Source organism: Poecilia mexicana, unplaced genomic scaffold, assembly GCF_051168715.1.
Source record: "Poecilia mexicana isolate PSO_F unplaced genomic scaffold, ASM5116871v1 scaffold_7, whole genome shotgun sequence".
Lineage (NCBI taxonomy): Eukaryota > Metazoa > Chordata > Actinopteri > Cyprinodontiformes > Poeciliidae > Poecilia > Poecilia mexicana.
The window spans coordinates 30,454,237-30,519,613 of NW_028263376.1; the positions used below are offsets into that span (position 1 = coordinate 30,454,237).

Sequence of the window (65,377 nt, forward strand, 5' to 3'; positions counted from 1 at the left end):
GCATGACAAATGCAAAATTGAAAGCGATATAAGCAAAACAGCAATGTACCGTAAGAAAAATTCTGATTTATAAATGCATTATTGACCTACAGTTAACACCGATAATACAACGGAAATTGAAATCTTCTAAAGTTAATATCAATTTACAGCAAGGCATTTGTCCCAATCGTAACTTTCATAATCTGACTCAAAAGGAAAACGCCTCTCAAATTTATGGCACTCAGTAACAGAAACACACAAAAGCAAAACATTTTTTGTGTAAATAGTTTAATATTAAATAAAAAATGACTCCCATATAAAAAAAGAACGCTACAGTCCACAATTTAATCGTCTTTTTTTTTTTCCTCTCTTTCTTTCTTTTTTTTTTAAACGTAGGTATTGAAAGCAAAAGGGGGTAGAATGAGAAAAATAATTACAATTCCAAGAAAATTCACAATTGTTTTCTCTGGTGTTTCTCTGACAATATAAAATCAAACACATTAACTGTACATATATACAAAATGTCCAAGTATAGAAATTGCATAATCTGCTTTTCTTTTCACTTTTCTTTTTATATATATTTTTTTAAATACAGACAGAGAGATGCCAAAAACTCCTGGGGCGGGGCAGTGAGTGGAGGAGAGCTCAGAGAGTGAAATGAAGAAACACCGGGAGGATAAACGCATCACTCCAAGTCCACAGTAACACACACACGCACACCATCACGCTCCGTCTCGTTATCCTTGCAAGCCGCTTCTCCAATTTTAAAAAGACATACAGTACTTTCCACAACCTCAAAGTTTGTGCAAATGTTTAGATCCGTAATGCGTGGATGGGAGCGGGCCTTTGAAATACTCTCCATCGCACCGTAGCTACATGTCATTTCAATAATACGTGAAATGTAACTAGAGTCGCCAAAAAAAGTCACTAAATGCACCTCAAGTATCATGAACTGTTCAAGATTTGTTGTGGATTTGCAAAAAAACCTCACAAATTCAGTCATTTCAGAAGGAAGTTACAGAAACCCGGGATTACTAACAACAAAAAAAACAAAAAAACAGAAGATTTAGAATAGTGTACAAAAGAATGTTAAATTGTGTCTCAATTAATTATGAGCAATTCTTAGAAGTAATAAACAGTTCTAGCTAGTGAAAGCTATGTTTTTTTGTTTTTTTTTGGTGGTTGATGTAAACAGCCAAAGAAACCCAAACCAAACCGTTTCCTTAGCAACGTCAAATCTGAGTTCAAGAGGAAAGGGATTCATTTCATTCTCGCCGCTTCTCAGCACTTCCTTCAAACATTTTCTCTCGAATACAACCACCCCCTTTAAAAACACAACAGCTATGAGAGACTGCTTCCTCTACACTGATACCAAAACAAATTTTTGACAAACACGATTGGGGCTCAGCAACAGCACGCGCTCAAGCACACAAAAAGACAAAACTCCACACACACACGCACACGCACACACACACACACACACGCACGCACACACACACACACACACACATTGTGGAGACACACTTTCAACACAGAACATCATTCAAGTAGACGGGCTTTATCCTGACTCATAGTAACACACTGATGAGAAGAAAACAGTACTCGTTTGTTTTTCATTGATATAACACCAACCTAGTTGAAACGGTCTCTGATCACAAAGTCCAGATGTTGTTTCATGACTTAAGAGAAAATCTAGTGAAAAAAACTATCCACAAAAATCTCCACCTCCCTCCCACACAGTTTTAAAAAATAAATTCATCTGACTATATCTTTCTCCTATGTGTTATTTTAAATAGTGGTTGCCACACTCAAGTTGACCCGACGACAGCATCCTATTAGTGCAGTTGTGTTTTTTTGTTTTGTCTCCCTCCCCCACTAAAATGCTCGAAGCAGTAGTAACGACAGCAGAGAGATGGATGGGGTGCGTCGGGAGGCGCCTGGCCGCCGTTTTACTGCTGAACGTCTTCTTCCACTAATCACTGCCTCTGAGATCTGGTACCTCGTCTCCGCCTGCCGCGTACAGACCTGTCGGGCTTCAGGAGCGCCGCCTGGAACGGGAGAGAGCCTCAAGTAAGCGCAACGTTCAGCTCTTCCCGTAATAAATTAATTCAGAGTTACAGCACATCTTTGTAGAATAAAAAAAAAAAGTACAAATATTACAGGAAACTCTGATGTTCTCATTCCAGACCTGGAAAATAATCCATGCCTGGATTATTTTCAGACCTGGTTAAGTAGATTGGACTTAGTCTGGCTAAATCCAATCTAGTTAGCCAGACTGGACCTGCATTCATCTAAACAGCAAACATTTTCCTCAACAACCAAAGTCAATGAGTCTTTTTTTCCCCCCCACAGCATTTACACTTTTTAAATCAAAGCTCAACCTAATTGTTGTGTTCATGAAACATGATTTCTGGACTGTAACTGGGGGAATATTTAAATTATTTACAGGAGTGTTTACAGAAATTAAATGCACTCCTTGTGGGAAGGAATGTCATTTCCTTTAAGGTTTTAAGGATGAGCAGATCAAACAACTTGAAGGATATTTAAAAAGAAGAATTTACATTTACTGCAGATTTCCTCAAGTTGCTGCAAAGTCAAGCAATTCAATAAAGTCGAAAACTTTATATTATGCAAACGTTCGTGGGTTCAATAGACGAGACATTTCAATGAGGGGAAGGTGGAAAAGCAACGTGGAAGATATTCTACTAAATTATATAAACACCTAATTGGTTAATTCTGCTAGAATAAAAGATATTTAAATAAGACATGTTGGAACAGTCTTAAAGGGGCAGGTGTGTCTTACTGTAGCCTTGGTTTCCTCTAGTGCTGTAGCTTCCATGTCTCTGAAATCTTCTAACACGTTCTGAAGCCTAACAAAGTAAGAAACACAACAAAATTAAAGCTGACTGAGGGGAAGACTTTTACTCCAAATGTTTAAATTAAAGCAGCAAAGAGTCCAGAGAATCTCCAAGATGAACTTACGTTTGTTTTCTTTTCCTTCCTCGTCTGGCTCCACCTGCAGCCCCTGCTTGATCCTTGAAGCAGAACTGCAGATTAAGATTACAACATTATTGTGACTTCATATCTTGGTGGCAATTCTAATTAATCACGATACCTTGTCCACATTTTTTTTAAAGTCCATATAAAAAATATTTTTAGAGGCACAGAAGTAAATAATTCAGAACCGGAACATAAATTCTGTCTTAAGGCAGAAGACGTAAACTCTTACCATTCCCTGTCCAGTGAGCAGCAACGTCTCCGTTGTCTCTTCGCTGGGCCTCTCGCTGCGTCCGTCTCTGGGACTGAGGTATCCTGCATGGGGACGTTGTCCCTGCCTGTCCACGCCCATTTCCACGAATGGACAAACTGCTGCTGCCGGACCAGTACAGTCCGTCTTGGCCTCCTCCAAGTATACGGGGTGCAAAGGTGGCTCTAGGTGGGTGTGTCCCTCTATGACTGGCTTCCTCTGTAGGGGGGACGTAGGCCCGTCCTCTGTGGGCTTGGGCGTCCCCTGGGCCGGAGAATGAGCGGCAGCTTCCAGGCTGAGTCGTGATAAGTCCGGGTTGCGGAGTGAGCAAGCTCGCCGTGGGCTCAGGGAGACGGGGGCGCTCGCCTGGGGCAGAGTGGGGATGTTGGAGGACGAGCTCTGGGGCTCCAGGGGGAAAGAAACCGGCGGTAAGGCACAGAAGGGTGAAGTAGGGTCTGACGGCCCCAGCTGAGCCCCGTCTTCCTGCTCTTTAGCACTCACTTGAAGAAAAGAGGTATAAATGGTGTCCATGAAAGAGGTGTAAGGGTCAATGACGGACCTGCCCTCCGACCCCCTCTGAGCGGGCGGGGGCGATTCTTGAGCAGGAGGAGGAGCCAGAGCCGAAACAGGACATGGAGATACTTCAGGAGCGATTTCGCTGGCCTGTAAACCTTCGTGTGCGGCTGGTCTTTGGGTTTCCTGCAAAGAGCCGGGTTTCTCCCCGTCTGAGGGAGGCGCAAGGTTCAGCTGGAAAGGAAACAAACGCATGGTTAACAGCCGAAGAAGAAGAGAGAAAGTCGATATGTAGCTTGAGAAGCGCTAAAGAGTGTCCACTCGGGAACTCAAAAATCTTTTTTTTTTTTTTTTAAATCAGTAAAGTCAACATACTGAAGGCTACCAAGCCTTCCAGAGAACAACACTCTTCAGTGTGGATGCTGCTAGTTAATTTTTGTGTTATTCAATATTAATAATAAGAAGAGCAAGACTTTCAGCAGATAACAGGAAGGCAGAACAAAGCGCTGGAAGATTGCCCTGTTTGATCTTTGTGCTTTCAAGCTGAATTTTGGCACTGATGTCAGCCTGTAGGCCAGCTACTTCACTCTCCTCAAACAGTGTACACTCAATTTTGTCCTTTTATGCATGCGTAGCAAGACGTCTGGTTTCAGTGTCGCAAACAAGAGCGATGCTGCAACACAAGCAGCGATACGCTGACGGAACAAAAACACCCAATGTCAGAAGTCTAAATAACAGCAATAACCTACCTGGATGTTGTTGAGTAAGTTGATTCCTCCATCAGGGCTCTGCAGCAAACCCAAAGCAGAAGCTTGAACTGGGGAGAGAAGAATAGAACCCGCTCCGAGGCCGACCATGTTCTGGAGCCCTGCGATGCCAGGAACATCTCCTAAAGAGACACAAAGGAACTGGGTTGCTCATATGTTGCTGAAAAAACAAAACTAGCTAAATGCTTAATGTTCTAAACTTAAACATCAAATTATTTTAGAGACAGACTCACCTAACATAGATGGGTTAAGCAAAGTGGGAAGCAATTGTTGAAGGAGAGGATTATCTTTGCCTTGGAGAGAGACTGGGATGAGGGTGTCAACAGCTGCATCAGTGGGTACCTGCAGAACAGAGCATCGTACAGAACAAGATACACTTTCAACATCTTTAGCAAAAAAAGACTACCATCGAAAGATTGAAAATCCAAAAACAAACAATTTGATTTTTATTAACACGATTCTATAATAAATTCCAACAACTTCCATCCTAATTGATTATAATTTCCATTTTGATCACTGATGATGGCTAACATTTTGGAACAGATTATAAAACGGTCCCAGGAGTTAAACCAGATCTGAAAATGCAATGTTTAAATACTTTTATTTTTTTTACTATTTAGACAAAAAGGTGGTGCCTGAAGATACCATATTTCATACAATACTTGATTTCTGTTATAACGGCATTGTTAGTATAAACATCCCACACACGCTTTATGTTGAAAATTAATCTAAAATGTTTTCATTTACATCTTTTGGAATCAGGAAATCATAACAAAACTCATCTTTTTTTTTAAAAACTAAAATCTTAAGAAAAAAAAAAAACAACGAACACTAAGATCTACGATTTTGAACAAACAGTGACAACAGAGCAGTAAAGTAAATAAAATCCCAGGATTTTGAAGGTTAAATAGAGTAGGGCTGAAACAATTAGTCGAATTAATCATGATAATTATCAACAAATTTTGTAATCAATTAATTGCTAGCTGGAGTATACAGACTCTAAAACAGGCCAAACGCTAAAAAAATAACATATTCAGAGCGGTAATTAAGCCAAAATATTCATGTGTATATAGTTAGGCTTACTTTTAGTTTCACCCGGTTCAGATTCAGTTATGGCATTTTAGACGATATTTGTTTTTGTATTTAAAAAAGTTTTCTAATATAAAAAAAGGCTTAAGTGGTTAAATGAGAGATCTTCAGAACGAGACATTTTTTGATCTGATTAATCAGAATAATCAATAGATTAATCAGTAACTGAATGTGTGTGTATATATATAAATATATCACCATATTTGCACATATTTCCTACATTGTTTGTAGTGTTGGAGCAGACTTTAATCTCACTGTACGATGTCAGACAATAAATTCAACTTCTAAAATAAAGGTTAGTTGCAGCCCTAATTGAGAATGAGCTGAGTAGAAACAGGTAGCAGGAGGTCGGAGCCTACCTGAGGCTGGGCATGTTGGGTTTGCTGTGCAGGAGCTAACTGGGTGTTGGGAGGAGAGTGGAGCTCAGCAGAGCTCAGGGCAGCTGTGAGCAGAGCGGGGCTGAGGGGCAGGAAGGCTGCAGGGGGAGGAGGAAGAGCGGCAGGAAGGAGCAGAGACTGCAGAGCTTGGATAGGGTTCTCCGCTCCAGCGGTAAGAGGAAGAAGGCCGTGGGTTATGTCTAAGAGGCCAGAGGTCGGATCGAGGAGGCCAGAGGTCTTATCGAGGCTGAGCCCCTCCAGAGTGGCGGGGATATGTTGGGAGTGCTGAATCGGAACCTCCAAGCTGATCTGGTTCAGGTGACCCAGCACCGACAGAGGCAACAAGGAGGCGGGCTGCTGCCCGACCAGAACAGAGGCCATGAGCAGGGCTTGAAGACTTGATCTCTCCGTTAGGTCCGGTTCCTGACCTGCAGACGGCGCCGAGGCAGCGAGCGGGTTCAGCAGGCCCAGAAGGTTCAGCGGCAGCTCCCCTTGCCCGCTACTCAACAGGGGCAGCAAAGGAAACAGAGGGTTGTTGTTAACATGCTGCTGCTTCTGCTGCTGCTCTTGGTTTTGTTGCTGCGTTTCCTGCACCAGTAAATGCGGCTGCTCTGGTTGGTGCGGCTCTGCGAGGTTCGGCGGTGGCTGCGGCGTAACGGAGGCGGGAGGTAACTGCGCATGTTGCCCTCCCAACCAGAGCCCCCCTAAGGGCAACGATGCCAGGACTGTGGAATCCAAGAGCGACGGTAAACCTCCTGTGGATGACAGCAGCTGAAGCAGCTGCTCCTGGTTCATGAAGGGAAACGCTTCCGCCAGCGCTAACGGAGCCGCGGTCTCTCCCACGCTGGACGAGCTGGCGGGACTGTGACTCCCCTCGTGGGGCGCAGAGACACTGAAGGTGGGGCTGGTGGAGGCTGGGGGCGTCTTTGGATCTAAATGTTCAGGTTCCACTTGTACTATGGAGAACAAAAAAAAACATAAGTATTAATTTTTATTCAGATTGAGTTAAAAAAACAAAAACAAAACAAGGAGAAGAATTTAAAGACATCTTACACTGCAAAAACAACATTTTCACCAAGTAAGAAACTAGACCAAGTAGTTTTTGGTTTAGTTTCCAGTGCAAATATCTTAGTAAGACAAAATTAACTTACAAATAACTTTTTAGCAAAAAATTATGAGCTTGTTTTAAGTTAGTTTTTTCTTAATATTGATGAAAAAAAGCTCTTGTTCCACTGGCAGATTATTTCACTTATCACAAGATATTTTCCCATGTTTTCAGAGAAATAGTTTGCCAGTGGAATTAGAACTTTTTCACTAAAATTAAGGAACTATTGGCTTAAAACAAGCTCCCATATGTTGCTGAGAAGTTACTTGTAAGTTAGTTTTATCTTATTTCAAGCGTACCAAGACATTTGCATTAGAAACTGGAGCAAATATACTTGGTAAGATTTTGTGTTTTTGCAGTGTACAGAGAATGAAGCATTTTAAACATCATGACAGCAATAGTATTGACAAAAATGCCACTGAAAATAGTATTCAACTTTAAGCGAACCGATACCGTTGCTAAATAATATAAGGACTGGCTGATATTACGACAAAGGTTCAATATATTGTGCAGGTCTAGAGAGCAATGATCCAAGGCTCAGATGAGGCAAATCTATTGACAATATAACTATTAGTTGTGCATTTTAATCTTGGCTTTCTGGATAAAAGGAATGTACAGTGTCAGATGAGGCAAAGATGAAACTTTCTGATCTGCCGCACATGTAAAATGCTACGTGTGTTGGGAGAACACCACTATCTGTACAGTAAAACATGACTGTGGTAGCATAATGCTGAGGGGAAACTTTTCTTCATCAGAAACATTTAAGCTGGTTTAAGTTGATGTAGGAATAGATGGACACGTCGCAAAACCTGTTAGAGGTTGCAAAATATTTGCGATTAGGGAGGAGATTCTTCTCCCAGCAGGACACTCCTAGACAAACAACTACAGGTATAATCAAAGGTTTAGATCAAAGCACAATAAAGTTTTAGAGTGGCCCAGTCAAAGTCCAGACAATATATTACAACATTTATCATTTTGTGTCCACTTTACACTTGTGTGCAACGTCGATGCTCCGTCCCACAAAATCCTCCAAAATACACAAAATGGAAGATTTCAAGGAACATTAACACTTTAACAATGCGTACTATAAGAAAAACACACAGATTGAATATGTAACGGTACCTGCTGCATGGTTTTCTGTGGAAGACGCGTCGGCATCGGCGGCGTGGTTGGAGGAATCCCCCTCTGCCTGAGTCGCAGTGGAGGGCGCGGAGAAAAGAGCCAAGACGTGATTACTGAGGTCCAGAGGCTTCGGAGAAGAGGGTACTCCTGCAGAAGCATTGCCTTCTGCCTGACTCAGGTTCATCGATGTTGGTGGGCTGCCGCTCCCGGTCTCCACGGCGACGGCTCTCCGAGGAGAGGCCGCGTACGGAGACGCCTGGGAAAGCGAGTCTGACGTGGGAATGTGGTTGTCAGATGGCTGATCCGTGTCAGAGTTGCTCTGGAAAACTTCATTTGACTTGCAGGGAGAGCCTCTTTGGAGAGGAGTTGATACAGCCGACTGTGGAGGAGAGTGGGACTGTAATGTGACGGAAGAGGAGGGGGAAGGGGAAGAAAGTGGCTGCTGCACTAGGGGTAGGGGATTAGTGTTATCTGTTTGGCATACCGGTCGCCTATGTTGGGTTCTGGCATTAGCAGAAGGAGAAGGCGGGGACTGCCTCAAGGTCGGTTCGTTAGTGTGCCCACCACCTTCGGCGGCTCTAGACGGAGCTGAGGCTGAGTGTGATGCAGAGGCCTGCGCGTTCTGAACGCTGAGCAGGTGTAACAAAGCGGACAGCGGTTGGGTTGGGGGGTCTATGCTAAGAGGCATGGGTGTGGGGGCTGTAGTGAAACTCCGAGTCTCGTTCGGCCGAGGAGACCTGGACAGATGTCCCGGAGGAGCGGAGAGTCTGGGGAGGCTGGGATGATGGTTTTCCAACGTGACTGTACTCTGATTTTGCACAACTGAGGTAGAGTAGGAGTGTGAGGAAGAGACGGAGGATGAGGAGGAGGAGGGGAAGGATGTGGAAGAAGAGGAAAGGTTGATAATCGTAGCAGATGCGGCCTCGTCGGGTGTCGCCTTTCGGACTCCGTTGGCGAGTGGCGGCGTGTCTCTCAGCGTGCCGACGACTGTAGGGGATCGCCGCCGCCTCTTCCTGTGCGACGCGCCGCGTTCCGCTGTCGGGGGCGGGTGGGGCGAGGAGGACACGAGGGACTGGGCCAGAGTTTGGGACGGGGGAAAGAGAACAGCAGAAGCCGCTGGGAGGGAAGGATGAGGAAGCCTAGCAGAAGCGATGGAAGAGGAAGCGATGCTGTTATGTAAAGTGCTGTTTGTTACCTTTTGTTGCTGCTGGGCCTCTTTCAACACATCCAGAGAGGAGTGCAAGTTCCCTGCGCTGCTGGACACGTTTGAGCCCTGGGTGATCTGGTTGGCCAGCTGAGCCTTAGCCGCTGCGGAGAGCAGGGTACTGGCGGGGAACGAAACTGGGTGTGGCAGCTTGCCCTGATGGCTATAGTGGTGATTCAGCAGCGGCCCCAGAGACAAGTTAGAGGGCGCCGGCTGACTCAAACCGAAACCTTTTGGTCCCGCGCTGTCGGCCGCAGTCGCGGTGCCCTTGGTGGGCTTTGAGGAGACGGCATGAGGGTGACTGCTGCTTTGGTTGGTGGGTAAAGAAGGGTTAGCGGGGTTCAGGACGTGGTGGTTGTTAGTGCTGCTGTTGCCTGAGTTCTTAAACTGCTCCAAGATGTCTTCCAGCTTGTACTTGGGGAAGTGGGGGCTGGGAAGAGGGGACCCGCCGGGGACTGGGGAGTGCGGAGAGGAAGAGGCAGACTTCCTCCTGTGGGGTAAGTTATTTCCCATCAGTCCTCCTCCTCCTTCTGCCTGCGTGGAGCCTCCTCCATGCTCGGACGCAGAGGAAGGAGAGGCCGACGGGTGGCGGGATCGCTGATGAGAAGGCAAACCCATGGGGTGCACTGAGGGAGAGAAGGAGTTAGATGGAGAAAGGGGAGTTAAAGGGTAATGAGTCTGTCCTCCTCTCACTCCTCCAAGAGTCATAGGGGAAGAGGGAGGAGGCGATGACAGGGGACCTAACCAAGGAGAGCTGGGGGTCTCAGGGGTTTTGGGTGTTATTTGACCTTGATTGGTGTTTTGAGGCGTGGGCGTGTGGGGTGACCTCTGGGCAGGGCTGTGAGGTGGAAATGAAGAGCTAGTGGAAGCAGTGGAGGCTGCTGGGAGAGGAGGATGATGATGATGTCTTCTAAAACCATCTAGGGGGTGATGACAGTTTGTGCCTGTATTCAGTACAGGGGAGGAACCATTGTAAGGGTAGATGAAGTGATGGGAGGATTTTGGGCTGGGGGAAAGGTTCGGGTGAAGGTTGTTGTGCCCCCGAGTTGGTACTGGATTGTGTTTTGAATAAAAAAGTCCACGCTCGTCCTCTTTGCGCTCTGAATGTTCCTTTTTTGGATCCCCGCTGTCCCCTCGAGTTACATCTGACACAAAAACAAAACAAAACACGCAGTTTAAGTTTTAAAGTCAAACGTGAACAAGACTTCAGTGTTCTCAGTGTGAAAGAGTCTGATCACTAGGAAAGCTGCCTAGCTTGACCCTTGATACGGTCTCATTTCTAAAAGGAAAAGATCATTCAGACAGCGAAGGACCATCGGTCTCTCGTTTCTAAACAGATCAATTCCAAGACAAGAATCTGTTAATTGGTGTCCATAAGCGGTATGTATAATCAAAAGCGCCACATCACTGGAAGAGTCATTCCCTGAATTCATGTTTCAGATATAATGAAATATGGGGGAAGTTTTTATATTTGTACTCCTATAACTTTCCTACAATCCTTCAAAGTTTTTGTTAGCTTTTTAGTTCTATATTGGAAGGAAAACAATTTGTAGTTTGTTTTTTAAAACAGAAAAAAAAATCTGTCCCTGTGTGTTAAACCTTAGTAGGTTTATCTGTTTCCTTAAAACAGCAGCTTGTCTCAGGTGTGACGCTGTAGGGCTTTAAAGTTTACCTGGATGATGAAAGTTGGTGAATGGAAGCTGTGAGGCCTGCATACTCCGACAAAGAGCAGCCATCGCCACCACTTTCCTGCGGTGATTGCACAATTTGGTCATGTCCTGCTCTGCTTTACATGACGGCTGACTGTTCTGTTCCACTTTCACACCCACACTGAAGTTGAAAACCTGCATGACACAAGTTAAAAGGAGGATGAAATGATTAATAAGTTAAAGACAAACATTATGCATGGAATCTAACCATAGCCGAGGGCAGTGTAGCAGGTATTTTTCATTCCTGCTCTGGAAAATTATCTTTTTTTGCACTGGTCAGACGAATTAGAAGATTACTTGTGGTTCTTTTGCTTTATATGTAGATATAAATGTGTTGGCATTTTAAATACACCCTCAGAATTGAACGCAGAGAATCAAAAATCATTTTGCAACATTCAAAAGGCCAAAAGAACCAGAAAGATGGCCAAATTTTCTTGCATCGGATGCATTAAACAGACTCTAAAATAATAGTTCTACCTTATGAATGATGAGTGGGCACTCCAGGCCACATTTGCAGGTACCATCAGTCAGCAGGTAAGCTTTGACCTCATCCAGTGTGGACAGGGTGGTGCCACTGGGACTACAGCGAGGAAGGCAAAGAATGTTAGTAATCAAAGAGATTTCTTTTAGCCCCATTTCAAGTTTGGACTCAACACGATTCCAAAATCAGTGTAAATGAGGTTAAGTTTACTTTCTTGTAAATGCTGCAAAGCGGAAAACGAGGAGGAAATCAGCTTCAAAACAGGCAACATCAAGGAATTTGTTGACTCTTACTGCGTATCCACCACATTTTCCAAAAAAAACTCTGGTCATATTTATTTTAGTGTTAAAATGTATGAAGGAAAAGAAATGTCTTTTGGTAAGTTTAACTAACGATAATTACCTGAAAACAGGAATACGTTTTGCAAGTCAAATTACAAGAGTCACTACAAAAGTGAGGTAAGCTAGCATTAGCCTGCTACGCTAATTTCCTCCTATAAAAATGTCCTCAGAAGAGGACAGAAGAGTTTGTAGATTTTTATTTGAAGTGTTTTAGAGCATTACAGCAGCTTTGTGAAACCTGGAGCAGACCAACCACTGTCATAAAACACACAGCAGTGACGTCTGAGCGTCATCTGTGAGTCAGTATGGGACACGGTGATGATAATGTGGAACCTATAATGCCAATAAAATTGAGTGGGAATATTCGGTTTGATCATTAACTTAATGAATGAGAAACAGAAACAGACTTAGGCCTGTTCAAGGATTCAGAAGCACAATCAAAACCGTTATTAATTTAGGAATGTGGGTTAAAAGAAACTGGAGAAAGTAACAGGAACATTGATACATGATTTCTTTTGTAAAGCTTCAACCATTCAAATTCCACCCAGCTTACAAGAACAAACAAAAGATCATTTTTCAGAATAAATTACATGCAGGCTAACTGCTAAAAGTTCATACAGTACAGATTTCCAGAGTCTATTAGCAGCATCGCAAAAATGTTGCAGTCCATCAATAAATAAGCATACTCTCCTGTTCTACATGTATTCAAATGACCCAACGCACCTGACATAGGTCACCTGCCCTCTCTCCACTCTCCGGAGCCAGCCAATGGGGACATGTATCGCAGCAGCATGGACCGCATCCTTGTCTCTGCTGACGGTCTCACTGCCTCCCATCATTTTGTCGCTGCGTCCTGCCAGCACCTTGTAAAAGCAGCAAAGAGTCACCGCACGCCGTTAGACGAACGGCTGTTTAAACGCATGGAATTTTAAATGTCTACAAATCAAATTAAACTAAAAACGTCGTTAGGAATTTGTAAATTTAAAGTCACCTGAGTTTAAAACATTTTTGACAGATTTGTTCTCTTATTCTTGTATTTCACTTTTACTTCAGAACATTTTAGGCCAGCTCTGAAGTAACTGGCCTTCAGAACCAGTTAAGCAAGAGTGAATTGTTTAATTTAACAATTCGGTTTAAAGAGTCAGTTCAAACTCTTTTTGATGTTTTACAGCCATTAGAAAGAATGCCACGGCTTAACCATGTTAAATATTGTATAAGTATGGTGTTATGTCATACGTACCGGTAAATACATGTCAGCAACATTCTCAAAATAAACACAGTATGTACAAACTAGAGGTACAGGTTTTTTCACTATTCTCATCTCACACACAACTTTTAAGAGCACAAAATCAAGCTGTCTACTGCGGGATTTCTTGTGTCGACCAAACGTCTATTCATAGCAGCCAGCTCTAAGTGTTGTGCTTCCTGAAATAACAAAAGTCATTTTCTGCTTTCTACAACTCTGAAATTTTGTTTTGTGGCTACAATTAGTAATACCTACAAACAGGAAGTCACACAGAACCATCTTGGTGCATCTCTGGAACTAATTTTTCATGGCTCATAAGAGTCAAATGAAAATCAGAACTAAATTAAATGGAAAGGTTGTAATACAAAGTTTCAAGAATCTACAATGAAGTTATAATGTGAAAATATTAAACTAGCTCCTTGACACAAAAACCCTGGATAAACTGAATTGTAAGCAGGCATAGGTTAAGGTAAACTAAGGTTATAAACTGTTATGATTTCAACACCACTGAAATGTAAAAATGAAGAGATTTTGTCCATCTGTGAGGAGCATGGATCAAACCCAGCGAAGCCCCTCCCCAGCTGTTGCTGTGCACTGCTGGCTGAAAGACGACTTGGCAGACTTCAGGTACGGAAAAGAGAAGGATAACACTTTTAAAAATACAGCTAGTATTCTACAAGCTGCAAGTTTGTTATGCATTCAACTGCAGGCTGGCTCAGCCAAGTGGCCTAATTAACCAGCAAATTAGTGTAATGTTCAATCCAATAAGCACATTTACAAGAAAACTTTTACATACTGCATATTTCTTCTGTAGAAATAGTGACATTTTAGTGACATTTTAGAATCAGTGTGTTGTTTTTTTAAGGAAAGCAGTTAGAATATGTTCTACATTATTTTGATTAAGTGTAACCGTGTTATTTTTGCACAAGGCTAAAGTATCTCGAGAATCTCGTCCCTGACCATGCCCAGTCAGGAGGACTGTAAATACAAACAGCACAAAAGTATGCACACTTCTGTAGTTTTATATCAGTTTCCACACACACACACACAAAAAAAAGCTTCCAACATTTAATTATTTGCTTATTGTTTTCCAAGAAGTAAAGTGTTTCTTAAAAACAGTCTAGACCGAGTAGAATCCAGTGTGTTTCCTATTTAGTGGGTGTGGCCACACCAAAAGAAAAATATTGATTTCACACAAATGACAGTAAACTATCTATTAAAAACTGCGAGACAAATAAATAACTGAATAATAATAATAAGATGCTCAATACCTTGTCATCTTCGGGAAGCCAGGATCTATTTTGGCTAAGGTATCCGTTGTCCAATGTACATGCTGGTGGGTGAGAAGCACTCACTCTGCCCGTAAAACCTGACTTGTCCAAAACAACTGTAATTTCCACCACTGTGAGGCAGATCCTTAACTTTTGGGACGTTTCCAACAAATCAATCTGTTCAACTCACATGAGAGTTTTTGGGTCTTAGAGGAAGAAGAAGAGCCTGCAAAGAAAGGTGGAGGTGGATTATGTAATCTGGCAGGGGGAGGGGGCAAAGTAAATGGTGCAGTAAATATTTCCTCGTCCAGCCATGGCTGAAAAATTATTACATCTAATTTACTGAACTTGTACAAGTTTAGGGCGAGCTGTGGCTATTTTGAAGTATGAGGGCGTGTTTTGCTAGGCCCTTAGTTTATTGAACGGTTGCCTACAGTGTGAACATTTGCCTTACCAACAACAAACTTAAACGATAAGACAAAACCTGGCACAAAGACTAAACTTTACCTAAATTCGCAGTATTTCTATATATAAATTTGTAATATTGCAGTAAATGCACAGCAGCTAGCGTGTAAGCTAACGGCTAAGCTAACAGGCTAAATCCACTTCTGTTGTCGTGACAGCTGTCAGGAGCACAAAACACTCCCGATGCGTAACTCCAGCGTCTTAGCTACGGATACGTGAACTGACCCGCTTACAAAACTGCCTCACAATAAAAATAAGAATAATTTGGACATTATATTACACTTACTTACAGGCATATGTCCGCTAACGTCAATATTTGCTGAACAACATTTCTTTGCTTCAAGCTGTGTGTTGGCCAAGTTTTGAAGTCTTCGCTCTTTTTGGGCTCAAATTAAGACTTAGCCAGTTAGCCACAGAACTGGAGAGAGTATGTTTCGAAAACGATTAATACTTTATTAAATAATTGTAAATTTAGATGATTACATAACCCAAACCACGTATTGGCGCGGTGAATCAGCTCTCAGGGTTTAGTCAGCCAGTCCGGCTTAAAAAAAACAAAGGGCAATAACGGTTCATTTTACTGCGCCTAACGCTCCCTGCTAAGGCTAGCTGGAGGAGCTAACAGAGTGAAATTTACTTGTTTCTGGAGTGTCCCAGCAAGACAGAGGGATGTCCCGCTCCCGCTCCACAGCTATAAGATCCTTACTTTGGTCTCTCCTTCTGCTAATTCTCGGTGCATTCAAACCTATTTCGACAAAACATAACGACCAATGTAATCCCCAATTCACAGTTACCCACTGTGTTTTTTTTTTCTTACAAATTCCGAGCAAAAATAATGGAGTTTTCTTTTGAGCATGCGCATTTAGTGCTTCAGGAATATTGTACCCAACATGCAACGGGACCTTTGTAGTGTTGCGAACAGTGATGTGAATTGTGGCTCTATTCTGAGATCCGAATCATTTGGCTCAGTTCATCAAAGTGAACAGGCTCTTTTGGCTCCTAAATAGCCCTTCGCTCAATGTATCGCTTTTGATTTTCCACAGAACTTTCATTAATAATAATAATAATAATAATAATAATAATAATAATAATAATAATAATAATAATAAGAAGAAGAAGAAGAATAAGAAGAAGAAGAAGAAGAAGAAGAAGAAGAAGAAGAAGAAGAAGAAGAAGAAGAAGAAGAAGAAGAAGAAGAAGAAGCTATCCTTATTTTAAAAAAGTACAGTCGGCATCAAAGAAGAAAAAATAGAAATTAAGTGGACGCATTATAGAAGTATCAAGAATTCACAAAATATACATAGACATTTAGATATTGACACATATCAGACCAGAACCTTTTAACATAAGCATTAAGCTATGCCAAAATCAATTATACGTACCCTCTTAAAAGTGTTTAAACAGTGGGTTAAAACTAGTAAACTGGCCGAGTTAAAATGTTATCTCATCAGGAATTGAATATCTAACAAGGTCAGTTTTTCTGCATTACACAGAAGTGTAAAGATGGATGAAAAACACTATTTATTTTGTTAGTTCAAATTTATTTGATCAGGTCCAAGACATGTGTAACCCGGGGTAGGAAAAAAACTGCCCTTAGTCCCGCCTTGCTGCCCCATTGGTTAGAGTGACAGTCAGTCACACAGTGCATTCAACCAATTGACACACCTGAGGTAATTATTTAGGCTTGCTCCAGCTTTCCCCAGTCAGGTGTGAGGGGGAGAGCTGGAGACAAAGGAGCTGCAGGTTGGTGTTTCCAATCAGTTCATCCCGTTGTTTGTTATGCACTTTTTAACCTTTTAATATAAAAATCATGTAGATCTGAGAATCCAGTGAGTTTGGAGACATGAAGCTGTCATGCACTCAACTATTAATGGAATTGGTGAGTAGTGAACACAATGTTGTTTTGTTTGTTTTAGCATGTTGGTGGTAGCCAATGCAAATTGTGATCATTAACTGTTGTATGATCTAACTTAAGTTCTACATGTTTAAGATAATGAGATGAATGTTTATCTTTATTTGGTCTGAAAGATTAGATTTATTGCATTTATTTCTGTATGCAACTGAAAAAAGTCTAGTTAACTAGCAGGCTGGAAATTTACTGGTCCTGTTTATTTTAATACAGGCCAGGTGACTCCTTTTTAGGGTTCAAGGATGGCGAGCTTCTGAAAACTGGCTGGGGCCAGGAGAACCTAAGAATCACTCCATACTGGTCTGGTAGGCGGTTGACGGTCTGTATCATTTCCCCCTCCATCTCACCATTCAGGCACACAATCCATCCATTACTCATCTCTTCACCCGAAACAACTTGCGCTGGGACATTATCATCTTAAATATCTGGATAATCCAACCATGGACTTTTGAATGTGTGTCAGTCAGACGTTGTGCTGACCAGCGGGGAAGTTTAAGACCAGTTGTGCACAAATGTATGAAGAATCTGCCGCAGTACTGTGTATATTTATTTTGGGTTTTATGTTTGTCTTGTATTGTTCACTTTAATTTTCTCTTCAAAATACATGGTATTGAAAGCAGTTCTTTTGCATTGTTTTATTGATTACTGACAACGGCTCCAGTAGACGAATTTAGTCTTCTGATTTATTCCATCTAGTCCTTCTGTGCTTCAATAGTGCTACACATGGAATATTGCTACATATAAAAGAAACCGAAACCGTTCTGTCTTTGAGGCCAAGTCTCAGGCAGGCTTTTAGAAATAGGTTTTGGATTTCATTGCTGTCAATTGGCACAATAAAATTACTAACTTTGTGGGAATTGCTAAACTCACTGAGACAGGTTTGGTAAAATTCAAGAACAGAAAATGGTCTTTAAATCACTGTGGGACTCCCAACCTATTTGCATTGACTAATGGTTTAATTGTTGAAATGCTGAAATCAAAGAAAATCTCAACCAATAAAGATTTATTTTTGCATTTAGAATTGGGTGAGCACCACAAACGACTGGTTAAAAACATAATTAGACAAATAAGTGTGTGAAATAATAAAAAAATGAAATTAATAAATATGAAATCCAGAGATGGAGATAATTAGAAAAGATTGCGTATTTTGTTTGGTGAGCCGATAGAGCAGTTTCACAAAAAAATTACTTCTATTTTAACTTGTGACTGAACATTCAAATCTGTGTGACTTGTAAACATAATTGTGTATAAATACCTGAACTTGCCTCTGTGTGTATTTCTGTGGCCTGTGAACGAATGGTACAAGATAAAAGACCTGTGTGTGTGTGTGCGTGCATATAATGTTGCCACTCAGAGAATGTATCTGATTTCCATCGTCACTGGTGCTCAGACTGAGGTCCTCAGCTGTTCCAACCCATCAACCTCACATAGCAGGGCTCAGCCTGCTGTGCATACAATTACGCCCAGAAAATCATGGATACACATCACAAAGACCTTCCCAAATCTACGAGAGTTTGAGTCACAGAGGGAATCGGAGAAAAAATAACATGAAGAAAACATCAGAGGGACTACAGACAGAGTCTGAATCCTGAGGCCCTGGGAAGTGAGGAAACATTTTGGTCAGCTTCCTTCTTAGACTCAACCACATCGAACTAATAATACGACAGTCATTACCAGCTGGTGAAGACTTCAGTGTGATCTGTACACGTTTGAACTAAAGGTAGGTGTTTCAGCTTAAATGTCGTATTCTTTTATTAAAACATCTCTCTACTGACCAAAAGAGGCTCTGATCTTTCTGTTTGGCTGCCTTGGTTTCTATGAGAAAGTCCAGTTGACGCCTATTGATCATAGAAGCAGTATTTCTCCAGTGCTGGATTTCAAAATGTTTTTTTTCTTTTTTGACTGGCAGCAACTTCCAAATTTAGTTGAGATGAGATCAAATTTCACCAACCAAGAATAGTTCAGTTTAAGCAGACCAGTGCCCCCCAAACACTTTGTGTGCTTCAAGTGATTGCCATAAACACTGTAAACAGTGTACTGTAGTTTGGTGTTTGTATCTGCATTTGAGTTTCCACTACATCATCCTCTTTAACATTCAACACATTTAAGTTGTAGATAGTGTTTTTTATATGAAGTATGAAGGCAGATTCCCTGGGCAGCATTAGAAATGGAGGTGAACAGGAACAAAATGAAAATAACATCCGTCTGTTGTGTCCTGGTCATATTTTCTATTGCTTTTATGCCTATGGGCAGTCAGTCGGCAGTTGGTTCTTCCATGCATTGACTATATGTCTACGGCTCATGCAACAAATATAATCATTCATAGCTAAACATGAGATGCACAGCATTTAGAGGCTGTGATCAAAACTATGGTTGTTTAATCAAAAATGTATCCTGAATGGGACGGCCAGTAGTGCAACAATAAAATCGTTCTGATTTCTTTTAGACTTTGGTGTATTGACAAGTTTAGCCTTGCACCATGGACCAGTGAGTACAGTTCCTGCATGCTTCTCCTCCTGCACGCCGTTTGATATCCGTATTTATCAACTCATTTCGGTTCTCCTAGTATTCTTCTACACAACAACAGATAAAGGAACCCCATGTTTAGATGAAGAGACATATTGTGTAAGATTTTGTTTTGTACAAAGTAACATCCATTGATTTCTTGAATGTAGCATTGGACAAACTTTCAACAGTGTTACCGGTGGGTTATGTTCACATGCATGCCTCCTCGGAACCACAAACTCCAATGTATTTTATTGGGAGTGACCATCACAAAGTAGTGCACAACTGTCAAAAGGGATGGAAGATCACACATTTTTTTCAACGATTTTCCTTTTTTTTTTTTAACAATTAAAAATATCAAAATTGGTTCAGAAATGGAGTAAATAGCCATTAAGAGTAAGCCAAGCCAGCAATGGTAACTCTTTGCCTGCATGTATGACAAAACAGCACTTATTTAAGTCATATTTTACGTTAATGTCCTACGTTAGGCAGTTTGACATTTGCATTTGTTGTCTGACAAGCTGAACAAACTTTTTTTTTCCCAATAAGAACTATCTGAACTTCTTTTTTTGTTTTCTCCTTTCTTTTCCTTTGTGTGTGTGTGTGTGTGTGTGTGTTTCTGCGTGTTAGGGAGGATGACAAAAACTCTGTGGATATTCATGACAATCCTCCAGCTCCTGACAACGTAGTGAGGGAAGATGGAGACACTGTGAGTTGTAGCACCATGCTAACCAGCCAGTGTTAGCAGGGGCATTCCCAGGGTGTTTAAAATAGCCCCAACCTCGAGGCAGGACTACAGTTCAACGGCATTTTTAACATTAAGATTATGAACTCATAGTGTATTTTCTCTCTCTTTGATGGAAAAAAAAATCTTCTAATAACCAAACCAGAAATGGGGAGTTTTAAAAATAAAGCCGTCTTTCCAAATGTCACTGAACATCCAAACCCAGCCCAAAATAAAACCTTACCTCAGGGTTTTATTTGTTTCTCCAGGTCTATTTCATCTATGAGGAGGAGGTGGAGGTAGAGGAGAAGGAACCAGAGCCTCCTCCAGAGCCTGTTATTCGGATCAATGACAAACCCCACAAGTTTAAGGACCATTACTGCAAGAAGCCCAAGTTCTGTGACGTCTGTGCTCGCATGATCGTTTGTATGTATTATGCAGGAGACGAACTCATAATACATTCTGCACCTGAACCGCTGCTACAACCACATGCTGTCAGGTTCTCCTCACTGATATTCCTTTGCACACCACCTAGTGAACAACAAATTCTGTCTGAGGTGTAAGAACTGCAAGACCAACATCCATCATTCGTGTCAGCACTACGTCGAGTTCCAGAGGTGCTTTGGAAAAATTGTGGGTTTTTCTTCACTATCCAGCATGCCTTTTACAGAGCAAGTCATTCAAATATTTAATTTCTTTGCACCAGTAAAGACAGAGTTGTGCAAAAAAATTTCAAGCGTTGTGTTTTTCTGCAGCCACCAGGCTTCAGACGGGCCTATAGCTCCCCACTGTACAGCAGTGACCAACCAGACCCAAGTGAGTCCTTCAAAGCTTTAGTTGCACTTGTTCTTTACTAAGATTATACATTTTCTAGACTCGGAAAAGCAGCTCTCACACTGCAAGCTGATTGGTGAAATGACTACCGTAAATGATCATAACTTGGTTTAAAATAATGTGCTGATACCAGACAACCCGAACCGGAACGACCCCGTCTTTGACACCTTGAGGGTTGGTGTCATCATGGCCAACAAGGAACGCAAAAAGAATGAAAACGACAAGAAGAATGTGAGTAATTTGGTCATATTTCAATCAAAAAAATCAAAAGCTCAGAAGAAGAAAAAAACAAACAGGAGGCAGAGGTAGTTTTATTTTTAAGTTTCTGCGTAATTTACAGAACCCTCCACATTCAGTGCACTGTTAAAGATGTCAACGATTTTAAACATAAATTTGAAACATCAATAAATGATCATTTTTGTTTAGCATGTTGACTTTCATGTACTGTGTCATCTAGATGATGATGATGATGGAAGAGGAGGAGGAAGAAAACCAACAACCCAAAGAAAACGAAGAGGGAGGAGAAGGTAAAACTAAAATTATGATGTTACCTGAGATAGAGAATACCACAGATAATTTAAAGGACATTAACAAGAACTTGATCAAACAATTAAAAATAGATTACTTTGGTAAAGCTCTGGGTAGATGTCAAAGACGAAAAATCAATGCCTGTTTCTGAGTTACTGTTTCATGTGTACGTGCAGGGAAGCCTGAAGATAAAAAAGAAAAAGGTGGAGACAAAGCAGATGACAAGGTGAGAGCAAACTTCATGTTCTTCAACCTGCAACTGGAAGTAAATCATTTCAATTTCATTGTTTCTCTCCTGCTGCACTGTCTGTGCTTTCTGTCAACAGGCTAAAGGCACCTTCACCGGGTCCCACTACTACCTGGCTCTCTACCGCTTCAAAGCCATCGAGAAAGACGACCTTGACTTCCAGTATGTTTGAGAGAGATCTAAATGAGTCTCAGTGTATTCACCTTATAAGTAATGACACATTTTCCCTTGATGGATTTGACAAATCAACCCTAATTGCTCAAAACTCTGTTTTGACTTGATCAGCCCTGGTGATCGGATCATAGTTCTGGATGATTCCAATGAAGAGTGGTGGAGGGTGGGTTTCATTCCTCCATTTAGATTTATAACACTCTGCTGCCGTCAAGATGAACTCTGACGCTCTTCCTTATGTAATCAGGGAAAGATGGGGGAGAAGACCGGCTACTTCCCCGCCAACTACCTCATTAAAGTGCGTGCGTCTGAACGGGTTTACAAGGTGACCCGCTCCTTTGTGGGCAACAGAGAAATGGGACAAATTACACTCAAGAAAGATCAGGTAAGTTTCCAGAATTTAGCGGGTGCGTACGTGAACAACGTGACACATCTTTAAAATAAAAAGAAAGAAACAAAATGATAAAAGAAGATAATTGTCTTTTAGATTGTAGTGAAGAAAGGAGATGAGAAAGCTGGCTACCTGAAGGTCAGCACAGGACGCAAGCTGGGCTACTTCCCTGCAGATCTTCTTCAGGAGATCACCTTCACATAAAGTGCAACAATATGCAAGAAAAAAAAAAAGATCTGGAAAAAAATTTAAGTTTTCTTTTATTGTGTTTGCTGTGATCTATTTCTGTTGTTGACATGCTGGTTATTTTAAAAACCTTTCATTACTTTTTTCGTCAGCATTTTAGACTGTTGTGTTCAGAATAGCAAACAGATGCTTTTAAGCATTGCCTGCTTAAAGCTCAGGTTTTAATAACAATTAGAAAAATGGAACTAGCTTTCTAGAGATGAAGAAGCAAATGCAGATAGCCTGTTGATGACTGTCTATGAGAATAAATAATTATACTTTAGTTTATTCCCCTTGGGATACATTTAATAGGCACCAACTCTCAGTTAAATCTAAATCATTGAATTAAAAACATGTAGACATATTTCATGTTATGCACAGGGCTGTGCAGGCAACTTATAGTTGCACATATTGTGTCCTCTCTGACTGATAAAGGTGTTTAATAAGACTTAAAAGAAATTCATTTTTTGTTTGAGTTAACATAATCTCATCTTGAATTATTTTAGGAAAACATTGACTTTATTTTGAATAAATATATGAAGTTTTTCTTTATTTATTCATGACTTTTTCTTTCCTTCGGGTGTCACTATGAAGTGCTACAGTGGGAAATAAAGAGAGTTCTCACTTTTTGCACTTTTGAGTCTAAGTGGGACAGCGATGCATTTAAGACGACGGCAAAGAGCAATATTTGAGGATCACCAAGTCTCTGCTTAAATATTTTTTTATTTCAAGGCTTTGGTGCACCAGTTGTACCGTAGAAAAAAAGCAGGGCAGCATTATAGTTTTCAATATAGGAGGTGAAGGTGTGTGTGGGCAACCAGCAGAAGGTTGAAAAAGTAAAAAGTGGTGCTCAAATTTTTTGGAAATCTCATCACTCATTACTGAATATCTAAGAATGCACTTTGCAGACTATAAACATAAAAACACCTGAAAACAAGACAGTTAAATCAATCAGATCCAACAGCTGAGCTTTGGTAGTTATTGAAAAGTTGATGCTGGTAAAATAACTACCTTTTCCCTTAGCTGAAGTTAAAATGCTTTGTGTTTTAAATAAAATACAGAAGAAGTTTTGCAAAGGTTTGTGTCCTGTTTTTCTGATTCATTGTACAGCAGTTGGAAAGCAAATTCACTTCTTGGCTGTTGACTTTAAATTATTTTTTAAATTTCCTAATTTTTTCCACCACTAAACCCTGATGTTGGCGGTCACCGTTGATGGGGAGTTATTGTCACGATGTCTTCAATAGTTTAGCATTTCAGAGCTGTAGCGTTGTTGCCGCCTGTTGACTTGGATTGTGATGAAAGAGGAGAGAATGCTCTAAATGTAACATTTTCATGTCTGTCGCTGCCTATTAAAACAGATTTCTCGGCAAATTGTTTTCGCTAATTTATCACAGATTAATTTATCACAGAAGAACCAGAAAAATTGTGACATCTAGCGGTCACTTGTAGTCATTACAAGATATACGGCTTCTTCCTTCCCGTTCACGACTTTATGTACAACTAAAACAGCAAAAGTTTTGTATATTACTATATAAAATTGTTTTTACAAGTGAAGAATGCCCCACTTCCGTAGGGCGTCAAAAAATTGGGATAAACTCTTATTGTTCCTCTCCACGGAAATCTTTAGTAAAAGGCGAAAGATTTATACGATCTGAAGAGAAACAAGAGTGCATGTCGAGTGCAGCGCCGAAGCCAGAGGACATTCTTTGACACAGCCTTTTCATTGACGGTTTTCCAAAAACAACTTGAGTAAACGTAAAATCTGCAAAAATAAATACACACACAGTTTCAACGTTTTTTTATTACGTTGAAAGTAACAAAAATGAATTCAAAACAAAGTAAAATAAAATAGAACGATGTAAATAATCTTACTAGCGCTTTGCATTGTGGGTAAAAAGTGACGTAATGTTAATTCTTTTCACTCTTATTCATTGCATGATGAAGGGTTGGCTGGGATTTCTTCAAGACACAACGTGGCCTAACTCTTGAACGCCCTGGTGTTCTAGTAACAGGGGTGAAAGTAGTATATATAGTAGTTTATATATATATATATATTCCATGTTGAAAAACGTTTTCTAATTGTGGTACATGTTTTGAAATAAATGCAACTCAGAAAATCATTGCCTCTTTATTAGACGTTTATTTTCCAAAGACTTTTTAAAAGTTCAAAATAATAAAATGTACACCTGTTTAGTATTAATTACAAAAAACTCTTATGAAGTTGAAAAAAATACTATGGGAGAATTGATATTTAAGATCTAACACCAAGTAAGGGTTACTGACTAACTCCAGACAGATTTGGTATTTAACACTTAATAAGAGCTAAGGTACCAACTCATCAAAAAGAGTTAAATTAACACTTTCTGGTGTGGACCCATGTACTTTAAAAGTGTTGAAATTAAATCTGAAATAGTTAATTTGAGCCTGCTGGATTAGCTGTAAACTGGTAAAAGATTATTTTATTTGAGATGTTTCACTTTGACAAGCTTTATACAACAAGACGAAAAAGGAAAAGGACCTAAATTCATACTACACGTGACTCTCTCAGCTCGTCATTGATGACGTGATCGTCGGGAGGCAAATTCAAAGCCCGAATCACACGTCACAGATTGACGTCAATGAGCGACTGAACCAGAGTCTTTGAATGTAGGTCTTCTACGATCATTTGGTCACTAAACTTATTTTCGTCTTCCAGAACGAAACAGTTAGACAGGTTCTTAGGATCGAACAGTTTATCCTTCCTGTCTTTACCTCTCTCTCAGTCTGTCCGTCTTAGCATAGACTGAACATGAGAGTTCGTTCACAACGAGACGAAAGGGAAAAGGTTTAGCGCCGGGGCTTTTTCATAAGCCCCATGCCTTACGCCTTCTCGCGAGAAGCGTAAGGTAGGATACTGGCGTTCAGCGGGATGGGAGGCGGAGGAGTTGCCTCTCCTGCGGTAGCGCCAGGCCCGGCGGCATGGGCTGACTCTCGGGGAGCGTTGCGGGGCTCCAGAGTCAGCCGTTCCCGCCCTGGATGGGCACCTTTTTTTTTTTTTTTTTTTTTTTTTTTTTTTTTAAAAAGAAAGGGGGGGGGGGAAGAACCACAGAGTGGCCAAATTTCTTTTTTTCCTACTCCTATTTGTTAGTCATACAAATCAACTAATCATCACAGGCCAACTGTAAATAAAGAGGGGCGGGTCACTTACGTCACTTACTCATATATTCATGTTTGTCTTCACGAACAGACCTGCTTTTTTACGGGCAGCAAGGATATTCGGACTTATTTCAAAACTAATAATCGGAGGACAAAAGGTAACAAATGAAAAAAAAATTAAAACAAAATAAGACTTTGTCTTTTAAAGAAAACTTATGTCTTCACACAGGAGGCGTACGGTACGAAACTGGTGCTCTGCGGGGTTGGGGAGGAGGAGTTGCCCCTGCTGCAGTGGCACTACACGTCCTGGAGGGCAGACTTGTATGTAAATTAGACAAATCAGAGGCAGGTGATTGGCTTAGCAGGTTATTGCTTTTACTTACGGCAATCTGTGTCATGTGACTAAGCTTTAATAGTCACGTGACATGTGATTTATGATGTAGATATGTAGAACTAGATATTCAAATTTACATCACAGTATTTTTAGACTGTCTTTGAATGTTGGTCCGGCAGAGATTACTTTAAAAACATAACATTCAGTCCGTTACGATATATTAGGTTTTCAGTCTTGATATTTATTTTGCGATTATTAATAAGCGCTCCCTGAACACAGCTTTGGTTGATTAGTTAATTTTAAACTCCTGCTCTGCTAGTTATTTTGGTAATATAACCGAAACGCACAGAATTGCGCAACACCTTGTTAAAACAATAAATACTGGGATCATTATTGAGATTATTATTTTTGTTTGGCCATTAAAATGAACGTTATTTTTTTATTTTTATTTTTTTGTTATTGCTCTTTAATAAAGTTACGAACGTTTTGATAAGCCAATCAGAGGAGGACGTGCGGGTCTCAGCCTCCTGGCGGCGTTCAGTTTGTCACCTACCGCCGAGATCGACTCAAAACCTTCCGCGATCGCCGTGTTGCACCGCTGATCTAGCAAAGCACGAACAGTTCAGAAACAATATGACATGGGGAAAAAGCTACTTCTCAACTGATTAAGTCGTGTTTTTGATTGTTCTTGAAAAACTAATTAATCACTGCTAATTAGTGGTGCACTCACGGCTGCACAGTGAACCTAATGATGTTTTTGAGCAGACAGCCGCTCCCCTCTCTTGCAGGTACTGCGTACCCCCGCTAAATCTTTTAGGGATTTTACAGCAGGGAAGCAGTACCCGATCGTACCCGCCTGCTTTGACTCTTGTATAGCAATATCGCGTTACTGTCTTCCCGCTTTATATGTAACCTACATACACTGGTACGCATGCGCAAGCGATTTTGTAGTAACCAAGTGATTTATCTATAATGTCTTTGCTCTTCATGTGAAATTAGAAAACTCGTACAAAATACTGACCTTAATCTGTCTAAAATAAAAATTTAATTTATTGAAAATGTGGAAAAATGTTTAAAAAAAACAAATTGTCTTTCATTTAATGTGTTTTGCTATCTGTTTTGCTATTAACAGATAGCAAAACCATGACGTCTGTTTTCTTTGTAAGTATATATATATATATTTTTTTTTTCATTTTCACAAGTGAAAAATACCCTACTTTGGTAGGGCGTCAAAAAATTGTGATAAACTCTCGTTGTTCCTCTCCACGGAAATCTTTAGTAAAAGGCGAAAGATTTATACGATCTGAAGAGAAACAAGAGTGCATGTCGAGTGCAGCGCCGAAGCCAGACGACATTCTTTGACACAGCCTTTTCATTGACGGTTTTCCAAAAACAACTTGAGTAAACGTAAAATCTGCAAAAATAAATACACACACACAGTTTCAACGTTTTTTGGCCATTACAAAAATGAATGGTTAGGCACAACGTGGCCTAACTCTTGAACGCCCTGGTGTTCCTGTAACAGGGGTGAAAGTAGTATATATAGTAGTATATATATATTCGATGTTGTAAAACGTTTTCTAATTGTGGTACATGTTTTGAAATAAATGCAACTCAGAAAATCATTGCCTCTCTATTAGACGTTTATTTTCCAAAGACTTTTTAAAAGTTGTACAGCTTTAGTATTAATTACAAAAAACTCTTATGAAGTTAAAAAAAAAATACTATGGGAAAATTAATATTTAAGATCTAACACCAAGTAAAGGGTTACCGACTAACTCCAGACAGATTTGGTATTTAGTGAAAATGTGGAAAAATGTTAAAAAAACAAAACGAATTGTCTTTTTTATGAAACTGCTGTGTAACGTTAACAGATGGCATAACCATAGTATCTGTTATTTTTCATATATATTGTTCATTTTCACAGGTGAAGAATGCCCCACTTTCGTAGGGCGTCAAAAAATTAGGATAAACTCTTATTGTTCCTCTCCACGGAAATCTTTAGTAAAAGGCGAAAGATTTATACGATTTGAAGAGAAACAAGAGTGCATGTCGAATGCAGCGCCGAAGCCAGAGGACATTCTTTGACACAGCCTTTTCATTGACGGTTTTCCAAAAACAACTTGAGTAAACGTAAACACTGCAAAAATATACACACACACAGTTCTTCAATTTAGATCGCCACGTTGAAACTAACAAAAATGAATTCCAAACAAAGTAAAATAAAATAGAATGATGTACATAATCTTACAAGCGCTTTGCATTGTGGGTAAAGAGTGACGTAACGTTAATACTTTTCGCTCTTATTCACAGGATGATGAAGGGTTGGTTGGGATTTCTTCAAGACACAACGTGACCTAACTCTTGAACGCCCTGGTGTTCTAGATATAGTAATATCACGTTACTGTCTCCCCTCTTTATGTTACCTACATACACTGGTACGCATGCGCAAGCGATTTTGTAGTAACCAAGTAACAATTTACGGATATATCTGTAATGTAATGTCTTTGCTCTTCATGTGAAATTAGAAAAAGCGTACAAAATACTGACCTTAATCTTTCTAAAAAAGAAAAAAACATATTTAGTTTAGTGAAAATGCGAAAATGTATTATAAAGACTATTTGTAACATACTGGACTGTGGTGTGACACAAACAGGCAACAAAGCCATAATATCACCACACTATTTTTGTTGTGATTTGTTTCGACTGCTGCACGAGACCTAAAGGCCACAAACGAAGTGGAAATAAGATAGTACATGGAGTTTCTGTTCATTTACATAAGGAAAAAAAGCGACATCTAGTGGCAATATGCTGTGATCTCTTCGTCGCCTTCCGTTTTCATTTTAAAAATCTGTAAACATTTATTAAAATGACTTTCCCAGCAGGGTGTTTTGAAGTATAGCTAGCTTTTTAAGCTCCTGTATTAAAGAGTGAAATCAGACATCACTGTCTTACTAAATGTTAGTTATTACACTACAATAACGTTTCTGCTATAAATGTACACTCTCTAAAAACTTAGTTAAAAAGTACATACATACTGCATGTTTATTCCTTTTTTTCTTTTCATTGTGACAATCTTTAATCCTTACTCTTATATTCTACAGGACAGTCAGACCAATGAGATAACAAGCAATAAGTTTTGCTCTGAAAATAATAAAAATGTTTATAATTTCACAGGAAAATAATTCATTACAGAAACTAAATTAATGTGAATTTTTTTTCTTTACAACTTGAGCCAAATGATTACAGCACCACTGCCTACTTTTGCTTAATACAGACTTGAACCTTGAAAATATTTATGAGGTGATTAGATAAATCATTTTCAAATTGCAAGTTGAATCATTTAAAAAAAACTTTCATTAAAAATATGTGCAACATTGGATCATATCTACTTGCAGAAGTATTATTTTCTCCTGAACATTTCCATGTTTTGTAGGTTTTCAACCACAAATTCAATGTATTTGACTGATATTTTAGTTGATAGACCAACACACAGCACCACAGTGGAAGAAAATGGAAACCAGTAGTTGTTCTTTTGAAGTTCTGGAAATGAAGATTGGAAAAGTGAAGTGTGCATTTGTCCAGTTTACCCCAATGTTCCTGATACTACAGGGCCTGCTGGTCAGATTCGATTGAATAAGAATGGGGGTTAAATACAGAGCAATCCTGGAAATCAGGCTGATTCCTCTCCCAGCAGGGCAATAACACCTCAACAAACAGCCAGCGTTGTTTGGGAGGGTTTAGATCAGCGCATTTTCATGTGGAAGGATGGTCCAGTCAAAGTACAGACCTAAATCCAATTCAGCTTTCATATTGTGGCAAAACATGAAAACTCATATCCATAGACTCTCTTCACCTAGTCTGACTTAGCTTAGGCTAAGATATGCAGTAAAAAGTAAGAACAGTTTTAAGGCTCTTGATGTGCAAAGCTGGAAGAGACGTGCAAATAACCACCACAAGTTTGACATTTGTAGAAAAAATCCTTGAAAACCAAGAAGTTTCTTCCGCTTGAGATTCATGTACTTTTTTGCATCGTTTTACAACTTTAAATCCATTTTAAATTCAGGTTTTTTGTTGTTTATTTTGCCAGTAATTGGTCAAATTTTGAAAAGGCTGAGTTGGCATGAGCATACTCATAAGGAGGGTACACGAAAAGTGTCAAACTGGCCAGAAAACGTTGAGCTATTTAGCATTATCACACACGTTCATTAAGGATCTTTATTTAGGACCTCTGTTCGGTTAGTACTGGTGGGCGATCTGTTGGCTTGAATTTCCAGCAAAAAACTGAAGGAGTGACGCTCACCAGTTGTCAGCATATATATATTTTTTTTCCTGAAGAAAGCCCTTGTCATTTTGTCAGCCTCCCTGCGGCTAAAGTACGTGGGGACAGCAGGGACGGCTGTCAAACTGTGCCTGCCTCAGAGAGCCTTTCCTCGGGTTGATGAGTCATAATGAGGGCTGGCCAGGTGCTGAAAATGAGCATGGAGGCAGGTGAAGGTGTGTGTGTGTGTGTGTGTGTGTGTGTGTGTGTGTGTGTGTGTGTGTGTGTGTGTGTGTGTGTGTGTGTGTGTGTGTGTGTGTGTGTGTGTGTGCGTGTGTGTGTGTGGAACTGCTCGGCAGTAGGTTTATACTTACGGGGTAAAATGTTGCTTAGGCAATGCTTTTCTTTTGGGAAAATATTTTTTTGCTAAGTTTGACTTGCTTGTGCGTGTGCCTGCCTGTGTGTGTATGCGCTGAAGAGGAGTGAGAGAGGAAGAGGCACAGCGCTGGAGAGGGGGAGAGCTGAAGCGGATTCACTTCAAATCTGGAGGATTTCTAGAGTCTCCTCCAGCCAGGAAGTGAGAGTGCAGGCTTTAATTCAGGAAATCACTCAGAGAGACACGTCGCGGCTCTGTGGATGGACAATCGCTGCTGCTGCTGCAGAATGAGGGCTCTTTGTTTGAACTTTGCCATCACCTGTCTGTGGCTCCTTCCCTGCACGGTGAGTCCACTCTGCAGCTGAGGCTGAGCTCGTTATTTACTCAAAGTGCTGTTGTTTGCAGTGTAACTCAAATTTGAAGTTCTCCTCGTTGGGGGAACAAGCAGGAGGTCATAAATCATCTCTTGCCAGCAAATGTGTTTCCTCATCTTCTTGCCTCCAAAAATGAATTCATTTCCATAGATTTATTTCTCTCTCTCTGTCTCTCTCTCTTATTAGGGATTGTTTTTGTGCTGCAAACTGAAATCAAAACCTTTATGATCTCTTCAATATATATATATATATTTATATATACAACATGAGATGCATTGATTAGAGTTTCAGAAATCTGGTCAGTCTGCCAAATTGTATATTTGATTTGCTTTATTAACAGCATTTAACTTTCAGATTTTGTGGCAATCCTTTGTTTTATTTCTTATCGTTTTGGTACAAAATTCAAAATGCTGTTTTAACAAAATTGTGTAAAAACATAAAAATGTTTTTGTCACAAAGGACTTGCTTGATTATTCTGTGAAATAGCACAGTTCCTCAGAGCAGCTCCTGCTCTGTTGTCTGTGACTTTCTTCCCTGTGCAGCTGCTATTTATTATGCACTCCTGAATTTATTTTTCTGCCCAAACAGATAATTTGTAACACCTAACTTCACCGGTGAACTCGCTAAGCAAAAAAAAAAAAAAGCAACAACAACAAAAAAAAAGCTCAAAGCGGCGTCATTTTGAGCCGTAAAAGTTGAAGCAAATGACTTCAGAGGGTCTCTCGGTTTTGAAAGGGTTTAATCTCCTCGGGGTTTGAGGGCTGTTGTTTTTATGTTTTCTTTACTCTTATAAAACTGTCACATTAAGGATTTTCCTGCCAGTGGCAAGAATATTCCCCCCGTCCTTAGATAAAACAAAGCCCTCAGCTCACAATTTTTTTTCTTCTTTAGCAATTTAATTCATTGCTATTTATTTATTTATTTAATTTTTTACCTTTGTTGGTGCTTCCTCGCAAGTGTTGTGCTTGCATCCTCTCCTCTCCACCATTGCTCAGTCGCAGTCATTGTGCTGGCATCTTGACACTGAGCCGGTGACATGGCTGTCACATTGTGAGCTCCAATTAGGCTAGGTGAGAACAGCACATAGCTGCAGGTTTTAGGCTTGCAACAATAGGCACAGCTGGAGCACACTCGGGTGCAGGAGCGGGCTGAAGTAGAGGCACAAAGAGCCAAAAACTTTCGTCCGTTTTTTTTTTTTTTATTCTTTCCTTCTTCGCTTCGATGTAAACAAGCTGAGCAGAACCTTCTGCGCCGCTTGTTAAATACCAGACATGCAGCACATTGCAAAAGTATTTATATCCCATTAGCTTGAATGTGTATTGTGTTGGGATTTTATGTGATTGACCAGCAATATTCCAAGTTCTGTGACATCTCACTGTTCAGTGTTGTGCAGCTTGTCATCCACCAGAAAGTGTAGCAAAGAGAGCTTTGATTAGAGAAGTAGATACAAAGTTCATAGAGCAGCTGTAGAAAGGAAGAGCTCAGGTGGGTGAATCTGTTGACAGGATGAATATTGGTTGTTTAATGAGCTAACTGGGTCGAGTGGCAAGAAGAATCTCATAATTTTTAAAAGAAAAGTCTTGTTAAAAGCCTTCCTACGAGCCATGCAGCAAACATGTGGAAGAATGTGTTCTGCTCAGATGATAACTAAACATTTTCTGGCCTACATGAAAAGAAAATTCTCTAGCAAAAAAACTAAAGATTCAGATTACTGTGAACACCCAGCAATGCCGAACGTGGAATAAATTACATCAGGTGTGTCCAGAGTGAGGCTCGCTGGCCATTTGCAGCCCTCTGAACGATTTTAGTGCAGGCGGCCGATGCTGATGGGTACTTTTATATCTTTAAGGGTAAAATTAATTTTCACATAATAAAATCTTCTTAAAATAATTTTAAAAACCACATATCGTTTCTCATTGATCAACCAGGTTTCTGCATTCATCTTTATCTTGATCCATGGACATGCAGTGACTTCTACTCAGAGCAGCAGAATTTCTGAGGCCTCGCTGTGACAATTTCAATTTGTCAAAATGGCCGTGTCAACATCCAGACCCTGAAAACGGATCTTTATCCAATCAGACTCGGCTTGGGTTATTTAGAAAGAAGAATGAAGAGGAACGTCGGTCTTTGGATGTGCAACGCAGGCAGAGGCTGACATCAAAACGTCTCCTTTCAGAAAAAAATGGCTCTGCAAAGGATCAACTCACAGTGACTATACGTGCAGTTTTCACATTTTTATTGGGTTAAACTAAAACCAAATCCCTGTTCTTCATATAAAATAGACTGAAGCCTGTTACTGTGCTGTGATAAAGCAGGCACTATATATTCTAACTGTGCTTTAGATCCACAAAGACTTAAGGCTTGAGATCCTTCAGCCCAAGTTATAACCTTGATGTAGGTTTGATATCTAATATGTCACGTTTTGCACATCTACTGTGTGGTCAGTATCAGGGACTCTACTCACATTATCACCCTCACTAAGGGATTATTTTGGAGGGTTTTGTGTGTTAATTAGACCCCACAGCAGGAGATTGCCTAGTTCAAACCAAGCTGGTTTATCAATAGGATGTGCTCAGTGTTTATTAATTTTTAGCTGTTTGATTAAAAAAACAAAACAAAACAAAAAAAAAACATGTTCATTTCTTGTGAAAACAGAAGAACACAAAACTACTTCTCTCTGTTGCCATGTTATCCAGGACCGGTTTTAGTCCAACACTCACAGAGCGTCCCTGAAGTAAACACAGCTTCCCGAAAACAGGGCCGCGACCTCAAACCGCACACACGTTTTAAACAACGGGTGACATGAAACAAAATCACGTTTATCGTTTGGAAAAACACGGTGATCTGAATGCTCCCCCTGCCTCCGCCTCAGAACGTTTTGCCATTGTCAAATAGTTATTGGCATATTAATTTGATCAATAAGCATAGCTGCTATTCTAAGAAATGCACAGCGTCGAAGAGAGGAGTTTAGAAATACGCTTTTCCTGTGTAAGTTCTTCTTCTCCTTGGAGGGAAAATAAGAAAAGAGTTTGTGATCTAAACAGGACTTACTAATAAACCTCAAAGAGTTGGTGAAGAGGATGATGTGGACAGAGATGGGGAAATTTAATACAACAGAGCTATACTTGGTCCCCTAATGATTCCAAGTATACCGTTCATGAGCATGTTAGAATATAAGAATGGATGATTCAGAAGAAGACAAATAAGGGGCTCTTCAACATATTGCGTTGCTTCTGACTAAAGATATGCTGAAGTAGTTTCATCGTTCTTATTTAGTTATTTATTTGGTCTTTTTAAAAGGTCCTTCTCAAACAAATAAATAAATTACTGGATGTAGCCTATCATCAAGGTTGCACAGAAAGGATGACTGACAGTTTTAACAAGGGGCTCAGCTGAAGGACGACTGAAAACAGATAATTATTTGTTAATGGGAGGTTGATTGTGACATGCCAGCTTGCCTGAAGGAAATAACTTATTGATCAGCGGGAGCTTTAGAGGAGACTGAAAGACCGAGGAATAATTATTTTAATCGATTATTTGATAGCATTTAGTGTACGTACAGTGAAATTGTCCTTCATTTGTGGTCACCCTGATGGGCAAGTCTGTTTCGAATCATTCTCATATTCTTTTCAAGGAAGTTTATTGTGGAAAATCAGTGGAAATCTGTTTCACTTGATTTCAGTTCATGTACCAAAGTGCAGCAAGCATGTAGCATATAAATTAGTTATGCTTTCCTCTGAGGCACGGTTGTCAAATTAAAAGTGCCTTATATATGTATTAAGCATGCTTTTCATATATAAAAAAAAGAATATATATATTTTTGTTTTTCTGATGTAAAATTTCAGTCTTAAATGTCATATTTTCATTACCTGTCAGATGAAAATCATCACAATTAACGGAAATAAGGCTTAAAAACATAAATAATTCATATGCATAAGGCGTTTCACTTAGTGAATTGAGTTGCTGGAATAAATAAACTTCTCTGTGATATTCTAAATGGTCAGGTATCACTGTACATTTTACTACATGCATGACACACACCCAAACCATGTTTCCGCTTCACCTTAATTCACTACTTTGTTTTGACAAATTACATGAAATCCATATGAATTCCAGTGAAGTTTCTGCTTGTAGCATGGCAAAATGTGGACAAGCTCCACGTAAACTTTAACTGTTTCAACTGCAGCTTTTTGTCAGGTTCAGTCAACTGCTGAGTAAATAATCCATCTAATATATTTTTCTGCAGGTACAGGAGTCATCCGGTCCTCTGAGCCTAAAGAGCAAACAATGGAGGGCCGCCGGAGCAGGAGAAGAACCCGAGGGAGCAGCGCTGAAGGTTAAACATGTATCCAAAGACTTACAAATCATCTCCACCAAACATAAGACCCATACGTACGGCGCGGTGAGCCCCTACGGCTGGCCACAGAACTTTTCACAAGCTCCAGACCAGTATCTGTACGGCACTCCGCCCAAATCCAAGCCTCCTGCCAAAACCTCCACAAAGGCCAAGAAGATCCTGGGCTGGGGGGATTTCTACTTCAACGTGAAAACCGTGAAGTTCAGCCTCCTGGTGACTGGAAAAATCGTGGACCACATCAACGGGACGTTCAGCGTCTACTTCCGGCACAACTCCTCCCGCCTGGGGAACATATCCGTCAGCATCGTCCCGCCATCCAAAGCGGTGGGATGGGAGGTTCTCGATGGCGCGGCCGACAGCAGCGCCCCCAATAAAAACTCTGTCCTGTTCCCAGATCTGAGCCCACCATCGTCCACCAGCTCCGCTCCTACTGAGCATCAGAAATATCAGCGGGACGTGATGATGGTGACCGAGCTCAACTGCCGCGTCGAGTACCAGCGAACCAACCGGTCCAAGAAGACCAAGCCGTGCATGTATGACCCAGGGCAGACCTGCTACTCGGAAAACACGCAGTCCCAGGCGGCGTGGATCTGCGCCAAACCCTTCAAGGTCATATGCATCTTCATCGCCTTCACCGGCACGGACTACAGGCTGGTGCAGAAGGTCTGTCCGGATCACAACTTTCAGGCAGAGCAGAACCAGCAGCACCTCGGATGAGCAGAGACTCTCCAGCTGGAACATTTACTGTTTATACTGTATATTCATCATACAACCACACAAAAAGAAAAAAAGAAAAGAAAAAAAATCCTGGGATTCTGAAATTTTGGCATCATTTCTGATTAGAAATGCACATTGAAGCGGTTTAAGAGAGCAGTGTGACTTTGTAAATAGTTTTAACATGAAACTTCTCCCATTATTCCACATGCCGTATGTTTTTCCTAAAGAAAAAAAAGTTAGTGATTATACTTGATTCTGCCATTTTCTGTATCTACAACTCCTAAGTTTGATAAGTCAAACTTTGGATTTCATTATTCTACACAATGTATATATTTATAAATCTAAGATTGTCTTCAATTACACCGATGGATGTTTGTGTTTTCTCTAATCTGGAAAACTACTTCCTTTACTGATTCGCGTTAAGAAGCACCTGTTGACTCCATTCGTCATCCAGGCGACAGAGAACCAATTCAGAGGCAGATTTTCATGCACCTTTCATGTTATCAGTGACACAGACTACGCATGTACCTGGCGTCGGCCCAGAATGATTGTGCGTTCACCCTTTGCACCTTGAAAGTTTCCAGATTTCCCCGGACCTCTGCTGTCACAAACATGCTCTCTCTGTCGCTGCGGCAGACACTGAGGGTGAGTAATTTCGTCTGATGATTCATTGCACGACGATGCAGTTGCATGTTGTCTAAAGGACTTATTTTCCCCTCTGCACATCGGAGCGGTTGTTACTAAATAACTTAAATGCTGCAAACTAGGTCAGCATGCCATTGTAGTTCATCTCAACCCTGCCAGAGCTGTCTGCATGCAACATGCACGGCTTCATTGTCTGTCATAAAAAGTGTCAAAAAGCAGCAAAGTCTGTTTTATTTTGTCAAGCGTATGCCAAACCAATAGATATGAGAATCCTGTTTTTGTGCGCATTTCTGCTTTGACACTGAACCACCTGTAAGGGCGAAGTAGCTCCTGGTTCCAAAAGTGTCATGTATGCATACCTGCTTTAACAAACAAGACCCCGGTGGTCAGTCTATGTAGACTTTTCCAGTCCAAGGTTTTCCAAAGCTGTCCTGCTTGAATAGCACATTTGTTTTTGCGCAGCCTTTCACTTAATGGCTTTGCTCAGAACATCAAAAGACACATTATTCTAAGTCATTCTTTCAAACCCTTCCTGCAGAGTATCATAATTTCAAGTGATGAAAGCATTTCTCACCCAAGCTCAGCCTTCACGAGCATTTCAAAAGACACCAAAGTCGCTTCTTTAAAAAAAAAAAACAACAACTCAGTTTTAGCAGTACAAAACACAAAAGATCGTTGTGACTTTCTGCTGAATACCACCCAAGGTCTTAGTAACATTTAACGTTCATTATTTAAGAAGTACATGTTTTCTTAGTGAGTGACAATGTTAATTTTGTTCTTTTTCTCTTGTGTCACGCTGAAGCCGCTCTTCCTCAGAGTCTCGGGTTGTTCGGGGAGAGAGGGGCAGGTCGCCTCAGAGCCATGCAGGCTGACGCACGACGGCGGCGGCGGCGGATGGACGGGGCAGGAAAGTTTGGCCCAGGACGACCCAGAGATGTGGAGTCTCCTGCAGCAGGAGAAGGACAGGCAGTGTCGGGGACTGGAGCTCATCGCGTCAGAGGTGAGAGTGCAGAGAGAAGAGAGGGGCAAAAACAAAGAGGCAACTCACAGTTTTTCATTTTGACCACAAAGAAAACATTCACTTTAGTGGATTTTTACGTAATTAACTCAGAAAGTAGTGCATAATGATGTAGGAGGAGGAAAAATGCTTTTATTTTGAAAATTTTTTTTATTCTGATTTCAGGATATTAGATTTAAAAAGGGCTTGGTTCAATATCAATTTATACTACAATCTGATTTTACACACGAATTCTGAAAGAGAATGGATTTTATTTAGTGGTCTCACAGTGAAAGGGGTTGAATACACTTAAATGTGCATTTGAAGTAGCCTTTTCCTTTAGCTTCACAGTTTTGCACAGTTTCATGGAGCCTTTTTGTAGTAGATTCCTTTCAAATACAGATAAATGCTACCTATTAGAATAGTAACACACAGCACTCTGGGGCCAGACACAAGATGACAGAAAACAGTTTTGATGGGGTTGCAAAAGCAAAATTAAGAGAAATGTCAGGATTTAGACAAACAAAACAAAAGCAAAATGACAGAAACTCATATAGATCTTCAGAAGTTATCAATCTGGAGTTCACAATGGCTAACATCAGAAAAACGACAAGAACTCATTTAGTATCACATTTTTTCTTTTACGTAAAACGTGATGGACGTCAGTCTGTTGCAGAACTGTTTAAATATTTGCTCTTTGCTTGGAATCACACTAAGTGTGTGTGTGTGTGTGTGTGTGCGTGCGTGTGTGTGCGTGTGTGTGTGTGAAAGCTGTGCTGGAGCAGCAACTGGTTTTGACAGGTGGACTCCACACAGAACAACATTTAGAAAATCAGTAAACAGATTTTCTCCTTTCAGTTTGATTCATTCTTTTTCTTCTCTTCTAGCAAAGAAAACTGACCTCTTCATGAACAGACACCTTGAGACATTTTTAGATTTTTTTTTGTAACTAAACTGACCATATGGATGTTTAATATCAATTTTAAACACTACTAAAAAAAGAAACTCTAGTAATTTTCCTCATCTTGAATTTGACTGTCCCTTCTGTAAAACTAATAAAAAAAGATTTTACTTGGAAAACTGGGAACAACTAACTCTAAAATTAAAATTATTTTCTCTTCAAAATGATTAAATCCAAATTGAAGTTGGAGAAAATTAACCAAGTTTCGTTTCTTTTACTATGGACCAGTTATGAGCCCAAACATTTATTATCCACATTGGTATCCGAAAGATTTTCATCTTAATGAGCGAGTGATGCGAGTCGTTCACCAGTGCAGGATGAGTCCCAGAGATCTCCCTGTGTTTTTAGAACGATGCCATATTATCCCATTAGCTTTCCCATGCGTGTTCTTCACTGATCTCCACATTTTGAGAGGAGAAGAGGAGGAAGGGAAGTCTAGTTTGAGAGTGTATTTTTGTGTGTCAGGATAGTGTTTCAAAAATGTCACAGAAAGAGTTCTGTGTCAGACAGGGAGCTTGTTTTAAACCTCACTGGGATGATTGAGGGATCCCTGAACAGTGACAGGTTTAGTATAATAAGACTTACAGAGGGGGACGAGGGGGGCGGAGGGGGAGGTGAGGATGAGGGAGAGGAAGAGGTAAAAAAAAAATAAGCCAGAGTGAGAGTTTGAGAAGAGAAAAAACTGACAGAAGGAGGAAAATTCATTTGCATTCAGTTCCGTTTCTGCAGCTTTCTCTCCTCTTATATATAGAAAAAGCTTCAGACAGCCATTTATGGGAGGCGCACAAAAAAATTCACAAAGTAAGATTCTATCATCCATTATATTTTGCAACACAGAAAGTCATTGTATTTTTTTTTATTGTATTTTTTTGTGATTATTTTAGCTTGCATGTGAAAGGAAAGCCAATCCAAAAGCACAAAGGAGAGCTAAATTTATATAGTGGCTACAGTCTCTGGCAGTAAAGCCTTCTCTGAGTAAATAAAGCTATATTTGGATAGTCTGTTCAGATTTTTTTTTTCTTAAAGCATACAGTATGTGGAGATGCCGACACTGTGCTTGCTTGTCCTGTCAGAATTTCTGCAGCCGTGCCGCCCTGGAGGCACAGGGTTCCTGTCTGAACAATAAATACTCCGAGGGATACCCTGGGCAACGGTAAGCACCAAAACCCAACTCAATTATAATATGTCACAATCATCATCTAGAAACATATGTACACGTCATTTTGTCAGGTTGAGTTTTCGGGGGGAGGCGTTTTTTACTAGGATGAAGTTTGAGAGTGGAATAGAGTGGACTGCTTTCGCTGAAGAGTCATTCTGAGTACCTGACAAACCTTCACCGGTCCGAGATGCTGTTGAATTATACAGCAGTGATGTAATGCAATCGTTTGTGGAGAAGGCAATACGGTTCTTGACACCACACCATCTCACTGACAACTGCATGGTGTAACATCATGCAGCGCTGCTGCCAGGAACAACACGGTGCACTGCAACACTGTGCAATGCAGCACCCTGTACCGTGCAGGTTTCCAACCACGTGTTTGGGTTTTCTCAGGTTTGTCCTCCAACAACAAACTTTGTATGTTTGCTATTTAAAACGGATGCGAGAGGACAGAGTTGGATTCTTCCCAGAAAACTCAAAGGATAAACACATATGTTCGCATGAAATAGTTAATCCCCAATTAAATAAGCCCCTCAAATCTAATCATTATTATCAAATGTAAAGTAAGTGTCCAGGAGGGCGTTTCCTTTGTAACAACTGCAAATTTATGAATTTGCAGTTGTTACCAAGAAAACAAAGTTTTCACAAGAACCTTAAACAAACATGGTGTTTCTGCACAGGATCAGTGGCTTCAGAGAGGTGGGTCTAAAGTTTTACAATAGACACAAAAAAGTTAATTTCTTGACTTTAGTGAACCCCATGCTGCTCAGTTGATGTTACACGGACTCTAAAGCATCTTCATTCAGTCAAGCGATCGTTTTCTAAAGCGTAGACAGAAGGAGTGTCCCTGTTCGACCCAGAATTTGACACTTCGCTTTATAGAGGATGCGCTATCAACTATAGCTGAAATAATTTAGACATTTCATCGCCAACATTCTTATTCAACTATAAATAGAGCAGGTACGCGCTATGCCAACTTTTAGGTGTGACATTGTTGAACTTCTGTGAGCATTTAAAGCAACACTTCCTTTCCTGTTATGTATTTCTGTTACATTAAAAATGCTACACTTAACATCATCTGCATGACTGATATGAAAATTAAATCTAAACTGTCACTTTATGGCAATACATTAACTATCACTCATTACACTGGGGAGTCATCTGATATTAGATTGTGTCTTATGATGCAATATTGTACACATGAGATGCAGTGTAATAAAAGAGATTAGAAGAATGCAACAATATAATTAATAAATTGTAAAAGACACAAGCTGGTTTAATAAGTAATGATAAAAGTTAATAAAAAATATAACCCTTTAGGCACTACAGTGCATGTGAATGTGTGTCTCTTCCAGGTACTACGGAGGCGCAGAGATTGTTGACCAGATTGAGCTGCTGTGCCAGAGACGAGCGCTCGCCGCCTTCGGTCTGGATCCAAACCTGTGGGGCGTCAACGTCCAGCCCTACTCGGGGTCCCCAGCCAACTTTGCAGCCTACACCTCTGTGCTGAAGCCTCACGACCGAATGATGGGCCTGGACCTGCCGGACGGTGGACAGTGAGTAAATACGCTGTGGGATCATAACAATATTCTGCTTAAAGGGAGATTTGGTTACTTGTGAAAAAGCAGCAACGACTGTAATCCTACTGTCATGTTACAATCCTGTTGAAAAAAACAACAACATTTTATTTAAATAATTTGACAGAAATGAGTCTGTAACATCAATATTTTATGTGCTAAAACAATGTAATGACACAAATTTTTACCTGTTTAGAAGATGTGAAATCATGTAAAAACTCCCAGATGAATCCCTGAGGCATGCTAATCTCACATTAAAACACATTTTACAGCAATTTATTCAAATATCTCAGTTTTTTTTTCATTTCATGCTTCAGACGCTCTCACCACTCTGACAGATTCTGCAATTATTAGTTCCCACATTTTAGTTATTAGTATCACAAAAGAGCGTCACTTGGCCCAGCGGTTATTTCCTACAAGAAAGTGAATGTTGTCTTTGGACTTAACGTCAAGAAGAGGTTGAGTGTGATTAAAGTTTTTGGTCTCATAGACTGGAGCTGTCACACGGCGACACTCTCTTTGAAAGGGGCTCATTTTAATTTCACAGACATTCACAGAAGAAAATGAAGGCGCTCCACGTAAAGTTAACGCCACGGCTGGCCGGGCGTTGAAGAACACAAAGACAGAAGAGACAGTCCTATATAATGGCCTATGTATTTGCTGGATTTGTGCTATTACGTTAAATATATTCAGTTTAATGCATTTGGTAGAATACACATTAATTAACTTTTCTGTAAGTGTACTAGAAGTATATTTTTCATGCACTTAGTTGTAAAGAAAGCATCATCTTACAATACTGTGATATAATGGCCACTTTTTGAAGCCCAGTGGAAGATTCTAGTGAAAACTGCCCACCTATAATAACATAAATACCTGTTTTACATTTAGCTACCCCCACCTGGGGTCAAGTGGCTGCTTGAAGATCTTTGGTGGTAGCTCATAATGAGCCTACTATTGCATATTTGTTTTAATAAACAGATTAGCTCCCGTCATGGATCAGTTCTTTTTTTTCTTTCTGCTTAGTTCATCTCACAAAGGCTTAGCCTATCAGCATTTTTTAATAAGGTTTTCATGTGATAGATCAAGTGTAAAACTGTTGAACTTGACAGATTGTAATACTCAGTTGTATTTTATTCCACAAAAACGAATCATAAAAGAGCGACTTTTATTCAGCGCTCCTAAATCCACACCTTGCAGAACCAGCTTCCACTGAGAGCATTTTGGAGAATGTCTGATATTTTTCTAACTAAATGTTTTCATTTGGATTTTGATTTAGACTTTGACTGAGCCATTTGAGCTGAATCGTATGTTTTGATCGAAGCCATTTCGTTGGAGTTCCGGCTGCACGCGTGTGTGGGGTTTTTGTTCCTCTGAACCTCCTCCACAGTGTAATGCTTTTTAGTTCTATCAGCTTTTCTTTTAGGATTTATCTCCTTTCACTTTGCTGTCAACTCTGACCAGCTTCCCTATCCCTGCTGACAAAAGCATGATGCTGCCACCACCGTGTTTATTATGGCTGTGGGGTTTTCAGGGTGACGTGCAACATCTGTTTTCAGTCATATGTAGCGTTTTATTGTAGGCCGCATAGCTTAATTTTGGCTCTATCTGACTAAAGCACCGTCTTTAATGTCTTCTCCTTGCGGTGAATTGCAGTTGGGCGTTCTTGTAGCTTTCTATAAAACGTACTAATCCCAAAGCAACATCTGAAAAAGAGGCTTTCCATAAACTGAAATAACATGTTTATAATATGTATTATTCTGAGGGTTAAGATTCAGACGTTACAGCTGCAGTCTGTGTTGTAATCTTATTCTGCTGTATTTCAGCTTGACCCATGGCTACATGACCGACAACAAGAGAATCTCTGCCACCTCCATCTACTTCGAATCCATGCCTTACAAGCTGAATGTGAGCGCTTGGTAGACTTCAGACGGTAAATCTGTGGAGGATTCCTAGTAACAAAGTGTTGTGTTACAATCTCAGCCTCAAACGGGTCTGATCGATTATGACCAGTTGGAGAAGACAGCCCGCCTCTTCAGACCCAAGCTCATCATCGCCGGAACCAGCGCCTACGCTCGCCTTATCGACTACGCTCGCATGAAGAAGGTCCGACCTAACTGTGTGTTTTCCAACTGAAATCCTTGTGGTAACTCATCAGGTTTTTGAGAAACGTTTTGTTACGGTCTGTGTTGTGTGTTTCAGCTGTGTGAGGAGCTGAACGCCTACCTGCTGGCTGACATGGCTCACATCAGCGGCCTGGTGGCGGCTGGCGCCGTTCCTTCTCCCTTTAAATACGCTGACCTGGTCACAACCACTACCCACAAGTCCCTGAGAGGAGCGAGGTACCAAATGTCCATTTAAATCAGCTTTCAAACCGCTTTATGATGGATTGAGGCGAACACTCGGACGGCGTCCTGTCTCCACTCTGCAGGGCTGGTATGATCTTCTTCCGGAAAGGCGTGCGGTCGGTGGACGCCAAAGGTCGGGAGACGTCCTATGACCTCCAGGACCGGGTGAACTTTGCGGTGTTCCCGTCACTTCAAGGAGGACCGCACAACCACGCCATAGCCGGAGTGGCTGTGGCCCTCAGACAGGTCCAGACGGTTGTTTTAGTCGCCGATATTCAGTCGTGTTCAGTAATAAACGCAATAATAAGGGAGAAAAATCCTTGGAGGGAAAACAAATCTAAGAACCGGCAGAATTTCAGCAGCTCATGAATAAAACATGAAAGTGCAGCGTTCTCCTTTTTTCACGCAGCATAATTTCACGTCTCCGCAGGCTTCCAGTCCCATGTTCAAACAGTACATCGCTCAGGTCCTTCTGAATGCCAAAGCCATGGCCGGCGCTCTGCTGCAGAAAGGCTACACCCTGGTGTCAGGTGAATCCCTCATGCACATCAACAGACGTTTAAAAGACGCATGAAACTGGCAGCTTCCATGCTTCTCATACCACGGCATGAGCACTTTGTAGGTACTTCATGCACTCGCCTCCTTTTTTCATTCACAGCCCATTAATTTGCTTTTTTTTTTTTTTTTTTTTTACTTTTTAAAGGCAGCTTTCACTTTACTGTTGAATGCTTAAGAAATGTCATTGAAAAGAAAAGTCAGAGTTGATGTTTTCCAGCGTCGGCAACAAACGGTTCGGAAGCAGTGAGAAGAATCGGCTCATTTCATCCAGTCAGACGTGTTTCGTAAAAATAGACATAATGAAGCTTTAACATACACTTACCCTGCTTCGTTCTCATCTCCCTCCTCTTAGGCGGAACCGACAACCACCTGGTATTGGTTGACCTTCGACCTCATGGGATAGACGGAGCCCGAGCAGAGAGGGTCCTAGAGCTGGTATCCATCACAGCCAACAAAAACACCTGTCCGGGGGACAGGAGCGCCCTCACCCCAGGAGGACTCAGACTCGGTAAACAAACTCATGATTATTCGTTTTAATATGGAGGGTGTAGAAAATGCATCTCCTGTTTAGTATAAAAGTCTGTGTACATTTATTCTAAAGCTTACTGGGTTATTTTCTGTCGTTGTTTTGTTTGTTTTTCTTCACTTTTCTTACCATCTTTTTTTTTTTTTTTTTTTTGCTGAAGGAGCTCCAGCTCTGACTTCTCGACAGTTTAAGGAGGGAGACTTTGAGAAGGTTGTGGATTTCATAGATGAAGGGATTCAGATCGCTCTGAGTGTGAAGCAGAAAACTGGTGAGACTGTTTCGGTGTGATAATTAACTGGGCTAATTAACTGGGCAAGAGATTTTATGTTTTGTAAATGAAAAAAACAAAAAAACAAAAATCAAATTTAAGAGCAAAAAAAAAACTATCAAAACACATCGCTGTGTGTCGTGAACCATGGGATTTACTTTTTTAACTCAATTCCTAATTTTTTTTTCACTTTATCTTGAACTGAAGAAGACCAACTTGTTGACATATTGTAGAGTACCGTAACATTTTATTGATTTTTTTGGCACTTTTTTTTTTTTTTTTTACACATTTCCTTTTTCCTCCCATCAGGAAACTTGGCCAGCTTCAAGTCCTTCCTGCTGAAGGACCCTGACACAGTAAAGCTCATTGCAGAGCTCCGCCATCGGGTGGAGCTATTTGCCAGACCCTTCCCCATGCCAGGATTCACAGATCACTAAAAGAGGAAGCGGGCTTCTCTCCAGCGACGTCACCTTCTGTCGACTTCCTGTGGAACTGTAACGCGCAAATGTCACCGTCATATTTGGATCACGCCGCACTGTTGGTCAGTTTTCTGCTGAAAATGTAAACAATCTTTTTAATGGAAGAGTTTCATCTGAGGCCGTGGTAAATAATGACTGGTGTACAAAACGATGCATTGAATATTGATGTACAGCTGTGAAGAAAAACATTTCAGTATAATTGTTGATCAAAGTCAGACATGAATAAAGCAAGAAATCAAGTTTGCACAACGATGCTTTTTGACGTATTTTCTTAAGATACTCTGACGACCAAATTAAATAAGAAATGAATGCTTTTATATTACATTTTGTTGGACCCAAAATCAGATGTATTGGATTCAATAGAAACAGCTGGAAGGAGCTTGCTTCTGCCTTTCTAGACGGTAGGTTGCGTCAACATTTTGTGTTATTTGTTTTCGTCTGGCTCGATTTTGTGAGTAACATAGTAATTCCAGGCTTAATTGTTACTAAGCGACGTCTGAAGGAAATTATGTGTAATTGCAAAAAGAAAATAAACAAGGGTAAATGTGGATTTCTGGGTTAGATATGAGGATAATAGTTTGTAATTTAAGAAGGGAGGGGCTTCTGTGGCTTATAAACAATGATCTGAATGAAACAGCTGGCATTTCCTCCTGGTGTTCAGAGAATATAGTAAAAAAAAAAAAAAAAAGGTGATTTCTGAACAGGATGAGAAATGTGTCAGAAAGGTTGGAGTCACAGATTCAGAAAGTTCCTTTTTATCTGCTTTGCTGTTCAGTGTGTCTTTTTCAAATCAAAGGAAGTGTCCACCACAAATTTTCAATATGGATTTCGCAACATATTTAGACATAAACACATATATAAACAAAACATTTTGCCAGATAAAGTAATAAAAAAAATTAATAAAAATGAAGGGTATTTAGAGTTGCTTTGTTTTAATCACAAGTTGTGAATGTATCAAAAATGAAAAAAGCTTAATATATATATATATATATATATATATATATATATATATATATATATATATATATATATATATATATATATATATATATATATATATGTCTAGAGGCTAAAATGCAATTTCACAAAATCCCAGATTCCCTTGTCACAACTGTGGGAGTACATGATGGTGTAATTAAAACCAGAATCTCTTGGTAACTATGACAACATGTTACTCTAGCGGTCCCATCCGTAGTTAAAAACAGTGGAGGTTGTATCATGCTGTGGGATTGCTTTGCAGCAAGGAGAACAACGAAAACTTTAGAGCTGACTGTGTTATTGTATCAAACTATGTCTAAGTCTTTAAGCACAAAGGAGACCAAAGTCACACAACAAAGCCGATTTAAAAGAGCAGGAACAAAAACGCAACTTTACTGTAGTCAGACTTCTCCTGATCCTCCCTCACAGCCTTTTGGGACGCTGAAATCTGTTATTTGAACAAACACAAACTCTAAGAGCCTCTGGGCAAAGGAGTGATGGTGTCAGACAGTTGCTGAACAAACTTCTCAAGATGAAAGAAACCATTTTTAATTTATCATTTATCATTATTGTTTGTTTAAAATACCTTTATGTTTTAGTTTGTTCCTTTCCCGGTTCATCAAGAAGTACCAACATTCAGACTTCATAAATGTCCCAATTTGGAAAATTTTGAATATAAAATAATAGGTCAAATGCTTTGCTATGAACAGAAACAGTCCAAGACTTTATGTGACAAAGAACATTGATGCTTATTTTATGTTCTACTCATAACGCCGTCAATCATTTGTAGATTAAACAGACTGTTGTAAAAATGAGAAGATGAGAGTCCTAAACTTTCAAAAGTTCCCACTGCTCCTCAGATCTTTATTCTCTCTGGTGCATAACATGTCCTAATTTTATCCCCCTTTTGATAAAATTAAGAATTTTATTTCACACACAAAGAGCTTGACAAAGCAGCACAAATCCAGCCAAGAACATGAACTTCTGATGTTAAATATTTGAACACTCATTCAGCAAGAGACTGAAAGGACGTTTGTTCTGAGTCGGACGTCTCCAACTTGCTTCTTTGTTTGTTCTCCAGTTTTTTTTTTTTTTGTTTTTTTTTCCAGCTGAAGGTTTTTACCAGAGGAATGTGTATCGTCTCCAGAGACTTATGGCTGAACTCGGGGTCGGCGAGGTTGGGTCGAGTTCTCAGCTGTGTCGTCAGAAAACCTCCAAACACTCTGACCGTCGCACAAGCAGCATCACAGCACAAATAAATGATGACCCGCCTCGTCTCGCTGAATTTTTTCTCATGACCCGACAACTCGTCTTTGTGAGATTTTGAATGCATTTAAAAAGTCAGGGAAACCATGTGCTTGCTCGATTCAAGGCGTTATTAGACTGGCTACTATTGAAACAGTGTTTGTTGTGATGTGATGTGGATTTATTGTTGTTCATAGTCTAAAGTTGAGTTTTATATCATGTGATAATGTTATTCCCTCATCAAAAATATATCTGGAGAGTTTTTTTCATGCGTGTTTGAGAAATCCCTGAATCTCACGTGGCAACCACTCATTGGTGCCTAAACGTGTGCTCTTACAAAACGCTGCCTCTTTCCACAAAGCTCCTCCTCACAGCCTCACTGTCCAAGCCAAGCTCCTGTCCCAAAGAGCATCCTTCCTCTGTACCTCCCCCATTCATCTCCTCAGGACTAGCGGCAGCAGCAATTAGCAAACACCTGGTGGAACTGAGCTCATCATAGGAACTACTTATCAGTGCAAGAAAGGTTGTTAACTGCATATTGAGTGTCAGGAACAGCAGAAGCTTCTTAAAGAGGCAGAAGCCCAATTTCAAGGTGTTAAATTACAAGGTGGAATTTCTTTTAAGTCATCTTTGATATATACAACATTTTTTTTTATAACAACTGAAGGTAACATAGATATTGGATCATGCTATAAGATGCCACTATATGCCTGGAAAATACATAATACTGTCGCTTTAAGTTCTAGCATTCTTTGTCGTGTTTAACCTTCAATTCACCGGAGAAGAAACCTCAATCCATCATATTCAGTGGAAAGAGACACAGCCAAACATCCACAACCCATGCTAGATGAAAATCCTGAAAGTAAAGGATGAAATGACCTTGGATGTGAGTATTAAACCGCAAAAGAGCTGATATTTGGAGCTTGATTTGAAAAAATAGGCTTACTAACATCACCTTTCCTTAAATTTAAGTTGCCACTTTTCAGGAAGTACCAATGATGATAGTTTCGTCAAACACTGAGCCCTCATTAGGATTTATTATTATCATTATTATGTATGTGTGTTGCGCAGTACTGTTAGGTTTACAGTATTGCGCTTAGGATGCCACACAGGGGTGGACTGTTTAAAATCCTGCCACTGATCAAAGACACTGGGCTGCTGTCACATGTCTCCCTCTCACACACACACACACCCACACACACACAGTCTGAAGGTGGCTCCACTGAATAAGCATCATTCACCTGCAAAGTGACAGCCGTACTGCTGACAGACGGCTCGGCTCCATCAGAGCTTCTGAGTGCAGCGTGTGGAAAAAGATCCGTATCTCTCTCACTTCCATCCAGGCGCACTACAAAAATCACCTGCCCACCATGTGGAAACGGCTCACGACAAAATAAACACTTCGGCAGCCATCAATCTGCGGTTCATTTATTGAAAGAATATAATGTGGTTAAAGCACCCGATGCTTTCATAAGTGACGCAATCACTGGTAAATTAAGTGACAGCTGAACTTCCAGTCGGTTATGAAGTACAAACACTCTGCTGACAATGACTGCTGCTGCAGGGCAGGACGGCATTGCTCTATAAAAAGCTGGGATAATAAAGAGGAAAAATGAAGCACGGTTGTTTTGTTGCATTTTTTTCTTCACATATTTTACATGCTATTTACATTTAGGATTAATATCTGGAAACCTACAAAGTACTTAGATTAATGTATGTTTTTTTTTTTTTTTGCTTGTTTTCAGTGTCATGCTATGAAAATTAAAGTGGAACCAATATTTCCAAAACAAGGCTATGTCCTTGAGATAATAATTGTCAGTGATGAAAATTGGAAGTAAGTATGACTATGAAAAACAAGCCGTAATGTAAAATGGGACAAACACAGGCAGAAACTCTGTGTGTGCTGCGTCTTTCAGTGAGCAGTTTCGATAGTTTGCTGTCACATTTACCAGGCAACCAGCTGCTATTTAAAACCAAACATCTGGATTTAAGAGTTGGGTTCGCCCAAAACCTGCAGTGCTGATGTCGGAAAAGACAAAGAGAGAAAGAAATCCGTGTCCAGATCCGGATCTTCGTTTCTTCCGGTTTGACTCTGAGCTGTACGGTTCAGAAATCAGGACCCTCCTTCTTCAGGTTTTTGTAGTCTGTGGTGATTGCCACAAACTGCAGAAGAAGAACATAAACATGAAATGGAACAGAAGACTGCTGCCGCAACAAAAATAATTACCCTGTAACTTGTGTGGACTAAGCAGTAGCTCATGTTTGTGTGTGACCTGGATTACCTTGTACTGGTATGTGGGGTCGAGGTTATTCCATGGTTCAGGATTATCTGTCTTGTTCCAGCTTAAATACAGAAAAAAGCAAGGAATTGTTTTATCCTCTTTAAATCTCTACCGCCATTGTTTTTAAAGAAATCATAAAAAAAAACTAAATAAAGAAAAACAGTGTTGTGCAAACATGTTACAAGACCTGCTAAGACCAGACATTAAGCCAAATGCTTACTAAAAGCAAATCCAGCAAGACTTGGATCAAGTGGGACAAAGGTATTCGTCAAAAGCAAGCAATGAGTCAAGATATTTCTTAAAAGGTTTGAAGCCAATACCAGAGCAGCGTTTCAGGACAACACTGAAGCTGATCGAGTTGGTTGAAAATTGATCACCGATTAAGGAGGCAAGCAATCTGAAAAAATTTCCAGAAAAGACACCAGAATTGGTGTCAGTTTGATTGTTACAGACACGGCATACGCTGAGATTACTTTTGATATATATATTTTTTGTTGTTTTTGTTTTTTTAAACTCCACAGTCACAAACATTAACGTATTACTGTACATTAGGTTTAATGAAACAGACCAACACAAAGTGATTCATTGCTATGAAATGTCCTTTCTATTCTTTGATACCCCTAAATAAAATCTGGAGCAACCGATTACCATGGATGTCGCTAGGACGCAATTGCTAAGTGGTTCTTCTGTGTGTAATTTGTGTTTTAAATCATAAAAGTGGAATATTCTATGAATGCTTCAAGATTTGTCATCAAACATTTGTGAATAAATAGCATCAAAAAGATCAGGGAACAAGGAGAGGTCAGGGAGAAAGTTAGGAAGAAGGAGAACAACCATAGACAGACAGAGCTAATGGAACAGTTGAAAATGGCCTAGTTAAAGCCCAAACCTAAATCCAAATCAGAACTTGAAACAGAAACGTAAATTTCTTATCATTCTGACAAAGCCTAAATTATTTTATCTGCGAAAAACTTTGCAAACCTCGTATTATTTGCCTTCTACTTCACAACTATGCAAACCTTGTGTTGGTCACTTCAAAGTGTGAGTGCGAGTCAGGATTGTGCCTAATTACTGCAGGCTGGGGTTTTTTCTCTCTCTTTTTTTATCCAAAACTGCTGCAAAAGTTCAAAAAGTCTTACGTGACATGTGGTCCTCTGGCCAGCCGGATAAGATATAAGGACGCACCACCCATTCCCAGGCAGATAAAGAAGAACTGGGGGATTAGCTGAAGGCACACAGATAAAACCAAGTTATTTCTTTGCTACTAAAAATTTAAATGAAATTAAAAAAAAATTATATAGATGACAAAGCATAACCTGAAAAAAGGCTCATGTAGTTAAACATTCACACTGGATCCGAACCCACCACAGAAACCTGAGAGTGAACTGGCTTCTCGAATAACTAAACATGTAGAAAGAAGCCTACGTTTTTCCAGGTTTTTGACATAGCTATGACCTAATTATTAGTTTTCTGAAACTCTGGCTTTGAACTACGGAAGAAAGTCACAATAATAGAGAATTTTTATACACATAGGGAGAAAATGGAAACTCCAGACAGAAAGGATTCCAACAAAAGTTGAAATGCTAAAAATTGACTCATCATGTGAGATGGAAATGATACAAGGTGAAAAGGATCTAATTTTGTTTCAAAAAGAAAATTAAAACCATGTATAGTTTTCCACCCACTTCACTATCATCCATGTTGCCCTAAAATCCTGAATAAACACTTTCAGTTTTGTGGTTGCAACATGGTAAAATGTGAAAATAAAAGTTTGTTTAAAAGTATGAGTCAAACAGAGTTCATTCAAACTGTTTTGTTTCAACTTAAAAAAAAAATTGGTCAAAAACACACAATTTCAGAAAAGCAGGTGAAACAATTTTAGATATGATGAAAAGTAGCAAGTCCTTTCAGCTGCGGTCTCATGTGAAGAGCAAAATCACATTTGTCAATTTAAGCCACACAAATATCTTTTTAAGAGAAGGAAATACTGCAGTCAGTCAGCTCAGTCATCTAAACCCTGAATCTGCCAGTCCAATTAATGGGAAGCTTTTGCCAAACAAAAATCTGATTATATTCTCCAGTCATTCTCCTCCAGGTTCATCAGAAAATCGCAGCCGGTTTGCTCCTTTACAGGTGAGGACAACAGGAACTGTCACACAGGTGATCTGGACCAATCACAGCTCTGCTGATTAATTAGTGACCCGCTTCTGTTGTCCCAGTGAACCAGCTGACGCAGAGATACGACGTTATGCAAGACTCTGAATGACGGTCTGTGGGAAAACGACAATCCCAAAGAACAAGAACTTCTTTGTCATACAATTTTCTGCTTCGCTTGTGCTGCATTTTAATGTGGAAAATAATGTTTTCAGAGCACAGGAAGTATTTTAATGCTTTCATTACCTTTATTTTCAGCTGTTCTTGTTACTGCTCGCTCCTGAGGGGGACAGGTTGACGTCTTTAAATAACACCAAAAGCCGTCTCTGTTTTCTACCCAGAATGCAATGGGAACACTGGCCCAGTGGCTCCCACAACTATATTTTATCATTAATCTTGAGATAAAAATTGTCTGATTTTTTTTCCCATTAGTTTTACTACTTCATATAAAAAATTGTTTTACATATTAACATACATGTTAATATTATTACAATGAAAATATTATTAATAATGATAACAAATGTTAGCACAAAAGAATACAAACAATATGTATTATTCTGTCCTTTATTTAATGAATAACATTAATGACATGTTATTAAATAAATGTGTTTGTAAATCAGGTATACATTTTGATTTTAACTGTATTTAAACACTCTTACTACTTATAATAGCCAGCAAAAGTATAAATTTATTTACTACATTTATACATTTATCTTTACATTTTTTTTAATCTACATTTTTTAATTTGTCAATTTAGAAATAGATTTTAAAAAACAATAACATGGTTTTAAATTTTAATTGTCTTATAGTCTTGTCTAGTTAACATTAGCTTGGATTCCAAAGTCTGTGTGGATCTGAAAAGGTTTGGCAACAGCTGCTCTAGTTGGTGTCTTTAAGGTGAAATGGAATCATCTTCTACTTAATATGTACAGAAAACGAAAGAAATGTCCCACAAATTGGATGGAAAACACCATCAGCTGGTTAATCCCTGCAGGAGGTCTGACCACAAGTTAAACGTCAATCCAACATGATCTCAAAGTGAGCCAGATGGATCCTGAAGGAGGATTAGAGCCGCTAACGACCCCACAATGTAAGACAGTTCAACGCAGATGAAACGTTATTTTGAGGAAGTTAAACCAGGAGTTTAGTTTAATAAAATAATGAACTCCAGCAGGTTGGTCTTTGGTGATGAAAGGTCAAACTTCAATGTTTTTTTTCAGTCTACAATGGCGGAAATATAAACATTTTAAAGCTTTTTTTTTTTAAATCATCAATTGGGTGACCGACCCAATGATGATTATTATGTGTTTTATATCAGATTGTCTTCATTCCTCTTTATTTATAAATAGGTGAAAGCCTACTTTTATGCTGCAATTTTCTGAATTGCAGACACTTTGTGACAGAGATTTCTTGAAAAGCACCAAGAAATCCTCAAGATAATGATATCTCTCTGCTCATTTTTCACTCTTTCCATCTGTTTGTCTGACTGATGTTTTTATTTGTCAGACTTTTTTGTCTTCCTGACTGAAGCTTTTGGACTCTAACCGCCTGTCTCTTTGTCTCTTTCCGTCCATCTGTCTGAAGTTGATGAGGCAGGTTTACGGAGTCTCAAAAGGATTTTACTCTCTGCGGTTTCTGTCTCAGTGCTTGTCAGTTTTCCGGGATGATAGACGATGCTGAGGAGTTCTGGTAGCGCGAGTTTTCATCCCTGCAGCCTCTCTCTCTCTCTCTCTCTCTCTCTCTCTCTCTCTCTCTCTCTCTCTCTCTGTCTCTCTCTCTCTCTCTCTCTCTCCAAGGAAACCAGAGACAAAAAGTTAACACTCTGTCAGCCCTCGTGGAAATGGATAAAAAAGACTCTGAAATAATCCCCTCCCCTGTGGGGAAAGAAATACATGTTTTTGAGGAAAGGTTTTACACCAGCAACTGATCTGATTTTGTCAGATAATTAAGGAGATTGAATTTTTTTTTTTCATGTGTTATGTATGACTGGTGCCTTAATCCTCTCTAAATTTGCCTTGATTTTAAAACCGGCTGCAGGAGCGACGTAACCGACTGAATGAGAGCTCCAGATTAGAAGAGACAGAATTAGACTTCTCTTTATCTCTCCTGCTTTAACCTATTAATGAATGAGTGACATTGCAAGTGATTACATAAGCTGGCTAAGTACAGGGATAAGGACAGTAGGGAGTGACATTTGACTGCAAATATGCTAAGGTAAATCAAATTTCACAGTATTTTTTCTGAAAATCAATAAACAGAAAAGGTCAGTAGAAATGACCTAAACGTTGACCTACTCATGATTTGGACATGGCAATCTAATAAAAAAAAAAGAATAAATGTGTATCTAAAACAAAAAACAAATTAAAATTATACCACAATTACTTTTACTTTTGTAGTCAAAATTATTATAACAAAAATCAAAATGCTAATTATTTTTCATTAAACTCAAGTGGTAAACATCATGTGGCTGAATTTCCTTTCGCATTTTTCAAAACAAGTGTCATCCAATGAAATTTAGAAAGAGGAAAATAGCTTTTAAAAATAAAAAAAAAAGAAAGTCGCCACACATCATAAGAACATTAAAGTCAAACCGGGAGGAAAGGAGGCTCACTCACCCCGGGGTGCCTCTTTGCGTGCTCAGCCACCACCCGAAACATCAGTGCTCCAGTTTACAGGTCTCTATATGTACAGAGGATGAAATAAAAGTTTTTCAGAGTCGACAGTTCAGGGCCAACCACCAGCTTCTCGTGGCCGTGCACAGGCGGGATTAAGACCTGTTGCTTTCTACATATGGAGCGATACAAGGGGGAGGAGGAAGAAGAGGAGGAAACGGGGGTATGAGAAAGAGGCCCTTTTTCATCTAATTACAGCTACTGTTGGGTGATTCAGCCCTTCTAAACGCTGTACGTGTTTGAAGATGGACGTCTCCGGCCTGAAACGTGATGATTTGTTGTCCCAGCTAAAGGCAGACGTTCAGCTTGGAAGCTCAGAGCGCCTTTATCCACCTCTTTGCTTGTGGTCTTGTGGGAAACGAGTGGAGGAAATGAAACAGGATTGAGTTTCCTTTCAAAGGCCAGGAGGGAATTAATGTATGTTTGAAATCTTATCAGATACAAAAACAAGAGATTCTCAAAGGACTTAAGCTTGTAACACAGTTTTTTTTTCTTTTTTAAATGAGAATTTCTCCGATAAAACAAACAAACAAAAAAAAAAACCACAAGCTGGTCAGATATTGTTGCATCCTCCCCAGAAGCCCTCCTCCTAATCGAGTCTGGATGCGCCGTGTTTGCAGCTGTCGTCTTGGACACTCAGTCACCGTCTCTGCGCCTTTTCAGGCTTCTCAGACAGCCAGTCAGCGCCACCACAGACCTACTCAAACTCTGAGTGTTTGGTAACGTAGCAACACAGCTTAGTGACCATTATTTCTAGGAAGAAGAGGAAGAAAAAAAAAAAAAAAAAAAGCAACACGGGATTTCCAGCTCTCATGCATTTGAAATTTAAATTTAAATTTTCCCAACAGGTGCTTCAACTATAGCTTGGCTATAGTCAAGAAAAGGTGCAGAGCATCTGTTAAAATAAAATTAAAAAAAAAACATATGTAGAACCAAATCATACTTCATATGAATTTATTGCATGCACTTGTGAAAAAATATCTATCAGTGTTTAAAAACAAAGGAGAAGCCAAACGAGCCCATTGGACCGAAAGCTCAGAGAGAGAGAAACACTTTGTCCTCCCAGTCTGCTTAATGGACCAGTGTCTGTGATTCATTGTGCATCAGTTTAATTGGATGTGAAGACAAATACAATCCAATTTGTCTCATAAGTGCCCCTTGGAGATGTTTCATCCCAGCCCGTGACGTCCCACAGTGTCCACAGGGGACTGATCTGGAAAATAAAGCAGCAGCATTGATCACATGAGAAACATGATGGGACATTAGCAAAGCTTTGTTATGCAGAAAGAAGAATATGCTAATTATGTTTTGCCGAATATCATAAATTTCTTATTTTCCAGTTTAGTTTATTCACACATACAGAGAATCATGTTCACATTAAAATGTCTGGAAGGTGAACCTAATCGGTCTCAAGTGTTTTGGAACCTTTAAAAGGCGTTCCTTTGAGTTTGTCCGACTTGGCATCAGCTCTGTCCCTGCCGAAGAAAAGCATGATGCTGCCGCCACCATGTTTCGACATGGAGCGCAATTATGTGTTCAGGTTGATGCTTAGTGCAAGTTTGTCCCCACATGGCTTGTGGAGAACTTTACACAGGAGTTCTTGTGGTTTCTAACTTTAGCCTAAATGCTTTTACAAATCTTTGCAATACCTCACTATCTCTAGTAATAGTGTTCCTTCAGGCACAATGATTTTCAAATTTGTATGTGTAAAAAATATAGAAAAAATATGTTGTGTTCTTCTACTTTGCAATTAAGAATGACTATTTCGAACAGAGGTCGGTACAGGGCCCAAAAATGCAAGAAATTAGTAAGAGTAAAAAGAGTAAAAAAGTATTTGGTAAAGAGGCTACTCAATTACTGTGTAACATATAATGCAATGTTTTTAAAATTATTTAATCAGACAGACAAAATATAAAGATAAGTGCAAATATGTGCAAAATTAGAAAAACAAAGCTTGTGTAGAAATAAAAAGTTTCACATTAACAAATTGCAGGTGTGTAATCCAGAAGTTTTACAGAGGCAATGCTTCCAAAAAATATGGTGTAAAACTACTCCTAAAAGAACATTTATTTCAAAACGTTGCTTAAGTGAATGTAACTACACCCACCTCTGGTTTTGGACTATCACAAAAATGTATATTGTGACTACAATGGAACAAAATGTAGAAAGGCACGACTGGATTTGCAACACTGTTCTTTCCCGCCGATAGGACAACCAGTTGAAGAGTCAAATGTATGCACACAGTGTGCAACATGTGAATAGACTCACTGCTCAGCGACGATGGCAAGGTTTCCCATAAAAAAACAAATTTGATTTTCTGGCTATTTTAAGAAAAAGCTTCATGGTATCTGTCACAGATTCAGCGTTTGGACTTTGATTTTTCCCTCTCCTCCGCCACAGGTCTGTGGGACATTGGCTCATCCTGTCTGCTGCTCCTGCTGACCTACAACACTGCAGCTCACAAACAAATCCTCCTAATTGGACACCGGCCAACGCGGTGGCAGCAGGCTTGTTTGGAAACACAAGCCCCCAGTCAGCGCGGTATTCCCCCTGCGCCGTGAGGTAAACATGGTCCAGAAACACATAATGATGATGCTGATTGGCCCTAGCAGGAAATATGCTGTTTGACAGGACATCTTGCACGTCGTCATCTTTTAGTAGGGAGATATAAAAATGGAGACACTTGTTACACATCATCAGGGTGGCTTTTTTTGTTTTGTTTTTTAGAGATGCAATTATACAGTTTGATTTCAACATTTTCCTATTTTTTTCTCTCCCATTTTAATCCTTATGATAATCTTCAGCCAATCCTGTGGAAGTCGCAGGCACGCCGTGGCTCCTATTAGCCTCAGCCAGCTGCTGCTGTGGGAACGGGGCCTTTCTGAAGTGTGTGTATGTGCACCGCTGCCATGTTGCTACTTGAGGAGAAACAGAGCAGGCTGAGCACTAGTTTGAACCTCGATCCCTGAGACGGTTTCCCATATAATACTATTAAACTACTCAGGCCTGCAGCGCTGCGCGGTCACCAAGGAGCAATAAAATCCACGCATGTACCGGACGACTCACACGCTGGCCAGGAAGACCAGTCAAAAATCTGTAGCTTGTGCACATGACAATGAAATCGCACAGTTTAATAAGTTTTACACTATTCTATGTTGAAAAATGTTTTCCAATTATGGTGCATGTTTTGAAATAATGCATCTCATAAAGTCATTGCCTCTTTATTATTATTATTAGATGTTTATTTTCCAAAGACCTTATAAAAGTTGAAAAATAATAAAAAGTACACCTGTTTAGTATTAATTACAAAAAACTCTTATGAAGTTCAAAAATACTATGGGAGAATTGATAATTCAGATCTAACACCGAGTTAGGGTTACTCAGTATTAAATAACTAACTCCAGACAGATTTGGTATTTAACACTTAATTAAAGCTAAGGTACCAACTCTCCAAAAAGAGTTAAATTAGCACTTTCTGGTGTGAACCCAGGTACTTTAAAAGTGTTGAAATTAAATCTGACATAGTTAATTTGAACCTGCTGGATTAGCTGTAAGCTGGTAAAATATTATTTTATTTGAGATGTTTCACTTTGACAAGCTTTATACAACAAGACGAAAAAGTGTGGCAGTATGCCCTGTAGGCTTTGAACTCACCACACAAGTGCCTGAATCTAATTGGTTGTGGCGCTGAGGGCCTGTATATAAAGGGCCCCTATCAAGGGCCCTCCCTCATGTGGTTGACGTCACGTTGTTTTCCTTCGGGTTCAGACTTTGGCGTTTGTTGGTGCTGCACGCTAAGTAAGGCAGGCTTCATCTCTCTCCATCAAGCTTATTACTTGTGATTTATTTCCATTTTCTGTATAACTGCCGCAAATTAATACGCGCTCAAAACGGTGCGCTTAACGACGCTCTGATCGCCGATCCATCGTCCTTGTGGTAATCATAGCTGTGTCCGAATTCAGGGTCTGCATCCTTCGAAGGACGGATTTGTAGACCGATTACGTCATAGCGTGGCGACAAGGCCTGTCCGAATTCAAAGGCCGTTTCTCAATATGCGTTCTTGTCTGTACTTGTGTTCTCGCGTCCTCGTGAAACGTCATCGACAGCGGCCCAAGTACTGTTCCAATTCAAAGTACACATCCAAGCAAGAACGCTCAAAGTACCCGGATGTGTTCTTGCTCCGCCCATTTTATCGAGGATGCATCAATGCATCCTTCTGGGGACTTGAGGCAGCAAGATATCCCACAATGCAATGCGCCACAAGCTCCCTGTTTCCTCCTTCCTGTCAGAGGCACTACTTAAAGAGCTCAGTGGTAAGTGAAGTGCTAGTTTTTTCACGCTTTTAGGTTCCATTTCTAACATTTATTCTTGTTAGCCGCTGCCGTTTGTCCTTGGCCGGTTGTTTGCCTGCTGTTCTGGTTGTCCCCGACTGGCGGTCCGCCTGTTATCTGTCGGCTGCCTACCTGTCGTCCTGTTTGCTGGCTTCATACCCGCCGTCTTGGTCGGCGTAAAGCTGGCTCCCATCACTCGTCCAGTGTGGCTTATTTGGGCTGATTGGTGACCAGCTCGGACTAATCCTTCAAGTGCCGCTCTGAGTGGCGTCTTCTACAGCGGATCGGATCCTCCCAGGACGGACCCTCAATTTGGACTACCGCTGCTTGATTGGTCGTGAACTGAATTGTATAATTGCATTGTCTGTAATTTGAATGTTTCTTTTCTTATTTTGAGAGGAACGGCCAGCGTGGTGTTGGTAGTGGACTTTCTGGCTGGTGGTATTATTTCTGGTTTGGTGCACGATTTTCTTTTGTTTTTGCCGTTTCGTTTGCCGTTTCTTTTTAGGACACTACCCTGAATTACACTCCTATCTCTGAGTTGAGCTATAACTGTCTTTTAATGTGTGTGGTTTTAAACTAGTATATTTGATTAAACTAAAACAATTGTGTAATAAACTTATTGAATTGTGAGATTGTCTCGAGCCTCATATGTAGCGGGTCTGTGTGCCTTAGAGGCAGTGGCGCAAAAAGTGGGTATGCAATGCATAGGGGCGCTGCACCAGAGGGGGCGTCAAATCCCAGTCTGGGGGGGGCAGCGCCCCGATGATGCCTTCACATGCACTTCACCTCGCGCACATGTAGATGTAGCGAGTTTTACCTTTCACGTGTCTTCGTCTGGGGGGATGAGGGGGTTAAACATACGGTCACTCATATGGGTTTTCTACGCTCCTTCACCCTTACGTACCTTCCTTTGGGGGTGGGGGTGCTCCGATTTATGTTTTCGCATCCACCTGAATAATATGGGTAGGTAAATTTAAGTGGAGTCATTGCAACCAATTTTATCTTTAATAGTGCTTTAAAATTTAAGTTACCAATTTTTACCACACTGGTCCCGCCACAAAAGTAAAAGGGCCTAGAATTGGTCTTCTGCGATCATTTGGTCACTAAACTTATTTTCGTCTTGCAGAATGAACCAGTTAGACAGGTTCTTAGGATCGAATAGTTTATCCTTCCTGTCTTTACCTCTCTCTCAGTCTATCCCTCTTAGCAAAGACTGAACATGAGAGTTCGTTCACAACGAGACGAAAGGGAAAAGGTTTAGCGCCGGGGCTTTTTTATAAGCCCCATGCCTTACGCCTTCTCGCGAGAGGCGTACGGTAGGATACTGGCGCTCTGCGGGGTGGGGGAGGAGAGTTGCCCCTGCTGCAGTGGCGCCAGGCCCGGTGGCATTGGATGGGTATTGCCCGCCCACAGAGTCAGCCGTGCCAGTCCTGGATGGGAACTTTTTTTTTTTTTTCCTGAGTGCCCAAATTTCTATTTTTCGTATCCAAATCAACCAATTATCATAGGCCAACAGCAAATAAAGAGGGGCGGGTGCCTTACGTAACTTACCCATATATTCATGTTTGTCTTCACGAACAGGCCTGGTTTTGTTCGTACAGCATGGATATTCGGACTGATTTCAAAACTTAAAATCGGAGAACAAAAATTCGAAAAAAAAAAATTTTAAACAAAAAAGACATTGGCTTCAAAAAAAAAAAACAAAAAACTTACGCCTTCCCTCAATAGGCGTAAGGTTCGAAACTGGTGCTCTGCGTGGTTGGGGAGGAGGAGTTGCCCCTGCTGCGGTGGCGCTGCACGTCCTGGAGGGCAGACCTGTATGTAAATGAGACTAATCAGATGCAGGTGATTGGCTTAGCAGGTTATTGCTTTTACTTAGGCAATCTGTCATGTGACTAAGCTTTAACAGTCACGTGACATGTGATTTAGATATATGATGTCGATATGTACATTCATGACCTACATTCATACTGCACGTGGTTCTCTCAGATCGTCATTGAGGCATATTCAAAGCCCGAATCACACGTCACAGATTGACGTCAATGACCGGTTGAACCAAAGTCTTTGAGTCGGCCTTCTGCGATAATTTGGTGACCAGAATTTTTATTTTCGTCTTGCAGGCTGACGTCTGTAAGAACGAAATAGTAATTATCCTTCCTCTCTTTTACCTCTCTCTCCCTCTATCCCTCTCTTTGGAGTTGTAGGTTTTAGCATAGACTGACAGCGAGGGTTTGTTGACTAATCAGATGCAGATGATTGGCTTAGCAGGTTATTGCTTTAGCTTAGGCAATCTGTGTCATGTGACTAAGCTCTAATAGTCACATGACATGTGATGTAGATATGTAGAACTAGATATACAAATTTACATCTGTATTTTTAGACTGTCTTTGAATGTTGTTCCCATAGACATAATATAAGGATAGACGCCTCATGGACCGCTCTCGCCTCATGTCAATTTCTGTAAAACTGAAAACTCATCAGATATAAACGTTCTCTCTCTATAAGGAAGCGAGTTCAGCTCATATAAAGCTGGTAAAAGCTTATTTTATTTGACACGTTTCACTTTGACAGGCTTTACACAACAAGATGAAAAAGGAAAAGGACCTACATTCATACTGCACGTGACTCTCTCAGCTCGTCATTGATGACGCGATCCTCGGTGGCAAATTCAAAGCCCGAATCACACGTCACAGATTGACGTCAATGAGCGACTGAACCAGAGTCCTTGAATGTAGGTCTTCTACGATCATTTGGTCACTAAGCCCCATGCCTTACGCCTTCTCGCGAGAAGAGTAAGGTAGGATACTGGCGTTCAGCGGGATGGGAGGCGGAGGAGTTGCCTCTCCTGCGGTAGCGCCAGGTCCGGCGGCATGGGCTGACTCTCGGGGAGCGTTGCGGGGCTCCAGAGTCAGCAGTGCCCGCCCTGGGTGGGGACCTTTTTTTTCTTTTTTTTTTCTCATACCTCAGATTGGCCAACTTTCTCTTTTTCCAATCTCCATTTGTCAGTCATACAAATCAACCAATCATCACAGGCCAACTGCAGATAAAGAGGGGCGGGTTACTCATCATATTTGTCTTCGAACAGACCTGCTTTGTTCGTCCAGCATGGATTTTCGGACTTATTTAAAAACTAATAATCGGAGGACAAAATTTATTGTCTTTTTAAAACAAAAAAAAAACAAACAAAAAAAACAACTTAAGTCTTCACGCAGGATGCGTAGGTACGAAATTGGCGCTCTGCGGGGGGGAGGGAGGAGGAGGAGTTGCCCCTGCTGCGGTTGCGCTGCACGTCCTGGAGGGCAGACCTGTATGTAAATGAGACTAATCAGATGCAGGTGATTGGCTTAGCAGGTTATTGCTTTTACTTAGGCAATCTGTCATGTGACTAAGCTTTAACAGTCACGTGACATGTGATTTAGATATATGATGTCGATATGTACATTCATGACCTACATTCATACTGCACGTGGTTCTCTCAGATCGTCATTGAGGCATATTCAAAGCCCGAATCTCACGTCACAGATTGACGTCAATGACCGGTTGAACCAAAGTCTTTGAGTCGGCCTTCTGCGATAATTTGGTGACTAGAATTTTTATTTTCGTCTTGCAGGCTGACGTCTGTAAGAACGAAATAGTAATTATCCTTCCTCTCTTTTACCTCTCTCTCCCTCTATCCCTCTCTTTGGAGTTGTAGGTTTTAGCATAGACTGACAGCGAGGGTTTGTTGACTAATCAGATGCAGATGATTGGCTTAGCAGGTTATTGCTTTAGCTTAGGCAATCTGTGTCATGTGACTAAGCTCTAATAGTCACATGACATGTGATATAGATATATGATGTAGATATGTAGAACTAGATATACAAATTTACATCAGTATTTTTAGACTGTCTTTGAATGTTGTTCCCATAGACATAATATAAGGATAGACGCCTCATGGACCGCTCTCGCCTCATGTCAATTTCTGTAAAACTGAAAACTCATCAGATATAAACGTTCTCTCTCTATAAGGGAGCGAGTTCAGCTCATATAAAGCTGGTAAAAGCTTATTTTATTTGACACGTTTCACTTTGACAGGCTTTACACAACAAGATGAAAAAGGAAAAGGACCTACATTCATACTGCACGTGACTCTCTCAGCTCGTCATTGATGACGCGATCCTCGGTGGCAAATTCAAAGCCCGAATCACACGTCACAGATTGACGTCAATGAGCGACTGAACCAGAGTCCTTGAATGTAGGTCTTCTACGATCATTTGGTCACTAAGCCCCATGCCTTACGCCTTCTCGCGAGAAGAGTAAGGTAGGATACTGGCGTTCAGCGGGATGGGAGGCGGAGGAGTTGCCTCTCCTGCGGTAGCGCCAGGTCCGGCGGCATGGGCTGACTCTCGGGGAGCGTTGCGGGGCTCCAGAGTCAGCAGTGCCCGCCCTGGGTGGGGACCTTTTTTTTCTTTTTTTTTTCTCATACCTCAGATTGGCCAACTTTCTCTTTTTCCAATCTCCATTTGTCAGTCATACAAATCAACCAATCATCACAGGCCAACTGCAGATAAAGAGGGGCGGGTTACTCATCATATTTGTCTTCGAACAGACCTGCTTTGTTCGTCCAGCATGGATTTTCGGACTTATTTAAAAACTAATAATCGGAGGACAAAATTTATTGTCTTTAAAAAAAACAAAAACAAAAAAAAACAAAACAACTTAAGTCTTCACGCAGGATGCGTAGGTACGAAATTGGCGCTCTGCGGGGGGGAGGGAGGAGGAGGAGTTGCCCCTGCTGCGGTTGCGCTGCACGTCCTGGAGGGCAGACCTGTATGTAAATGAGACTAATCAGATGCAGCTGATTGGCTTAGCAGGTTATTGCTTTTACTTAGGCAATCTGTCATATGACTAAGCTTTAACAGTCACGTGACATGTGATTTAGATATATGATGTCGATATATATATGATGTTTTTCTGAAGGAGGCTATACTGTACCTCGTCAGGTCCATGAAATCTTTACACTTTACCAAAATTAAGCTTTTATTTCACAAAATTTCATCAAAGTTTTGTAAATTGTCAGTTATGGAGTTGACACATCATGGTTGTGACGAGCAACTTAGGAATAAAACAGAAGAAAAAACTAAAGAATAACATAAGCTAACCAGAGCTAATTAGCCCTCTTAGCAAAGGAAGAGAAAGGAAGAGGTCATGGGGTCCTTAGATGTTCTGGTGCCCCCCAATAATGCCTGATGTTTTTACTTTCTTTTCATGTCTAACGGTGTTGACAAAAACTAGGGACAAATTTCAACGTAGATGGAAAATATCTAAAAATTATTTTGAGTTTAACTTATCAATACTTTTATAATTATTTATATTAATACTTATACTTAATTGTCATAATATATAATTTTAGTATTTCTTTAATTGTTTTAAACTATTATAATGTATTGAGTTCTGCTCCGGGACAAGGGATCTTGTTTAAAATAAAACAAATATTCAGCAAAGACAAGGAAAATACACATTGTTGTGCTCACATGACCCAGGTCAGTTTAGTCAGATATTTTAAAAAGTAATATTTTGTATATATTTCATTCAAATTTTGTGCTTTATCCGTGGGACCTGTTTATTCTCAAGAACCACTGTTTTACTTACGGCAATATGTGTCATGTGACTAAGCTTTAATAGTCACGTGACATGTCATGTAGATATATGATGTAGATATGTAGAATTAGATATACAAATTTACGTCAGTATTTTTAGACTGTCTTTGAATGTTGTTCCTCTGTAATAATTTGGTCTTTTCCATGTCAATTTTTGTAAAACTGAAAATTCATCAGATATAAACGTTCTCTCTCTATAAGGGAGCGAGTTCAGCTCATATAAAGCTGGTAAAAGCTTATTTTATTTGACACGTTTCACTTTGACAGGCTTTACACAGCAAGATAAAAAAGGAAAAGGACCTACATTCATACTGCACGTGACTCTCTCAGCTCGTCATTGATGACGTAATCCTTCTGAGGCATATTCAAAGCCCGAATCACACGTCACAGATTGACGTCAATGACCGGTTGAACCAAAGTCTTTGAATGTAGGCCTTCTGCGATAATTTGGTGACTAGAATTTTTATTTTCGTCTTGCAGGCTGACGTCTGTAAGAACGAAATAGTAGATTATCCTTCCTCTCTTTTACCTCTCTCTCCCTCTATCCCTCTATC

The 65,377-nt window shown here is 40.3% G+C and overlaps 5 protein-coding genes and 3 non-coding genes across 8 annotated transcripts; 3 read left to right on the top strand and 5 right to left on the bottom strand.

Moving 5' to 3' along the window:
• Positions 1-349: 349 nt before the first annotated feature.
• Positions 350-16,542, bottom strand: mbd6 (methyl-CpG binding domain protein 6). Its single transcript, XM_014983274.2, has 13 exons — positions 15,554-16,542; positions 14,452-14,677; positions 12,658-12,797; positions 11,590-11,692; positions 11,076-11,247; positions 8,200-10,548; positions 5,955-6,928; positions 4,740-4,848; positions 4,489-4,628; positions 3,209-3,973; positions 2,962-3,014; positions 2,783-2,849; positions 350-2,027 (listed from the first exon to the last, which is right to left on the bottom strand). The coding sequence occupies exons 3-13, from the start codon at positions 12,771-12,773 to the stop codon at positions 1,956-1,958; spliced, it is 4,920 nt and encodes a 1,639-aa protein (XP_014838760.2). The 5' UTR covers positions 12,774-12,797; positions 14,452-14,677; positions 15,554-16,542; the 3' UTR covers positions 350-1,955.
• A 1,697-nt stretch (positions 16,543-18,239) lies between these two features.
• On the top strand, positions 18,240-23,821 carry stac3 (SH3 and cysteine rich domain 3). Its single transcript, XM_014976447.2, has 13 exons — positions 18,240-18,545; positions 19,272-19,312; positions 19,961-20,039; positions 20,324-20,480; positions 20,590-20,687; positions 20,810-20,870; positions 21,022-21,119; positions 21,346-21,415; positions 21,593-21,642; positions 21,743-21,825; positions 21,949-22,000; positions 22,082-22,219; positions 22,322-23,821. The coding sequence occupies exons 2-13, from the start codon at positions 19,305-19,307 to the stop codon at positions 22,427-22,429; spliced, it is 1,002 nt and encodes a 333-aa protein (XP_014831933.1). The 5' UTR covers positions 18,240-18,545; positions 19,272-19,304; the 3' UTR covers positions 22,430-23,821.
• Positions 23,822-24,007: 186 nt separating this feature from the next.
• LOC148158479 (U5 spliceosomal RNA) lies at positions 24,008-24,121 on the bottom strand. The gene has a single exon (XR_015763875.1). It is a non-coding gene; the product is annotated as a U5 spliceosomal RNA (small nuclear RNA).
• A 3,008-nt stretch (positions 24,122-27,129) lies between these two features.
• Positions 27,130-27,242, bottom strand: LOC148158480 (U5 spliceosomal RNA). Its single transcript, XR_015763874.1, has one exon. It is a non-coding gene; the product is annotated as a U5 spliceosomal RNA (small nuclear RNA).
• A 612-nt stretch (positions 27,243-27,854) lies between these two features.
• On the bottom strand, positions 27,855-27,968 carry LOC148158481 (U5 spliceosomal RNA). Its single transcript, XR_015763873.1, has one exon. It is a non-coding gene; the product is annotated as a U5 spliceosomal RNA (small nuclear RNA).
• A 2,666-nt stretch (positions 27,969-30,634) lies between these two features.
• LOC106909933 (neurexophilin-2) lies at positions 30,635-36,281 on the top strand. Its single transcript, XM_014976445.2, has 2 exons — positions 30,635-30,900; positions 35,177-36,281. The coding sequence occupies exons 1-2, from the start codon at positions 30,817-30,819 to the stop codon at positions 36,002-36,004; spliced, it is 912 nt and encodes a 303-aa protein (XP_014831931.2). The 5' UTR covers positions 30,635-30,816; the 3' UTR covers positions 36,005-36,281.
• Positions 36,282-36,414: 133 nt separating this feature from the next.
• Positions 36,415-45,768, top strand: LOC106909932 (serine hydroxymethyltransferase, mitochondrial). Its single transcript, XM_014976444.2, has 12 exons — positions 36,415-36,649; positions 37,452-37,649; positions 39,681-39,760; positions 41,122-41,322; positions 43,167-43,248; positions 43,324-43,446; positions 43,543-43,682; positions 43,772-43,934; positions 44,119-44,218; positions 44,599-44,754; positions 44,933-45,040; positions 45,350-45,768. The coding sequence occupies exons 1-12, from the start codon at positions 36,527-36,529 to the stop codon at positions 45,475-45,477; spliced, it is 1,602 nt and encodes a 533-aa protein (XP_014831930.2). The 5' UTR covers positions 36,415-36,526; the 3' UTR covers positions 45,478-45,768.
• A 3,386-nt stretch (positions 45,769-49,154) lies between these two features.
• On the bottom strand, positions 49,155-55,178 carry LOC106909934 (NDUFA4 mitochondrial complex associated like 2). Its single transcript, XM_014976446.2, has 4 exons — positions 54,794-55,178; positions 51,164-51,249; positions 50,025-50,085; positions 49,155-49,905 (listed from the first exon to the last, which is right to left on the bottom strand). Exons 1-4 carry the CDS (start codon positions 54,833-54,835, stop codon positions 49,849-49,851), a joined length of 246 nt encoding a protein of 81 aa, XP_014831932.1. The 5' UTR covers positions 54,836-55,178; the 3' UTR covers positions 49,155-49,848.
• Positions 55,179-65,377: the final 10,199 nt, after the last annotated feature.

Bases quoted from the DNA above. Each gene is read 5' to 3' on its own strand.
- stac3 (XM_014976447.2), top strand. The intron at 21,120-21,345 runs GTGAGTAATTTG...TGTGTCATCTAG, and splicing joins ATGAAAACGACAAGAAGAAT to ATGATGATGATGATGGAAGA. The intron at 21,826-21,948 runs GTATGTTTGAGA...TGACTTGATCAG, and splicing joins AAAGACGACCTTGACTTCCA to CCCTGGTGATCGGATCATAG.
- LOC106909934 (XM_014976446.2), bottom strand. From the start codon at position 54,835: ATGTTTCGGGTGGTGGCTGAGCACGCAAAGAGGCACCCCGGG. The intron at 50,086-51,163 runs GTAAGACTTTTT...TCTGTATTTAAG, and splicing joins GCCAGAGGACCACATGTCAC to CTGGAACAAGACAGATAATC. The intron at 49,906-50,024 runs GTAATCCAGGTC...CTTCTTCTGCAG, and splicing joins ACCCCACATACCAGTACAAG to TTTGTGGCAATCACCACAGA.
- mbd6 (XM_014983274.2), bottom strand. From the start codon at position 12,773: ATGATGGGAGGCAGTGAGACCGTCAGCAGAGACAAGGATGCGGTCCAT. The intron at 11,693-12,657 runs GTGCGTTGGGTC...TCCTCGCTGTAG, and splicing joins GGGCAGGTGACCTATGTCAG to TCCCAGTGGCACCACCCTGT. The intron at 3,974-4,488 runs GTAGGTTATTGC...TTTCCTTTCCAG, and splicing joins ACTTACTCAACAACATCCAG to CTGAACCTTGCGCCTCCCTC.
- LOC106909932 (XM_014976444.2), top strand. From the start codon at position 36,527: ATGTACCTGGCGTCGGCCCAGAATGATTGTGCGTTCACCCTTTGCACC. The intron at 37,650-39,680 runs GTGAGAGTGCAG...TTGTCCTGTCAG, and splicing joins TGGAGCTCATCGCGTCAGAG to AATTTCTGCAGCCGTGCCGC. The intron at 43,249-43,323 runs GTGAGCGCTTGG...TTACAATCTCAG, and splicing joins CCATGCCTTACAAGCTGAAT to CCTCAAACGGGTCTGATCGA.
- LOC106909933 (XM_014976445.2), top strand. From the start codon at position 30,817: ATGGACAATCGCTGCTGCTGCTGCAGAATGAGGGCTCTTTGTTTGAAC. The intron at 30,901-35,176 runs GTGAGTCCACTC...ATTTTTCTGCAG, and splicing joins TGTGGCTCCTTCCCTGCACG to GTACAGGAGTCATCCGGTCC.